The following is a 72089-nucleotide window of genomic DNA, read 5'->3' on the forward strand; positions in this document are numbered from 1 at the left end:
AGGCCAGCGTTTTCCCTTTTTTTTGCCCTGGATAGTAAGCTAATGATTGCAAGCTTTCCAAACTATTGGCTAATAGAATTGTATCATCCGCATATATATTGTTATTTATTAGTATGCCGTTAACCATTACACCTTCATTGATATCCTCAAGCGCTTCTTCGAATATTGTTTCGGCATAGATATTAAAAAATAAAGGAGACATAATACTACCTAGTCGTACCCCGCGCAGTCTGTCTATATACGAAGTTGTGTGTCGTTCAACCCTGACGTTAGCTGACTGTTCCCAATACAAGTTCTTAATAAATTGGGTATCTTTATAGTCTTAGCCAGCTCTTGACAAAATCTCCATAAGCTTTGTGTGACATACACGATCAAATGCCTTCTCGAAATCAATCACTTGAAAATCAAACAGTGCATTCCTTGTACCCAGTACACACCACGAAAACCAAATTGTGTTTTTGAAAGCATATCTTCACAATTCCGAAATACTCTTTGATCTGATTCTGATAATTACTTGTGCTTAAGTAAGTAAGCTTCTAGTCATAGATGTATAGAGGCATAGTACCTCTATGCTTAATAGTATACTACAGGTAAAGGCAGACCTACCATTAATTTGTATCCACAATTCTCAGGTACGAATTAGAGAAGAAAGCAGCTCTAGCTCCAAAGCCAACCACGGCATATAGAACAGTGCGCACAGCGGACGGCAGCCTGGTGCAGCGGCCCGTGGCGTCGGTGCGGCCCATGCAGCACGGCGCGCGCTGGATACCCGCCGACGTGTGGCGGCGGCAGGGCATGACTGCGCAGGAGATGACTCTGCCGCTAGGTACAGTATCTATATAGCCTTTATTCAGACAACTTAGTACATATTTTATATAGTTTCTAATTTTAAGGTGACACCAGCAACTTTGTCTGTTTCCCCAACTTTGGCGAAGGCCTTTTCCATTTCTTTCCATTTAGGTTGGTTCAACGCCTTCCTTGTCCACGCCTCCCCTGCTACAGCCTTTATTTCGTTCTCCCATCTTCGGAACTGTCTGCTGTTTCTTGGGTACCAATATACAATATTTTTATTCCAAACAGTATCTATATAGACACTATTTATTTGTTTGTGCATTATTTGTTTTGATAATTTTTGTATCCATGATGATTTTTGTAGTTTTTAATGTTATATAACTTGTGTTGCGTGAATTTTGCAGATGTTGTCATACCTACTAACTCGCCTGAGAAGACTAATATCGTGCTGAAAGCCGGCCAGCGAGTCATGGTGTTGAAGTCGCCCAAAGGAATCTACATGCAGTTGGAATCTGGCAAGATTATAGCTATCAAAACATCCTTCAAAGGCTTAGGCCAAAAGGGAGGCGATAATAAGGACAGCCCAATAGGCAAGAAAGGTACGTAATTAATGTTAATACGTTTCTGAAAATCACGGTTTTAAATATTTCATAATAATTATTAATTTCTTTTATTTTAGTTTTAGGTAGTCGACCTACGTCGGCTAACATTCCTGGGTCCTTGAAAAATAACTCTGCTATTACAATCACATCTAAATCCGGACCGAGACCAGCTTTTAATCGAGTTATAAGGCCTGGAATGAACAAAATGTCGCGGCCCTTGCTTCCGGGCCAAAAAATTGCCGACATTAGAAATCGTTTAGGAGATATGCGGTCGTATGCGATGCGTCCAAAACTACCTATGGGTCGTATGTTGAGACCTAATTTACCCGGATCACTCAGCATTACGAAAATACCCAGGGAAGTTAAAAAACCTGTCAACATCAGAAATGGTCCATCAACGAACGTTGAAGAAACTGAAATATTAGATAGTGATGATGAAGTTGATTCATCGAAAGCAAAAGAAATTAAAGGAACTGACAGCAAGAAAGACAGTAAAAACGAGGAAGACAACAGTGTTGAAGAAACTAAGGTGCAAGATCAAGTGCCTGAACCACCCAAGAATGAATCAGATAAAGTTAGGACACCTGAAAAAGAAGTACCCAATGTTGAGGATACGAAGCCGATAGTTTTGGAAACAGATGAAAAACTACCATCAGAAGAGGTGCTAGAAAATAAGCCAACAGAAAGTACTAGTAAAACTCCTGAAACAGTCCCCAGTTCGCAGGCGAGCTTATCAAATGAACCTATGAATCTCGTTAGTAGAACGTCGAGTAAGATAAACTTATTGAAGAACTATAGACACCAACGTCCCATGACTCGACCGCCGAATGAGTCGAGTTTGAGCCAACTCGAAAGGACAGCCATTTCGTTGAACAAAGAAGGCCTGCCAGATTTTCGCAAAAATTTGGACGATATCACGCAATCGTATTCGCCAGGTACAGAAGAAAAAAGCGGTTCGAGGAAAAAGAAATCGCCGAACAAAGTCGACGTTTCCGATCAGAGTGAGAAGACAAATTCAATGTCTCACAGCGTATCTAGTCTACTGAGCAACACTCAGAAGCCGAGAATGGAGCATGGATTGAATTCGATGCCGCAAAATAGGTTGCCTAGTCCGGGAAATTTGCCCATGTCGCAAGATCCGCATTCTCTACCGTACAATATGGGTAAACCTCAGTTGCCAAATGTTGGACACAGTGGGATGATGGCTAGTGGTGCACCAGTGGCCAGTGATGGAGACAATATTGGGAATTCAGCCGTCAGTGGGCAGCATCCGCCGAATGTAATGTCTCCCAATCTTCCTGTTCCTGGGCAGCCATACCCTGGGAACCCGCCACCTGAAGGACCTTATGGACAATATCCAGGTAAGTCGTGATAGAACATTAAGATATAAATGCGGTAACTTGAAAATGACAGCCGTGGCGATATTGCAGCTCGGGCCAAAGGCGAGACACAATTTCAGGCTATAGTAAGGAAGCAGAGGCTGTAATTATCAAAGCGCACGTATATCATACGACGTTTTATAACACATTTGCACACACACAGGAAACACACTTTCTGAAAACGAATTTGCATCTTTGCCTATGTTGACATTTTGATATTCTTGTCATTTTTTGCACAGATAACGAAGTGCGTACACGACGTTGCGTTTGTTGTTTTTTTTAATAAAGTAAATTAATATTTTTGTGTTTCTGTTATAGAGATATTGTTGACATTTATTGTCAAATAATTATAATTAAAGAATTAAATGATTTTTTTTATTATATTTTATCTTACAAAGTTAATTTTATTCACTTTTCTGACATAAAAACTCTTTGCCAAGATTAAAAGAAAAAACCGTTCGTTTTTAGACGCATGATAAAGGTTTTATATTACATTATCGCATATGTGCGTAATGAGATACATTACGATATTGAAATTGTTGAAATAAGCGATACTTTACGAGCAAATGTGTTATAAACATTTTTACATATCTATAGTTGCTACACCCTATAAAAAGCGAAATAAACCGTATACATATTATGATATTTGCAATGATTTATTAAAAGTAGGGTACACGACATTGGTCTAATTATACTTGCTTCAATTCAATAATATCTACTGTTTTCAGGTTACGGAATGGGATACGGCGCGTATCCGAACGCGGCTTATTATGGCGGTTACGGCAGCGGATACTACCCCCCGTACGCGGCGCCGGCGGCCCCCTTCCCCACTCCCCCTGCCGCCGCACCCGCGGAGACCTACCCCCCGCCGAACCCACAGTGGTAAACCATAGACAATACCAAACAGTTCGTTCGTGTACCGCATAATATCACGACATAGTGTTAGAGATGGTCGTAAGATTTCATAAACGTCTAATACATTTACAATATCTGCAATATTAATGTTCTGTAGGCCTTAGCTTACACTAATTACATAAGGAATTAGTGTAAGCTACTACATACTTTTCTGTCAAAGTATAAGATCAACGATCTAATGCGATTGTAAAAACTGTCTCTATAGACTCGATGTTTCATAGTTCGTCGCATTTGAATGGTATAAAAACGGTCAACAACTGAAACAAAGTGAAACTTAACTTCATCTTTTAGTAAACTAGTACTAAAAGATTAAGTTAAGTTTCACTTGTAAGTATCTCTAAATTAATTATATCAAAGTTGTAATAAAAACAAACTTTATAAAGATCGATTCTTCTTATAAATCTCGGAGCTCTTTACACGACGTAAAAGATTACAACAATGAAACATCGATTCTATAGAAGCAGTTGTTATTTGACTTGTTCTTTGACAGAGGGGTAACGTCTAGCAAGGCAGGTCTCTCTGTAATTCGTCTGAGATGTATACACACGAATAAAAAGCAAACAGACTTCCCTTAGCATGGCTATAACAAGTTTTATTTTGAAAGCTAAATAATAAAGATTTTTGAAATGTTTGTGATAGATATAATGAAATACAGTTTATTAAAATAAAAGGGTATCAAATGATATTCAAAATTAGTAAAACCGGAATTCTGAGTATCATACAAACGATTTTTCGAATAGACTTATTTTATTCCTCAAAACGTTTTTAGAAGATTTCAATACAGAACATTACTAATATTGTTTTTAATGTATTAGATATTTATGTAATTATATAAATGTCACTTATTTTACAGTACGAATGAGTGTTTAAGTGACGCGAGTAGATTGTTTAGATCGATCTTTACTTAGCGATTATTTCTAAAATGTACACACACTGTCTCTGGATGAGGAAATACATTATAAATACAACAGGGTATCTAGCCATTACATATCGATTCTCTTTCTATAATCGCTAACGATTCGAAACGTAAAAAAATTATGATTCTTTATCGATAGGCCACGTGATCAACTTATCAATTAGATATGTCATTCGATACATTTTTCAATTTTCGAAGCGATAGCGATTGTAGAAAGAGAATCGCTAACGCTTCGAAACGTAGAAAAATATGAGAATGACATTCGTTATCGATAGGTCACGCTTCAATCAGATATGTCATTCGATACATTTTTAAATTTTCGAAGCGATAGCGATTGTAGAAAGAGAATCGCTAACGCTTCGAAACGTAGAAAATTATGAGAATTACATTCGTTATCGATCACGTGATCAACTTATCAATCGGATATGTCATTCGATAGATTTTTCAATTTTCGAAATCGATAGCGATTGTAGAAAGAGAATCGATAACATGGCTAGAGGCCTAATATTGGTCACCACGATACGCGCTGAATATTTATAGTGGGTTTCTAATTGTAAAAATTCATACAACATTGTATGTAGATTTTTGAGTGTGCCGGAGTCTTAAAGCTCTTTGTAATATTATGCCATTTAAAGTTACTATAGTGATGATTTTTTTTGTTGTTAATTAAATTAATTAGAACAGAATTCGGGCGTCGCCGTCTTTTTAAAAATTTGCGAAAACTGTAAGCGTATTGTAATATTTTTGCCTATTAGAATGATTTTTATGAATTGAAAGTTTAGTTCTCTCGAACTGATTCTGACCCCTTTATTGCTAGTACCAGAAGAATGCATGCGTTAACGATACTTATATCTTATGACAAGAAAAAGACATATGTGTGGATCACAAAAGAGAGTGATATTTTTGATTTTTATCAATATTATCTATCAAATAGATTCAGATCGCCATTATGATCATGTCACCCGATGATAAATAGCCTTATGTAGAGGCTTCTAAACACCAGAGTCATACGCTGAGTCAAGAAATATTATTTTGTTTTAAACATAGCAATAATATACAAATAACTTCTTTGGAATCTGTTCGAGAGAGGCTTAGGGTCAGTTTCACCAATTTCTGATTAGTGTCAGATTTTAACAAGTTTTGTCATTGTTGTTTGACATAAAGTAAGAAATTGGCAAAACTTACGGTTAGACTATCCGTCGCTTTTCAAAAGGTGGTGAAACTGGCCCAACTTTCACCCTTTAGTGATGACTGATGATAGTTTCCTTTTGGTATACTATTTTTTAGCTTCATGAAATTTGTGCAAAATAGAATCAGTACTTATTTTAAGCGATGACTGTCTTTGAACAAAGTTTCCTTATTTTTTTTTTTGTATTGTGAATAAAATGAAATTAAATAAAAAAAAAATCGATTACAATTATTTACTTTTAGTAAATTAATTATATAATAATATGTATGTTTAATATAAATCTCAATATTTCCAATTGTATACTCCATTAGATACGCAAATGGTGAGCGCATTGCAGTATTTCCATTGCGGCTATGCCACGGTCGGTAGATGTGATAATAAATATGTTGCTATAATCTAGCATATAAGTCGAATATAGCGTTTAAGGAGTATTTATCGTTTAACTAGCTTAGATAGGCGTATATAATTTAGATTGTCTTAGGATGTTTTCGGTTGTCATTTTAATAGTTACACCCCCTGTATTACAAAACTTATGGACCGTGCTGCGGTCGATATCCTTGTCGATTCTTGCTCTAAATGTCAATAAAAATGATTTTAACTGTCGTAATCATTGACCTCTTACAATAAAAGGACGCACAATCATATAGAAAATTTTACTTAAAAACTGGCCATGTCCAATATTCAATAAAATCCCGAATTCAGAACAACTTCAACCTTAAGTATTGAGTTTAAGGTTGAATTTGCAAATGCGACTTCTTGAATTGAGTGCCAAGAAGTTGTTTGGCGCTTATTGAGTGGGGACGTTTTTTGGTCGCTGATTGTGCATCCACTTTTTAATAGGAGATCGATGGTCGTAAGTAATCAATTTACATAATACAGCTGATGATAATATTTAGAAGTGATTTTAGTGTTCGTATGTGCGAATTTTTTGTCTAAAATCACTAAATATTAGCCGGTTATGGCTTTCAACATTAGTATGGTATCTTTATCGATATCGTCGTTGCGTCGATCTCTTTAATTAAATATTTAAATTCTAATAAAGCTTGATTCTTTCTTTCATTTAAATGTGACTAAAATTAAACTTCATCGAATTTCGTGGCAAGAAATTTAGTATAATCGAAAATCCGGATAGATGAATGTATGAGCTTTACTTTAACGCCGAATTGTAGAACTTCGTTCTCTAATGCTCTGTACAAGGGATGCTGAATATAGCAACAAGTTGATTCATTGAATATATGCGTTAGCTTATTAGTATCATTGACTAAAATTCTTACAATAGCAAAATAAATTAATTGATTAAAAAATAATATATAAAAGACAACCGATATTAACTATCAACACACAGCTCAAACCACTCAACAGATTGTGTTAACTTTTTGAACATTGAAAAGATTTTTCTAAATTTACCCCCTAAAAGATAGTAATAAATCCCAAAGTCATGCGCATCAGCTAGTTAAAATAGAAAATAGTGATTTATTTCCAAATATTATAAAATATGTATCAATGGGGATGATGACTAGGTTTGAATATATTGATTTTTATGATACATTCAGATAAATAAGGTAAATGTTAACTAATTTATACATAAAAAGCTAAGATTGACTGGATACTTGCAAAAAAAATAAGATTATAAAATTTCAAAATCTACTAAAAATATTTTATCGTAATTAGATGAAAATTCATACAGTTTTAGCTTCCTTATATTAAATGTGACATTTTTTAATATTTGAACTATTAACATAAACGCAGAAATAACATTATTTATATTAGTAATTTTGTTTAAATGCCCATACAAATCTAACGATCATTAATTTGTCTACGACGTCATAAGTTCGTACCATATTGTATGGGGCGTTTTCAGGGATCCGCGGCAGCGCCGCAAATCTGACCCTTTAAATCCCTGTAGCTCCGAAAGTAATGATCGCAGATACCCTGTTACTTTTACAAAATTGCTTTACTATTAGCGTACTCTTAATTTATATACAATTAAAAAAACTGTCATCCCTATTTTGATCGATGCACCGACGATATACATAGCTGTTATATATATTTATCTCATGTATGTATTTATGTTTGAGTGCAAATTGATGTTCTCGTTCGATATCTAATTACTAGAGGTGGTAAAATAAATATTTTTTCTTTGGTGTGTTCTTTCACCTTGAATCTCCTTTAAATTTCATCTAATGAAAGTAATATTTTATCAATTACATGTTTATTTATTTCTATTACAACTTGTCACATATATGATTGTGATTTATATAAAAAGAAACTTTTTAAATTTTTAAATTTATTCCAATTGACTATAAATTTCAAATGAAGTACCTGCTATGACATATAATTTGGGAACTAAAAATAATTACGGATAATAGTTTTCATTCGACTGTACCAATTATAAACTAAAAAAACATTGACAGACTGTCATTTTAGTGCCATTTATTCAATTTAATTTCCGTTGGAATATGAATTTGACACTAATTTTAGAATTGAACTATACATTTTGACTACAGTCGAATTACATTATCTTATTATAATTATTTTAGTTTCATGATTTTATTATATTTTTAAATTATTCTGTTTTTTGAGTAATAAATTTTTACATGTATTTTTTGAAATTCTTTTGACGTAATTTATTTTAAAAACACGCCAGAGGAGAAGTAAAGTATCTTATTACGTGGTTAAGTGTAATAAAATTTATACTTGTGGTAATTACTATTGGATTTAGTATGATGTCCCGTGTACAAAATGTTCGAAGTCATACATTTATTATTAATGAATATTGCATTTTAAAATGGTCAAATAGTTACTGTACTGACGGTATGGAATAAAGAAACTAACAAAGTGTATTTTTTGTGTTTTATTTTACTTTTGCACTTTTGATAACAGTATGCAGTGAGTAAGAAATACAGGTGCTTGAAAATAGCATAGAGTAAAGGTAATAATGAACGTTAAATAATACATATTTACTAATTTAAATATTTTATTTCGAAAAATATATAGCGTTAATGACGTCATTCCAATAGATTTTTAGTTTTAGCAACGTTAGCGTTTGTAGAAAAAGATTTCATGTGTAACTTTGCTAGGGACCCAGCCCCTGCATTGCTGTTACAATACAGCGGTGTGACATCCTTCGTTGCCATGGCAACCTGACATTTTGAGATCCTATAAACAAAGTTCAACTTTGAATATGATATTATAGGCGAAAAGTTCGTTGACGAGAGTAAAATAGCGGAATCGCAACCGCAGATGACTAAAGAAATATATCTTAAGCCTAACATGCGACCCACAATATAACTCGAGAGATTTCGCAAGATAAAATAAAAATGAGTTTGTTTGAAAGTCCGAGTTTAGCTTCCGTGGCGCAGTGGAATGCACGGTGGATTTACAAGACGGAGGTCTTGGGTTCGATCCCCGGCTGGGCCGATTGAAGTTTTCCTAATTGGTCCAGGTCAGGCTGGAGAGAGGCTTCGGTCGGCCGCCAAATGGGCTTCTCGGAGTAGATTGACTATACGTATAATCAATCGTATAGTCAATCTATTCCGAGAAGTCCATTTGACCTAGAACCTAGTAGGTGTACCTGTGGCGAACGAACTCTTTCGTTCGCCCACTTTAGGTTAGGCCATCTACATTCACATTCCAGATTCATTTCATATTTAGAATTCCCCCGAACGCGCATGCGTGGATATATTTTTTCACCCATTCATTACATCTTTACCGTTTCTCCATTCCACACCGCTTCATCTATTTGTTAACCTTTTATTTTCTATCCATATACAATTGTTACAATCAGTGAAATAATAAATATACCTACTATTCAATATACTAATATCAAAACCTCCACGGCGATATACCTACTAGGTTCTTAACGAAACCTACCTACTAGTTACTTAGGCCCTACTCGTAGAATTTGTTTAGACAATTTTGCAAGGATTATTATTTTCTACACGTTTTTATCTATAATAATCTTAATTATCACTAATAACTACCTATGTGGCTATAATTTTATTCAAGTCCTATTTTTATCTATCAATCTATTTTTATTTTATAGTAGGTACGTACGTACTTATCTACTCATAAATTAGCTAGAATTAGTTACAAATAAGTAGCTACAAGTAGCAAGTTAATTATTATACAGGTAAATATGTGGCTACAAAATCAATATCCTATTCCAAATAAACCTTATTAAATATACGTATAGGTACGTACTAGCGGACACCCGCGAGTTTGTCGCTATATTTACTTTTATACGAATGATACAGACAGACAACTTTTAAAAAAAAAAACGTTTCATTGTATTATAATATCGTCTAAATGAACTAGTCTAAGCACTTAAGAAAACTTAGGTAGTTACTTTGAAATCATAGACAGACAATTCAACGATTTTTTATATGTATGTGTTTATCAGATCCTTTATTTGATAACGCACCAATTTCCAGCCGTTTTGGGGGGAAAACAGAAGAAACCGACACTTTCGCGATAACCAGCGTAGGTATTCGCTTTATCACGATGTGTTAGTTTTATCATGTGCATCTTTACTTATTTACTTACTACCAACACGGACGGCCTCCGTGGCGCGGTGGATTTACAAAACGGAGGTCCTGGGTTCTATCCCTGGCTGGGCCGATTGAGATTTTCATAATTGGTCCAGGTCTGGCTGGTGGGAGGCTTCTGCCGTGGCTAGTTACCACCCTACCGACAAAGACGTACCGCCAAGCGATTTAGCGTTCCGGTACGATGTCGTGTAGAAACCAAAAAAGGGGTGTGGATTTTCATCCTCCTCCTAACAAGTTAGCCCGCTTCCATCTTAGACTGCATCATCACTTACCATTAGGTGAGATTGTAGTCAAGGGCTAACTTGTAAAGAATAAAAAAAAAAATAACAAACCTGAGTTATATCAGCGTAACGCCTGCTCCAGGAGGCTCATCGTCTTCAGTAGCTATTAAGATAATCACCTTAATGTAAACTTTCAGTTAGAATTAAAATCACTTTTGTACCAACGCTCTTAGCGAACGGTTGTCCGTTTCCTGACTTTTCTTTGTATCACTTTTCATTTTCAATTTTTAAAAAGCGAGTTATCCCGTCCCGTTCATTAACTGGCGCAGTCGATACAGATCGTGTTCATTCAAAGCGGTAACGAAACCCCCGTAAATTTCGAGTGGTAGCCGTGACGCGATCTTAAAGAACCTACACACACACATATTCGGTTCGGTAACGAGCAAGAAAAGAAGAAGAAAAAGGAAGTGAGAAAGAAAGAAAACCGTTGGTGCATCTGTCAAGCCTAGAGTCGGCATGGTCGTGGGGTAAGCTCATAATTTGTTTGCTCCCGATTTTCCTTTTATTCCCAATAACATCTTATAATCAATTAATTAGAAAGTTAAATTTCCTTTCAATTAATTCTATTATTATTATTTATATTTATATAATTAGTGTTCACTGAGACCTAAAAATGTCACAGGAAGACGCTAAAACTAACGGAGCTGATGCTCTCACATTTAAATCATTGTCGTTTTTACTGCCCACATACGATGGCAATAAAAAGACATTACTCTTTTTTATACGTAGCGTTGAGAGTGTACTAGATCTTGTAGAAAACCGGGATCAACCTACCATCGCTTGTTTGATACGCCACAAACTAACCGGAAGGGCTGTTGAAGCGCTCTCGGAATGTACAGATTTCCACTCGTGGGAAAGCATAAAAAATATTTTAATTAGACGATTTGGAGAAGTTAGAGATGAAATACAAATTGTTCAAGAATTGATGCAATTAAAAAAAGACAGGCTAGACATCGAAGCCTTCGCGATAAAAATACGTGAATTGATGTGTAGCCTGGTCAACATGGACATAAGCAAAAAAGATTACTACGAAAAAATGTCAATAAATGTGTTTTTGGACCAACTCCCGCCGCTATTAGCCTTAAGTGTTCGGGTCCAGGGCGTTGAGACCTTCGAGAGAACTATAGCAATAGCCAGGCAGGAGGATATAAAATTCAAAAATCGTAGTAATCAATTTAAAGAGCAACAAAAAATTACATCATCAACAAATAACACCCAGTATAGACCCAGACAGCAGTTGCAGCCGCAACAAAAACCCATTTTATTTAGCGGAACTGCACCTGCGCAGGTCAATAGTAGATTTATAAACAATAGACCGGGACCAGCGTACAGGCCCCAGGGTTCAACCTCAAACAAAATTAATTACCAAGCAGAAGTAGACACCTCAGACGAAGGATTAAATCAATTGTTTGAGGAGGACGAGGTTGAACAACAGGATTTTCTCCTAGAAGAAGAAATCACCCACAAAACCTAGCGTACGTTAACATCTGTGGTAAGGATTTACCTTACATTTATATCAAAGAACTAGGAGGTCGATTCTTAGTGGACACTGGAGCATCGCAATCGCTTATCTCGCCGGATGCATTATTATACACAAAACCGCGAGTGGAGCGTGAGATTAATTACATACGCACAGCTCACAGTACCACACGACATGATAAGGTTGTGTATATTAAATTACCACCTTTATTTAAGTGCGACTACACACATAAATTCTTAGTGTTTGAGTTTGATCCAGATTACATTGGCTTATTAGGAGTAGATTTATTATCGCCATTAGGTTGTGGCATAGACATGAAAAATATGATTCTAAAAACTCATACAGCGAATATCCCTATGAGAGGCGATATGAAATCTTATACCATAGTTCAACCTAGATGCGAACAGAAAGTAAATTTATTATGCAAATACAGCGAAGGAGAGTATGAATTAGGGGAACAGTCTAAAGATGGCTTAGTGTTTCCAACAGCTTTTGTTTCAGTCAAAGAAGGAGTTATTACTACCACAGTATTAAATAAAACAGAGAACAAAATTAGAATACCTAATAACTATAAAATAGATTTAAAACCATTAAATAAAAACCCAATAGTAGAAGTAAATAATATGTCAACTGTAAACAACTCATTATCAGTTCACAAAATTGATAATATTCTAAAAAATAATTTAAGTAGACTTAGAACAGACCACATGAGCGAAGAAGAAAAACGAGAAATAAAAAGACTTTGTTTTAATTATAGAGACATATTCTATGCAGAAGAATTGCCTTTAACATTTACACATCAAGTGAAACATAAACTTCGTCTTACGGACGACACTCCCATTTTTGTTAGAAATTATAGACAAGCACCGAAACAAAAACAAGAAATTAAAAAACAAATTGATAGTTTATTAAAACAAAATATAATTAGAGAAAGTGATTCACCTTGGTCGTGCCCAGTTCACATAGTTCCGAAAAAGTTAGATGCTACAGGTGAACAAAAATGGAGACTTGTCATTGATTACAGAAAATTAAATGAAAAAACTATCGAAGACAAGTACCCACTACCTAATATTAATGATATTTTAGATAAATTAGGTCGTGCACAATATTTTACAACATTAGATTTAGCTTCAGGATATCATCAAGTGGAAATGAACCCAGATGATATAGAAAAAACAGCGTTTTCTTCAGAAAGAGGTCATTACGAATTCTTACGTATGCCGTTTGGTCTAAAGAACGCACCAAGTACATTTCAACGTCTAATGGACTCAGTTCTTCGTGGTATAGATGGTGTACTAACTTACTTAGATGACGTAATTATCTATAGTACATCGTTACAGGAACATATAGACAAATGTACGCATGTTTTTAATAGGTTTAGGCAACATAATCTAAAAATACAATTAAACAAATCAGAATTCCTACAAAAACAAGTTAAATTTTTAGGTCATACATTGACAGATGAAGGTCTTAAACCGAATGCAGATAAAGTAGCAGCCATTAAACAATTTCCTATGCCTAAAACCCAGAAAGAAATCAAATCATTTTTAGGACTTGTAGGTTACTATAGGAAATTTATAAAAGATTTTGCAAAGTTAACAAAACCCTTAACCGTATGCTTAAAAAAGAAAGCAAAAGTGTTAATAACGCCCGAGTTCATAGAATCCTTTGAAAAGTGTAAAGAAATTCTTATGAATTCTCCTGTACTACAATACCCAAATTTTGAGGAATCATTCATACTTACTACTGACGCTTCAGACGTTGCCGTAGGCGCAGTATTATCCCAAGGAAAGGTTGGTTCGGATAAACCGGTAGCCTTTGCTTCCAGAACATTGTCAGATACAGAACAAAAATATTCAACAATAGAGAAAGAACTATTAAGTATAGTTTGGGCAACGAAATACTTTCGCCCATACTTATATGGAAAAAGGTTTACAATATTCACAGACCACCGTCCACTGACGTGGGTTATGTCCCTTAAGGACCCTAGTTCAAAATTAACACGTTGGAGATTAAAATTAGCTGAGTATGATTTCGATGTCCAATATAAGAAAGGGAAACAAAACACAAACGCAGATGCGTTATCGCGAGTTAAAATAGTTTACAACAACGACGTGGAAACTGTTCCGATGTCGGATGAACAATTATTAGAATTAATTTTAGGTCAAGAAACCCAACCGCAACCTGGAACTTCGCATATTCCAGATGATTTAGAAGGAATAGATTTAGAAACACTAATAGATGCTTCTACAATTCCTCAAATAAATCCCACCATTAGTGAACAAGAAGAGACACAAGAATCTATCCAATTAGAGTCAGAATTACCGTATAAAATACCTGAAATATCTGATGCGATAGATCGACAGCTAAAACAATTTCACATTAGAAGATCACCGGGATCAGAATATAAAGTAGATGATAGAACAAAAGGTAAAATTGTAATTAAAGATGTTTTTATACCAATTAACGATACAGAATCACAAATTATTAAGTTTTTGAAAGAACATACTATTCCTGACAGGATATTTCATTGTTATTTTTACAACGAAGAGTTATATCCTATATTTTCTCAAGTAGTTAAAACAATTTTTAGTGACAGAGGTCCAAAGCTAATTCGATGTAAGAATAGAGTAACGTTAGTAGAAAATAGTAATGAACAAGTAGAACTAATTAAAAAATATCACGAAGGAAAGAACATTCATAGAGGAATTCAAGAAACTTATAAACAATTACATAGGAATTACCATTGGCCTAACATGTTACTTACAATTCAAAAGTTTATTAATAAATGCGATAAGTGTCTTAAAAGTAAATACGAGCGTAATCCTTTACGTTTACCACTATCCCTTACGGATACACCACAGAAACCTATGGAACATATGTTCATGGATTTGTATAGTAGCGGAGGCGTAACGTTTCTCACAATAATAGATAACTTTACGAAATATGCACAAGCATTACCATTGAGTGCAACCACTAGTATACATATAGCAGAAGCGTTATTACAGTTATTTTCTATAATAGGAGTACCTAACAAAATTACTACAGATTCAGATCCGAAGTTTGATAATGAAGTAATTACTGATATATGTGCGTTACATAATATACATATACATTTCACTACACCATATAATCCTAATTCTAATTCACCAGTTGAAAGACTTCATTCAACGTTGGCAGAAATGATTAGAATACAACGTATAACTGATAAAGATGAACCAGCAAACTTAATGAGGTATGCAATCATAGCTTATAATAATACCATTCATTCAGCTACAGGTCTTACACCATTTGAGTTATTACTAGGTCATACTAGCAGTAGAAATCCATTAGAATTACATTATCCTAAAGCATTTTATCAAGAATACGTAAATAAACATAAACAGATAATGGAAAACGTACATAAATTAGTAAACAGTAAACTATCTTCTGAAAAACAAGCTGTAATAGAAAGAAATAACAGAAACACAGAAACAGCAACGTTTAAAGTAGGACATAAGGTTTATAAACAAGTAGCTAAGAGTTCTCGTAGTAATAAGTTAGAACCTAAATATATAGGACCATATACGATTATTCACATTCATCCTGAGCAGATTGCAGAAATAATAGGTAAACATGTGAATTCGAAGTCTATTAGAGTGCATTTCAGAATGCTTAGACGTCCTGGAAATTTTTCAGAACCGTCTTCACCGTCGGTGCAGCCCTCTGGTTCTTCGGAGTCGCCGCTGTTATCGAACCAATAGATAACCACAATGGAGTGATGATTCTTAAGGAAGCAACCGCTCATCACCAAGTGGATACCTATCACTTAGTTATAGTTTATAATATAAGCAACTTAAGAGATATATACGTAGAAATTAGTCGTGATTATATCACATTCAATTTAATTCAGACGAATACGTCATATTATAGACATAGTTTAGTTCTTAGGAAACAAATAGAATACTTAATCGATAAAGTCGAAAGTAAATTAGTTTATCTAGGATCTAAGATGATTAGTGCAGGTAGAACTTATTTGCCTAGAGTTAAGAGAGGTCTAATTAATGGATTAGGTTCAATAGTAAAAGCCATTACTGGAAATATGGATCAAGAAGATGCCATTAGATTAGAAAACGAAATTCAACAAATAAAGCGGTTAGCATTAAATAAACAACACCAAACGTTAGGTTTAATGACAGATTTCATGAATGAATATAAACAGGGTTTGGAAAATATTAGTAATAATCAAAGGAAGTTATCTAAAGCAATACAAGGTTTAAACAAGCAAAATGGAGCTTTAGATAATCAATTGCACATAAATAGCATATGTAGTCAGATAGAGATAGCTTTGCAACAGATTTTTGATAGATTACTCACATTGGAAAACGCTTTAACGTTCTCTCATTTAGGACGATTGCATCCGAGCGTGGTTGATCCTAGTTATCTAGTATCTGAATTAATTAAAATAGAAAGGGATATTAATAAAAATAACTTACGATTACCGTATTCACCAACAGTCGAAAACATTCATTTATTAGAAAAAGCTATAATAGTTAAAGCTTACAGCACCAATGAGTCGCTGAACTTTGTTTTGGAAATACCGTTAGTAACTAACTATCCCTATAGTTTACTTCACTTATATTCCATTCCCAATCAACAAAATATTATCCTCATTCCAAAATATCCTTACCTTATTTTGGGAAGCAACAAGTTCGCGTATCCTCACGAACCGTGTTCGATGATCACCGAGGAAAACTCCATTTGCCGTCACTTGGAATGGAAATCACTGAAAAACTCTCAAGATTGCATCGCTCAGCTACTTCAAAATGAAGAAACACCAACAATTAATATCGCACCCAGCTGGCCTACCCTTTGTTTATATATTATTGCGACCCTTGTCGTCGTAGCCGTCATCCTGAGGTGGTACCTTCGTCGTCGTCGAGAACTACCAGCAACGATAGAGAATCATCAGCAGTTGCAGTTGCAGGAACCTCTACAACAGCAGCAGCCTTCTTCTTCATCGTGCTTCAAGCTTAAGGGGGGAGGAGTTATATCAGCGTAACGCCTGCTCCAGGAGGCTCATCGTCTTCAGTAGCTATTAAGATAATCACCTTAATGTAAACTTTCAGTTAGAATTAAAATCACTTTTGTACCAACGCTCTTAGCGAACGGTTGTCCGTTTCCTGACTTTTCTTTGTATCACTTTTCATTTTCAATTTTTAAAAAGCGAGTTATCCCGTCCCGTTCATTAACTCCTGCAAGGAAACTTTAAGTAAGTACCTACTTACTCAAAAAAAAAAATCACGTTTACTTTTAATTAAAAAGGCATAAAAATTTTGTTGTTTGGGTTCATAAATGTTATTCGTAAAACTAAAACACCAACGAAGTTTCGGGCTTTCCCAATCCACTTTATACCTACCTACTCTATTAATATACTGTGGATGTACCTATCTAAATTGTACCTATATAGGTACAAAAGGAACTTTTATTATCTATTGAACGGCAGAGAGCATTGTCTCGTCACAAGATAAATTATGTTAAACTTTTTGCTTGATCTCATTGTTCAAAGAGGACATTGACCATTGAACTTTACATACTCGTGCATTGGTTCCTATCTTTTCGTACGACTGTCTATGATATATAGCTAGCAAACGCCCGCGACTTCGCCCCGCCCTTAGACCTCCTTAATCCGGCTCTGTCACGAAATGGTGAAAAAAAATTACCTACCACTTGCCTAAGTGTTCTGGGTAACTCTACAGTAAGTTAAGGTGTTGAATGTGTTTTTTTCAAATAAACGTATTTTTTTTTCTTTTAAATCCTCTCTTAGCGGACGTCTCCTAACTATACTACCTAGCTGCCAAATATCAATGGTCAAGCAGTTTCACTTTCAATATTTCGTGATGAAATAATTATTAATTGATGATGACCTTTCGCTTTTATTTATTTAGATAACTTTTAATTTCAAATTAAAATTAAATTAGAGAAAATCTAATAAATACTTACGTACAAAAAATTAAAGTGTGTGTCTCTGAATTCAACCTAAGTTTTGATACCTAAGTTTTGACGGCCTCCGTGGCGCAGTGGTATGCGCGGTGGATTTACAAAATGGAGGTCCTGGGTTCGATCCCCGGCTGGGCAGATTGAGATTTTCTTAATTTGTCCAGGTCTGGCTGGTGGGAGGCTTCGGCCGTGGCTAGTTACCACCCTACCGGCAAAGACGTACCGCCAAGCGATTTAGCGTTCCGGTACGATGCCGTGTAGAAACCGAAAGGGGTGTGGATTTTCATCCTCCTCCTAACAAGATAGCCCGCTTCCATCTTAGACTGCATCATCACTTACCATCAGGTGAGATTGTAATCAAGGGCTAACTTGTTAAGAATAAAAAAAAAAAAAAAAAATTCAAAACAACTGTTTTCTCACAATTCAATATCGAGTGCTTATTATTTACACGATACTACAACACAATCAAACGTTTTAAAAAAAATTGTCTGTCTGTGCTGGACCGATTTTAATGGGACTTTCACTGGGAGATAGAGGAAGTTATTATTATTAAACTAATATGATTACTTCTTATCCCTGAAACATCCATGGTTCCCAGAGAATTTAAAAAAAACTGAAATTTAAGCAGACAAAATTGTCGGCTTTAGCTTGTTAGTAATTATTAATTATGTTTGCGTTGACGGTTCTGAAATGAATGCACAGACATCTAACGCATTATCTAACTGAGCAGTGTCAAACAAAACAAAGTCAATTTCCTACTACAGTCGATTGGAACGGCTGATCTATAAAACGAAGGCGTGACCGCCGTCCGCCTTTATTGCTACGAAAGAGGCTGCGCGACCGCAGAGAACCGCAAAGCTCCGAGTGTTGTGATTTATAATTAAAAAAAAGTGATCAGTGACGTAATTTAGGTGTTCGTTTGGAAATGAAAATGTGGCAGCAGTATTTCCTTGTAAGTTATCATTGTAATTATCTAAATTATAGAACATGATTGCATAGTCTAGACTCCATGTTACTGTGGTGTTATTTTCGATCCAATAATTTACCTACCTATCTATTTAAATACATCAAAATGGGTGTAGTTTGTACACAAACGTCTAGCATAAGATTTGTCGCGAAAATAAAATTAGAAAAGGTGAAAGTAGGGGTTGAAAGTTTTTAGAGAAAGTCCTTAAATTTTCAAAATTTGTACCTATGTGTACTAAAAAAATACTAAAAATAATATAAAGAGAATTTTTCAAGGTTTTTCTTAAGTAAGTATAAATTTTCGTTTATGTGTCGAGATTTATTTTTGTAAAATGATTAGTGGACCATTTATTACATTTAAGACATGTAAAATATAAAAAGAAGGGTGAAATAGGGGATTTACATCGATTTTCACGCGGACGAAGACACGGGCGTCCGCTAGTAGTATATTAAATAGGTATGTCAGTTCAATTATTAAACAGAAAACGCTTTTTATTTCCAGTAGTAGTTAATAGGTCGAGACGTAATAGCTCAGTAAATATGACCTCTGCCTTGGATTCGGAGGGCGTAGATTCGAATCCGATCCGGGACATGCACCTATAACTTTTCAATTATGTGCATTTTAATAAATTAAATATCACGCGTCTCAAACAGTTAAGGCAAAAAAACATCGTGAGGAAATCTGCATATTATCTGAGAATTTTCTTAAAACTCTACTTGTGTGAAATCTGCCAATCCACATTGACCCGCGTGGTGGACTAAGGCCTAACATCTCTCATACTAAGAGGAGACTCGCGCTCAACGGTGAGCCGAGTATGGGTTGTTAATGATGATGAGATATTAGGTACATAAACAATTAGTAGATATGTTTCAAAATCTAGGTGATACCTGTGCAGTGTGCTTAGATAAATACCGGGAAATAGATTACATTACCTACAAAACCAGAACTAATGCCGTCCACTGGTTAAATAACACTTGTTTACTTATTTATAAAGACATACAACATAACTCAGTATCACGTAAGTATCCAAGTAGTTTCCCCGCAGCCTTTTCCGCTTTCAATGCGACGCTTTTCTTGGTTCTATTCGCGGCCCATTAGTTGCACTTTCATTTAAATATCTCTCTCCATAGCTGCAGGTAGCTTACCTATTACAATTATAGCGACATTTGAAATAGACTTAAAAATTAAAATAGATACTTTTTGTGACGAAACTCGTCCGTGGATCTGGAAGTAATAATAATAATGCTTATTTCTGGCATGCAGTATTGTTGTGTTCTGATCTGAAGAGCATGTGGTATGGTTAGTTGGTTACGGGGAAAACAAGGTATTAAGAGCGCGCAGCGCGTCGGTACGATATGGATAAAATTCGAAGCGCAAACGAGACGCCGAATTATGACTTTCACGTGAGTGAAAAGCACGGAGCGATTGACGCGCGACGCAAATTTTATGACGTGAGCGCCAAAACCATTTTTACCTAATTGCAAGTAAATTAAACAACATAACGAAAAACAAAATGGACCTGTTCAAGATATATACCTAATTTTCTATACAAAACAAAAATTTAAGAAAATAAGTTTGCTTTTCCTGAGATTGAAATCAAAATGTGAGCAAAACATGTATTTTTCAAAAAAATAAACTATCGAGAAAAGTTTTACAAATTGTGTATTTTGTATAGTCTAACACTTTGAAATATCATTCACCCAAATATCAGGCTCCTAACTTTTCCAGAATCTGAGATCCAGAACCATTTGTAACCACCAAATTACATATTGCACACTCTTAATTAAGATTGATTGACCACACGGGGCGGCACTTGTGGGATGTCTTGTCTTTGCGTGTTTTGCAGTGCTTCTCTGCTTATAGGGTGGTTTTCCGCTTACCGACTGGTGGAGACTAAGCAGATTGCTTGGCTTATCAATTAGATTTATGTAAAAAAACAGGCTGTAGGTATTTACTAATCCAGTTCAACTCTTCAACCACCACTTGTCTAACAAGCGTCAAATGTAGGTAGACTACGCGAGATAAAATATTTTTTTTACAAGACCGTGGTTATGTTTACAAAATGTTATATTATGTAGGTATATTACTGAACACTTCTTGGTTTTTACATACTTAATACTAGCCGACGACGTACACCTTCGCCCGCTTAGTTCTCGTTCTCATGAGAATATGGGGATAAAATATAACCTATAACACTCACAAATACCATGGCTCACTACTGGTAAGAGAATTTTAAAAATTGGTTTAGTAGATCCTGAGATAATAAAGATAATTAAGTTAAGTTATTACTAAATACATACTTAGAAGCAAATTCATACTCCGTCCGTTAATAAATTTATCAGAAGTGGGATCAAGTATATCAAACGTAGCAAGTACCTACTTAGAAGCAAATTCATCCTCCGTCCGTCAATTAATTTATCAGAAGTGGGATCAAACGTAGCAGTAAATATTATAATTATTCATAGAAAGAAGCTTTCGTTCGTATTTTCTCACGCACTTTGTCCATATACGTTCTGTGATACAGGATTGACTTAATTAAGAGTACTACGTAAATTCTTTGCGTTCCATTAATTTCTCCGCCATTATTGTGTACTAGTGAACGCCCTCGACTCGTCCGCCCTTATACCTCCTTATTCTGGCCTTCTCGCAAAATCCGTTCGAAGCGGACATCTATTAACTATAAACTACCTCCCTGCCAATTTTCAACTTTATACCTAAAGCGGTTTTTGGCCAATTCTTTTTTTAGAATATTCCTTGAAGTACGATGATGATTTTTACGTAGTTTTTTTTTGGGTAGGGGTAGGATTGGAGTAGGGTAGGGTAGAGCTAGGGAAGAAGCACACCTAAGGCAAAGCGAAGCTTGACCAGGCCTGCTAGTATATTATATTATATATATAGTTTAATTAATATCAGATGTCTGTAGTAAATATTCAACCATGACATTATATACGTGTTAATTCGTCACCGAGGTTACGTCAGCTTCACGACGAAATATATTTAATAACTACCTACATAATAAAGAAACTAATTTGCCTAGGTATACAAATTGAATTTTCACCATCTCAACAAAAGGTAGAAGGCCTACACTTTATTAATTTTGAAAGTTTCTATTCAATACTAAGTAGTAAGTAGGTGCTATAAGCATAATAGTTAATAACGATTTTCTACTTCTTATTGACTATTGTTCTCAAGGTATCAAAGTGAACCAATATGATTTGAAATTTTAGTCTAAGATTGGTATTATCGATCAGAGGATTACGAAATAGAAACACCCTATATGTACAGCTCGTGCGGATTAACTTGACATCTAGGTCGAATGATGGTTCTTTCTGTGTGTTTGTTAGCTAGGTGTCAAATTAATGCGCACGAATATAATTCATTTTACGTAGCTAAAAACTACGATATTTGCATAAATATCGTTGGACAAGTAGGTACCTATACCTACCTAATTGTCCTTTTGAACCTTAAACATATAGGTAAGTATATCTTTCCTCTGATATATAAGAGTCCATACAGGCCGATTTCCGCCGGGTTATCTTTTAAAAATCCATACGTACCTACATAAGTACTTATTCAAAATTGTAATGAATATTTAGGTACGGATGTATGAGAAAAGGAGTTTGTCTCAAGCGAGCTGTGATAGCCCAGTGCATATAACCTCTGCCTCCGATTCCGGAGGGTGTGGGTTCGAATCCGGTCCGGGGCATGCACCTCCAACTTTTCAGTTGTGTGCATTTTAAGAAATTAAATATCACGTGTCTCAATCGGTGAAGGGAAACATCGTGAGGAAACCTGCATACCAGAGAATTATCTTAATTCTCTGCGTGTGTGAAGTCTGCCAATCCGCATTGGGCCAGCGTGGTGGACTATTGGCCTAACCCCTCTCATTCTGAGAGGAGACTCGAGCTCAGCAGTGAGCCGAATATGGGTTGATGACGACGACCTTCGCCAAAATTCCATCCTTCGCCACTGATAAGTATGTACCTACTTATATCTGTTCTAATATTATAAAGAGGTAAAGTTTGTGGCATTATAGGGGGTAATCTCCGGATCTACTAAACCGATTTTAAAAAAAAATATTTTGTTCTTTTACCACTAGAAAGCCACATTATTTGTTAGTGTCATAGGCTATTTTTTCCCTGTATTCTCAAGGGAACGGGGACTACGCGGGTGAAACCGCGGGGCGTGGGCTAGTAACTCAATAGACTCAGAGCCAGACTGCCCAACCTGCGTATCTCATTTTAGGAAGGCTAAAAGTTCTTTTAGACCAAATTCCTACCGTAGGTGAGTAGGTATGGTGTTGGGTAAGTATTTAATTATGACGTTGGTGGTATGGAGCGTGGTGGCTATAAAGAAAAGAAAGAAAGAAAGATTATCTAAGTAGGTATATAAGAAGAGAGACCGCAAACCTAGTGGGCTATGAAAGCTTCGACTTTCTAGGGCGATTCCAGAAAGTAGGACTCTTAAATATATTCGCACCATTAGGTCCAACCACAAAGCGGTGCACATTTACGGTATTATAACGATTAGCTTCGCTTAAAAAGGAGCAGAATTACATTAATACAGGGTGCTCGGGAGTATTTAACTCTAGAGTTATGATCTTTAAGGAAAATTAGTTAAAAATGTCCAAGGAACACTACGTTTTCTGTGACATGGGTTCTAAAATGAATATTTTCGGAGTAAAAAATAAAAAAAATTCGATCTTAAATTGAGTCCCTTATTTTAGCCAAGTTTTACGTATTTTAAAATGCAAGGATAGATAAAGACGTGTGTTACATGAATAGTCGTAATTATTTGAATTATTTTGTATTAAAACATAAAAAGTTTTTATTTTTTAGTTAAAAACATATTAGTTAAGTAGTTCAACAACAACAACAGTCAACAACTTGAAGTTATGAGAAATACTCCCGAGCAACCTGTATAGGTATCTACCTACTTCCCTAATAATAGTTTTAGAAGAAGAAGAAAAATATTTTTTAGCTTTTTAGGTTCCATAAATTTTGGATGTGTAGGAATTTACTTTTTATGCAAATATTTCAAGTAATAAGGATCTATGAATTCTTATTAGTGTCTTGGTAGATCATTGATACACGTAGATAAATAAAAAATCTGTCGGAAAAGTATGCCACGGCCGTGATTCTTTGTCGCATTGAAACCGTCACAAGCCATTGGTTAAAAAAAGTTGACAGCTTAACTCTATAAATGTAAAGATGTTACCAAAATTAAATCATTTTAAAGCTATTTTTATTTGCTCAAATTTTAATTAAGCTTTAAGCCTTATTGACGATTTGGGAGTGGAATGAAATCCTGAAAGCTCCTGCGTGATACTTAGATGGTTATCCTCCCCTACCTACTTAACTACGGTAAGTACGCAATATGCGGAAAAATGTGTAGAATAGAAGATTCCAAAAATTACAAAACATTGCATGATGCATCTATGAAGTGCACACTACTAAACATGGCAAAAATGCTAAACAATAATGGCGGACTGAAAACCATAGACAATCAGTAGGGATGGGAAGTATATCGAGGGGACTTCATCGCGGACTATACTGTATCTGTATCTATTATACTCCCGTTGCATTATAAATTATAGGTAATTTAAATTATAGGTACGAGTAGGTAGGTATTTTGGTATTTATATGATTATTTACTACGATACATTAGTACACTACAACGGTAAAATAATTACCTAGTTCTAGAAAATACTTCCGTAAGTTGGTTAAATTACAATGAATATTATTTTAACAAGTTGGAAATATAATAATTACTCAATAGTAATTACGAGTAGGAAGGTATACATTTTCTACCTTGTAAAAAAGTGGAATTATTTGATTCAGCAAATGATAAAGGCTGAAATCTGATTTAATTTCACTGTTGAAATAATACAATCGGATTGGATTCGAAAATTTTAATAAGACTATCGATATTTTTTTACCAACTGTTATTTCTCAATATTTATAAAGTACTAAAATCTGTAGAAGTCGCGGTCAAGTTGCTCAAATAATAATATGAAAACGCTTCGCAATGCTCTTTTGTCATTTACCTAAAATTAACATTTTTGTTTGCGTAAAAACCTTAAAGGCAATATGAATTTTCTAAAGAACACCGTCATTTATTGTACCTTCATGTTTATTTGATTAATTGTACCTACTATAATCGCAATACATAATAGGTAATAGCTACATAATAAATCCTATAAGTAAGTAATCGAATGATACTCAGTATCAAAACTTAATAAATTTAATGGACCGTATAGAGTCGACACTTTTACATTACGATCTTCATCTTTCTGTAGAAACTGAAGATCGTAACAATCGTCTTTGACATTGATCGAGTCATATTGAACGAATTGCAATTTCACGCGATTTGGATTTATTTTCACTTTGAAAATTGAATTTACTTTCGACTTTGTTAAGATTTTTTAAACTGTTTATTTTATTGGCTGCTATGAATTCAGATTTCAAATAAATTTCAAACCTACAAGAAATATGAAAAAATAATTTAAATACAGCCTCCGTGGCGTAGTATGCGCGGTTGATTTAGAAAACGGAGGTCCTGGGTTCGATCGATTGAGGTTTTCTTAATTGGTCTAGGTCAGCCTGGTGAAAGGCTTCAGCCTTGGCACCCTACCGGCAAAGACGTACCGCCAAGCGATTTAGCGTTCCGGTACGATGTCGTGTAGAAACCGAAACGGAGGATTTTCATCCTACTCCAAACAAGCCCGCTTCTATCCATGATTGCATCATCACTTACCATCAGGTGAGATTGTGGTCAAGGGCTAACTTGTAAAGAATAAAAACAAAACTACCTATACAATTGCATTGATAGATTTCGTACGTTCTTTTAGTTTTGTAGTAGGTACCTAATGATGGAAGATAATATAAATAAGTACTTTTCAATAAATAACAATTTAAATTAATTAGATACCTACACTACATATCTACTTACATACCATGTCTCGTGATTACCTTTAGGTAGCAATATCTTAATCAAGTCAAATTCAAACTATGGGTGAATGTACCTAAGAATACCTGACACTGGACCTTATTAACGTTCCTATGTTTCATGTTCATAATATTTTTTTTTTTATATTTACGTACCCAATAGTTAGATTAGTTCCTATGTCCATACTAAATACTACGTCAGTACTTATAAACAAACAGTTCACAACATTGTGGTCAATCATACGAAGTTTTTTATTTGGAGCGGTCGCCACAATACAACGCCGACAAATTCCTATTATAGTTTTTATTGGAACACTTTTTTCTTCTCGCGGCACACTTTTTCCAATCAGATTACATAATGTGATGTAATAGAAAACTATTCGTTCTATTTTAGTCGATCGTTAAATTAGTAGACTACAAAATGTCGGTCCAATTTACTTTTGTATAGGTTATATCATTTTATGAATAAGTGGGTAAGCGATGTTAGTTAAATGTAAGTAGTATTTCACGAACTAATCAACCTGTGTTTTTTTACTTTCAGGTTTGTTTAGGCGCCACATCAATAGCAGCAGTTAAAATACCATTACAACCGTTAGAAAGTAAACATACAATCACAGAAATATTACCAAACGTCAATGAACAAATAGAGTCACTACCGATTTACTATGAAACAGAAGACAACAATGGCGCTCATAGCATGGAAGCGATTCGTGATGTACCTACTCCTGCTACATACTTACTACCACCGTCTCCTGACAAACAGAACGAATACTTTGTGAAACCTACAGAACCGGGCGAACAAACCGAATGGTATCCAATAGCAACACCGGCGAAGCAAGAAGAAATAATTCATCAAGAACATTCTGATGAAGAAAAAACCAATTTGAGATCAGGGAAATCTCTACACAGGGGTCAAGTTATAACAGTGCCATCAAGAAATCTGTTACCACCACGAGAAAATGCACAACATGATTTCATAGTAATGTCTCTCTCTCCAGATCTGGAATTGCCATCAGAAGAAATAGACCACACATTGAATCAACATGTAAATATAGAACTGCCAGTTTTGAGACCGCCTTTAGAGAAACCATACACTGCGAATTTTAGAGTGAATCCCTCGCTTGTACCATTTATCATGCCACCAAAAAATGTTCAAGCCTTCAAAAACCCGACAAGGTTGTACCCGAAAAAGTACGTCAACGAATTTAAGCCCATACCCATACCAGTAGCGCAATACAAAGAGGAATCTGAAGACTTGCCTACCGTTAAACCTCAATCTCAAGATGCAATTGTATACCACAGCGATTATTTGACACCCTCCAAAGAGAAGAAGAATTATGTATACGAAGAAACCCAGAAGAAGCACAAAAATCGACAAGAAATTGCAAAGGTAAGATTAAAGATACCTAAGCTAATAGGTGTATTATATTCTGCAGAGCAATTACCTATGCATGATTCAAAACACGAGTGATTACGTATTATCTTGTAATTAACAATTAATTGATTTTTTTTAGCCCGAAGCTGCACAAGGTGAAGAAATAAGACCTGCAGAGCAAGATACTTCGGAATCTATCCACAGATATCCTGGAAGTAAGTATAATAAGGCCAAGGTGCTCAGTCAAGTTAGTATTGTTTCTAAATAACGAATGCCCACGAATTACACAAAAATCTCTGAATGTTGGCGCCTTAAAACAAAATGACTTTGAAATTGTCATATTTTATGATAATTTGGCTATCCTCTATCGATAAAGCTCTCAACATGCGATAGCATTTTCGAAAGAATCAAATCTAAAAATTGTCTAGAATAAGTAATCAATGTCTATAACACCGCAGATCACGTACGTCCTACACAGTCGAGAAAAGAGTCGGTCAAGCATAAACCAGTGAACAAGTCCAAAGGAGAGCGCACAGAGTTTCGGATGCACGGAATGAAAGGTCCTAACAGCTATCAGTTCGGCTACGACACTGGAAAAGGGTAATAACCTTTTTTAATATGGTAACTATAACACGTGCGGATAAAATACGATATTAAATATGGCGGAGCGGTTATTCACTCTTTGTCCGCATATTATTTGCGTCTCTAGGTAGGATACTCGCACTCACCGAAACTGACTTTCAATGATGATGATGAATTAATTGATGAGCTGCCATTTCTAATCTTATTCTTTATCCGCATATATGAAGATCCGCAGAAGAACCAAAGTCACTAATATAGCTCAGCGAGTCGCGAAACTGAAGTGACAATGGGCAGGCAATATAGTTCGAAGAGCCGATGGACGTTGTGGTCCCAAGGTGCTGCAATGGCGACCCCACACCGCAACGCAATGTTGGTCGACCCCCACTAGGTGGACTGATGAGTTCAGGGTCGCGGGCCGCTGGATTTAAACACTAACAGCTTAAGACCGTTTTGTTTGGAAATCCATGCAAGAGGCCTATGTCTAGCAATGGGATGTCCAGCGACTGTTAATGATGACGATGAAAATGATTATCAGGTTCCCCAGTTCTCCTGGTTCGTTAGTTAGTCGTATGTGGTTGGTTATAATTAATGGTGATTTTCAGTAAAAATCGCCAGTTCCGGTACGAGGAACGAGACAATGATGGTCACGTGAGAGGACACTATGGATACGTAGACAAGTTCGGAAAGCTTCGCGTGGTCAACTACGACGCCGATCCTGAACTTGGGTTCCGCGCTGAAGCGCCAGTTGTTAAGGACTGAAATTACTATTAATTAAATTAATTTATATGTACTATTAACTCAAGGGAATATGCATTATGCACGTATTTTTTATATTTTTAATCGATTTCTGGCATAACAAAATAATGGTATTAGTAAAATCCCGACACAAAACATTAATAGGTATTTTCTTAAAATATCTGAAAAGGCATTTAAAATGCCGTCATTTTGTGCGTGCTACTTCTACATAATTGAACTGAAAATCAAATTGAAATATAAATAAAACTGTACAGTTAAAACTGGAGGTCTGTAGCCCGCATTAGCGCATACAAACAAAATTAACTTGTTTCAAATCACATGCGTATTCTCTATCCAAATATTTCATAGATTCTGAAATTGAAACTGCGCCATCTAGTTATAACAAGCGGAAACACAATCTGTAAGTAGAGGGCGCAGTTTGAATCACACTAAACCATAGATAATAGATACGTTTAAAGGAACTAAACATTATCTGTGAAAGTTTGTATATTTGATTGCTGCTCTTTCAAGCTGCTTCTGCACTCTAGCCAACTAGAGTTTGACTAATGAAAGATTTTAAAATATTGGAGTTAATTTTCAAAATTATAGTGGAAATATTGGAATAACTGCGTTTAATGCTTATAGTATAGGAAGTAATGTATTCACAAACAAAAAAATAATTTGAACAAATTATCAAAACGCATGTTTTTTAATTTGTTTAAATATTTTTTTTTAATTTGGCGGGTGATTTCAGTCTCTACTTTCATTAGCCAAATTCTACTGAAAATATTTAGTTGAAACCTGAAATGAAGATAGATTTGCATGCATTAAATTAAATTTTACATAATTAATACGTGTAATTTGTTCAAAGTAGTACTTAATTTAATTTTTTTTTTCATTTTTCGCTAAATAATAGACTAATTTTCTGAACTTTAAAATTAAAGGTCTACAAAAACATACATACTGAAGCTTACTGAAGGAGGAACAATGATTTCTTAGTTTTTGGTTTCATCTATGTACCATAGTATCTTAATAGTATACTGAATAATTAATAATAATATAAATTTTAAAGGTATGTCCGTGCCATAAATCACAATATTTGCGACATACTGAATAAATTAGACCTTTTATAATAAATAAGAAATGTTAAATTAACTATTTATATTTTCGTAGTGATTCTTACTTTTTAAGTTAAATAAAAAATAATTAAATAAAAGCGACTGTTTTCATTTATATTTTATAGCTGGAAATTTTGGTAACAAAAAAAACTGGTTTATAAAATGAATTTATTTATAATAGGTATTTACATAATATTTATATAAATAAAATACACAAAACATAAAAATATCTCTTTGTATACATATTTGTAAAAATATAAAAAATATTGTACATATCATACAAGTATGTATACTTGTAATCTTCTATCATGATCACATATTATTTACAGTTATTTTATTGTGCAATAATATATTTAAAATGTATATAATATAATAACTTTTAGTCAAATATTCTCTTACACTATTGTTCCCATAAATTACAAAATAATCTCACGGTGATTCTGAATCTTACACTGTTGAAATACACATACATGCTTTATAAAAATAAATATTGCAAGTCACATTTTTTTGTGATAGCAACATTAGTAATATAGTAATTCTTTTATATGCGTAAGACAGTTTGTTTGGTATATGTAGTAGTAAGTTGACAGAACTGACGCCTTTGTGTATTTTTTGGCTCATTTACACGAGCAGTACGTAGCCAACGACAAGGTCAACTGGCCGTGGCCACCTGTCGACAACAGCCGTCGACATAAAAACCCGTTTATCAAATTTTCATTTCAATCTGTCTGTCTTGATTTATTCATAGACACTGCGCGACGATACTGTCTACATCACATGTACTTGTAGCCAGGCGCAAAAAAACATAGAAGTAAGTAGATAGTACTAAACACTTATACAATAAAAATAAAAAAAACATCAAATCTCACAAATTTTAAACCAAAATGAGTATTTTATAGTGGTAGCAATATTGTTAGTTATCAAAAAAAATGTAATAGCAACTTTAACAGTAGAATTAAAACAATAACAAAAACTGTTGCAAATTTACAATGCTTGAATAAAAAAATATATTTCATATTATAAAGCAAAATGTAAAGTAATTTAATGATGGCAACATTATTTAGCATTAACATTAACAATAAAAAATGTGTTGCTAATTTATATATGCTTGAAAAAAGAAACATTTTGAACGCAAATTGCAAAGTAGTTTGAATCTTATGAAAGCAACATTGAAAGTTATAAACCTCAATAGCTCAACGGTAGGAGAGGTGAGACTCGGCCATCACCGAGGGGTGGTGGTTCGATCCCCACCCTGTTGGTCTATTGTCACTCCTAGCACAGTCTTTCTTGACTACTTGGAGGGGAATGGGAATATTGGCCATATTATAAAAGATATGGCAAATATTCTTTAAAAAAAAAAAAAAACAAAACATTAGAAGTATCATTAACAATAACAAAAACTAGAATTGAAAAAATATTGCAAATCACAATTTTTAAACCATTGAGAATTTATATTTGTGACAGCAACATTAACATTATCATACACAATAAAAAAGTATTGCCAATTTATAAATGATCAATAAAGGTATTAAGGATCTTAATACCTTTCATTTATACCCTAAAAGTTAAAGTACCTTTAATGTATATATCTTTTATATCTTTCTCCAAGACGTCGAGGAGGCTGGAGGCTCCAATGCGGAAGAGCTCCGGTGTGAGCCACTCAGGCCCCAGCTCAGTGTGCACCAACACTAACCAGTTGACTGCATCACGGGACGTCTTTATGCCCCCGGCTGGTTTTAACCCTACCTATAGATAAAGTATGATTTTTTAATTTGCACCTCGTTTGCACTGTAGCATGGTGCAGTTCGTTTCACTCTTGAAAGTTATCCGCGATTCACGGTGATAGTACGTATTATTAGCCCGTAGTACATATTATTTATAAGGAGGGAGGTGGTCTCTGTAGTGGCTCAAACAGTGACATTTACGTGCAGTGGCCATTCATTGTCCTCGGCCTCTTATAATATAAGGACGCACAATCATATAGAAAATTTCACTTAAAAACTGGCCTATTTTTCTTTGGCAGTTTTAGAACTACTCGTAAAGAAACTTATACCTAAAGGCCGTTAAGTGTAGTTCAATATTCAATTAAATCCCAAATTCAGAGCAAATTGAACTTTAAGGATTGAGTTTAAGGTTGAATTCGCAAATGCGACTACTTGAATTGAGCGCCAAGAAGTTGCGTTTGGCACTCATTGAGTGGGGACGTTTTTTGGTCGCTGATTGTACATCTACTTTTTAATAGGAGATCGATGCAAGTGGTATTTTTGACGGCTTCCGTGGCGCAGTGGTATGCGCAGTGGGCTTACCAGACGGAGGTCCAGGGTTCGATCCACGGCAGGACCGATTGAGGTTTTCTCAATTGGTCTAGGTCTGGCTGGTGGGAGGCTTCCACCGTGGCTAGTTACCACCCTACCAGCAAAGACGTACCGCTAAGCGATTTAGCGTTCCGGTACGATATTGTGAAGAAACCGAAAGAAGTGTGGATTTTCTTCTTCCTCCTAACAAGTTAGCCCGCTTCCATCTTAGATTGCATCATTACTTACCATCAGGTGCGATAGTAGTCAAGGGCAAACTTGCTAAATAATATATTATTTGCGTTGGGCATTGCCTGCCCGGTTTTTGCATCGACCTCCTAGATTTGTCTCTTATAACCCTAGGTAGCCTGAATTTTTGTAGCCAATGACATGGAAGTTTAAAAATTTAAAAAAATCATTGTAGTAATGAACATTTTTTGATTTTTGATTTTTTACATTACTAAACAACCTGTATTAATGAATAGCTTTGTGATATTGAGGTTTAATATTGAGTACATTACGAAATGGGAGTTGAAAAAGTAAATTTACCTTGGTACCCGTCATCTTGTAGTAGTTCCGTATAGCCCTGCACATGACCAGTCCCACAGGCAAAGTTGCATTCACGGCCTCTTTCCCTGTCGAGGTTTTAATGAAGTCCGCCCCCGCCAACATGGACACCATTGATGCCTTGTACACCTTGAAAATAGAATAGAATAGAATAGAAATCATTTATTTGTTAACACAACACATAACTACATAATAACTTAAAAGTAATACATTTACATCGTAATAATAACTTAAAACTAATACATATATATATATAGAAAATATGTTGTGCCAAAAAAATTGACCTGACTCAGCTAAAATTTGTTGTGAGTACATCAGTACCCACAACGCTGGTATTCTGTCAGACCCTTAGGAGGGAACAACAGAACACATAAAATAATTATATCACTAATAAAATAAAACAAAATACACTTTAAAAATATAGTAGTGTAATCTCAGAAGAACAAAAAAAAAATTTTAATCTCAAAGGCTAGCAAACACAAAAGAAAAGAAAAATTTTAAAAAAAAGGAAAAAAAAAATATAGAATTAATTGTTTATTATTAATTAATAATTAATAATTGCCACAGTCTGCTTTTTGGCAATCTAACAAATACAAGCGAAAAATTTTCTTAAAAGTAAATTTAGATTTTACCTCCCGAATAGATGTTGTTTCAACATTTTGTGGCAAGATAAAATACACCGCGCTACGTTATTCGTCTTAAACCAAAATCCCACATAATGTACCCAATGTCTATTATCCATCAGTGTTATTAAAAAAAAAACAAAGTACAATTCAAGGAGTTACACTTGTAATAAACTTTCAAAAATCGATTATTTTAACACATCCTGTATTTTCAAACATCTACCTACCTCCTCGCCGCAGTCACGTCGGCAGCCCGTCGGTCCCTTTGAGCTTTGAGGTCATTCACTTTAACCTATTTCTTAAAATTAAATTTTATTTTATTTACGGGTGTACCCGTACTAGACCTGTGTCGATCGCGATTGATCGAATCTCTGATACCCGATCAGTACTTGTGCGTGAGCGAGTGACGCGGTCGTCAGCGCCTCAAATAATCTGCGAACGATTTATGTTCACCACACTGAATTGGACTTGTAACAATTATCTGGATCGAATACTCGTCGGTCAGTCGTACAACATCACTCTACAGAATAGCAACCTAAAATTCGATCAGTTCGGAATTTTAACGGCCTTCGTGGCGCAATGGTGTGAGGTCCTGGGTTCGAACCTCGGTTGGGCCGATTGGTGTTTTTGTCCAGGCCTGGCTGGTGGGAGACTTCGATCGTGGCTCGTTACCACCCTACCGACAAAGACGTACCGCCAAGCCGTGGATTCAAATACTCCCCCTAATAAGTTAGTCCGTTTCCATTTCAGATTGCATAATCACTTACTACACTACCGACAGGTGAAATTGTAGTCGATGGCTAAGTTGTAACGAATAAAAAAAGGGTTCCGATTCATGTCCTACGGATGTTCAGTTTAAGACTCAAGTAACTACATACTTTAAGTCGAGTCGTAACGATACACAAAACACGAAAGACCCGTGACCCGAATGATCGAATTATTAAGACCCAACCAATCACCTTGCGTTATAAGAAACGATCGAAAGATACATTTCTTACCTGTACCTATTTTTGGACATTGCCGACAATAGTTACGGGTTAGGCGGCGAGCGGCGTTATCAAAAAGGAAACCGCAAAAGACTAGGGCTTGCTATTTTTTAAAATATCGGATTCTCGATATATCGATAATTTCAAAATAAATTTTTCGGCTAAATGAAAACTTTTAACAATTAAGTATTTATTAAACTTCACTATTTTTTTATGTAACTAAATTGACAAGTAAATTAATACGATTAAACATGTTTAAAGTTTTGTCTGAGGGTAAAGTAGTGTATACTAACTGAATACATTACGTTTTACTTATTTCAGTGTCATTTTCGATAAAATGCTATTAAATAAACTAAAATATGAAAAACGTAATAAAGTATAAATAAAGTAAAGTAGATCATGTTTGATAATGTTTTAGTTTAAATAATTTGCGAGGGATATAAAAAATCAAAACTTGTTAAAAATATCTAGTATCGATATCTACGTTTCAATATCGAACTATCGATATATCGTCCATAAAAATATTAGTAATGATGAATACTTATCGCTATTAAGTGATAATGTCGATATTTTGATATATCGATATTTTATTAACGGCCCTAGTAAAGACACTGCCGCCGACTAGGTGTATCAAAAATTGTAGGTATGTAGGTATTAAACAACAAAATTTCTGAAACTAGGTTAAAGTTCATTAACTTCTTCTTTCCAAACAGAATGAAACAGGATGTTCTGAAGTTTTTTCATCAATTTTAATTTGTTTTTTCGATAGCGTGTGAATGTGCTTCAGATTATTTTTATTATTACTATAGAGTTTCTCGTAATGGATACATACATGTCGCGGCGAATTATAGACGCGGCCGGTAGCACGGTGTATAATAGTGAAATACATTTTATAATGACAAAATATATTGATACTGTTTTATTTATTCACTATCAGATGTTCGCGTTTGTTAGCTTTCCATTATATGGAAATATCAATCTGTCTTTTTGTTGCAATGGGACCATTGACCTCTTATAATAAAAAGACGCACAATCATGTAGAAAATTTCACTTAAAAACTGGCCAATTTTGCTTTGGCAGTTTTAGAATTATTGGTAAAGATACCTATATAATTATACATATAATATAGTCCAATATTCAATAAAATCCCAAATTCAGAGCAAATTCAACTGAGAATTCAACTAAGAATTGAGTTTAAGGTTGAATTTGGAAATGTGACTACTTGAATCGAGTGCCAAGAAGTTGTGTTTAGCACTCATTGAGTGGGGACGTTTTTGAGTGTGTAAATTCTGCCAATCCACATTGAGCCAGCGTGGTGGACTATTGGCCTAACCATTCTCATTCTGAGAGGAGACTCAATCTCAGCGGTGAGTTGAATATGGGTTGAGAATGATGAGTGATGACTAGTGATTTATACCCTCACTAGCTGACGCCGCGCGGTTTTACCCGCGTGGTTCCTGTTTCCTTAAGAATATGGGGATAATATATAGACTAGACTATAGCCTTCCTCGATAAATGGGCTATCTAACAACGAAAGAATTTTTCAAATCGGACCAGTAGTTCCTGAGATTTAGCATGTTCAATCAAACAAACAAACAAACTCTTCAGCTTTATAATATTAGTATAGATTTTTAATTTGTTTGTTGGTAAACAGTGCACATTGAGTATGGCTATTAGTCTAGTCGTCGGAGGCATGTAATAACTTGTAGAACTAAAAAATACATACATTTTCATATGTACCGAGTTCACCCACTCCGAGGATGACTTTCAAATGAGCAGCTCCACACATTGCCTTCATCTGTACAACCTCTTTGTACAAAGTGTCCCACTTCCCCATCAGAACCAGGCTGCGGTCTAGAACTACATCTATCTCTGTAGCACCCATTTCTGTGGCATATTTGATCTCTTGCAGCCTGGTGTGTATAGGATATTGGCCTGATGGAAAGCCAGTTGCGACTGAAATGATACAAAAATAAATTTTAAACATTTATAAATCCTCAAGATTATCAAGAGAAACTACTCAACCAAATAAACATGAGCAGAGAACGGGGAGTGTTGATTGGTTGTCAAGGAATTCCTTAACTCTGTATCCTGTAGTCACAAGTTCAGGACTCTGCTCGGAGATTTTCTCTCTACCACGCGATGGACCCGGCACCCGCACGGTGAATCCATGGAATGCTAAGATATTTGTCTCTATGGTGTCGCAGACATACATAGTAAATTAACTTATAACGGCACATTACAGAGCCAAGCTTTCCTCCTTGTAAGGAATATGGAACCCAGATTCACCATACTGTTCTAATGTGGGTTGGCGCTTTAAGTGATAATGTTAAACTCTTTAACAATAACTGTCAGATGTTATGATAATGTGAGGATGCTCTTTAGTTATGTGAGAGTAACACCAACTCCCAAGCGGTACGTCTTTTCCGGTAGTGTGGTAACGGACCAGTCTCCCACCAGCCAGACCTGGAGCAATTAAGAAAACCTCAATAGGCCCAGCCGGAGATCGAACCCAGGACCTCCATCTTCTAAATCCATTGCGACACGGGGGCCGTCAAAAAGAGTAGAACAGTCAGACCCCAAATGCTATATAGCTACAGTTAGGTATATAGCCAGTTGGGGTCTGCGCGAGGAAATTCAAGACGTAGAGGCTCAGCCACTAATAGCTCTCCGAGGCACCAAACGGACTGTTAAGGACTAGTACATTTTATCATCTGTCGTGAACATCCACATAATTCGTCAGCAACACACTGATCCAGGCCTTACTCTGTTAGTAATAGTAGTAAGAGTGATTATAGACAAACCTGCAGCTACTTGGATTTCTGCAGTGAGGCCCATTCTTTTGATGGCATTGTGTGCATCACTTACTCTGCTTGGATACACACACACAGCTGCTGTTCTGATTTTTGCGCTTTTGTCCATATATGCTAGTGGATTGGCAGCCTGAAAGAAATACATTAAATTTCATATGAGAAGAAATATCTTAGCATTCCATGGGTTCACTGTGCAGTTGCTGGTTCCATCAACACTCCCCTTCAATTTTCTGTGTAGTTCTCTGTGCCTAGCCAAATTTGGATTCATATGAAACATGATAGAGAAGGAATCCCATGTTCCGTACTTATCACATGTATATCTTCAGGATATGATGCCTGGTCGTCTCATACTGATTAAATTGTATTACATCTGATACAATGACATCTTACATACATTCATAAACAGTTGATTACTTGATAAAATTTACCATCAGTGGGCCTAGCATGCGACCAAGTAAAGAGAAATTGACATTATTGGGGAGATCTAGGTTTCTAAGCGCATTGTTATTGCGCACAAACCACAGAGGGCCCGTGGCCTGACGCATGAAGGGGTTTTAGCTCGCCATTAGGCGATGGGCGAACACTACACTAGCGTAGGTCATTATTGGAAGGATGCAGGTCTTGTAGTGACCTTGAGCGGTGGGTTCTCCCTCCGTCTGTCTGGAGTAGGCCTTTGTATGGGCAAGCTGAAGAACTAGATGTACCTACTAGTAATTATCTCCTTAGGTAAATAACAATTTCAAATGAACTCAAACCTTAACACACAGCCTGGTGACATTAGAGCGAGTATCATCCCCCGAGAGTGTTGTGAGGTCGATCAAAGTTACAGCTTTAAGTAACCATTGCATATAATTACTACTGTTAGACTCGAGCACTGGATATTTCTGAAGTATTCTCTCTATTTGAGCTTCAACATTTGTTTTGTCTACGAAAACATTGTTCAATATTGTCGTATCTGAGAAATAAAAATTCGATTCTATTAATGCGGCATTTACATCTAACCAACAACAAAGTTTACATTTACAATTATTTTTTTTTTAATTTTTCCAATTAATCAGTTTTGTTAATGTTTTTGAAACATATACATACCTAAACTTTCCGCTATGACTCGCACCATTTTTTCCAAGTTTTCTGTCAATATCTTAACTTGTAATTAAACTTGTGGTCATATATTTAGATAACAGTACTGTATTCACTATTCTGTAATAGTATTATTGCTTTTGTTTGTCAAAATAAAATATGTGATTGATTAAAACTCGAAAACGCTAATGTAATGACAAAAATAAATGATAATTATTTATCTAATCAAAACAAAGTCACAGATCACTTTAAATTAGTATTATTAACAAACGAAAATTAACAAAGTACTCGAATCGAATTTGAAATTCGAAACTATATACCTACTTTTTTTATCATCATACCTTATGCAATCATATGTCAATTGTCATGTCATACCGGTACCGCACCACAGAAAAAAATTTAAATGGCGATTTAGATAATGTAACAGTGTTACCAACTCTCTAAAATATTTATCCCTAAAGTTGGTGTCAAAAACCCTTAAAATCGCCTTAATTATTGAGTTGTCCCCCTAAAAAATATAAATTCATAATAATTTAGAAATAATATGCTGTCATATGTTTCAAAAGTCTATATTTAATACAGACAAAATACTACGTCTTTATCTGAAGATTCAGATTTTTTGAAATCATACATGTTGACAATTTACCAATTTTTTTATTCGATGAAAATTGCCTCCAATTGCCTCAGAGTGGTTGTAGGATAACGTATTATATGTCGTTATAAGTCGCTAGGCCAAGAAAGAAATATTAAAATTATCATCAATTTAAAAATATTAAAAAGTCAAAAAATCCCTGAAAATACCCCTAAAAATTTCAGACCCCTAAAAAAATCCCATTTCACTTATTTGCCCCCTAAATCTGGGGGGAAAGCCCCTAAGTTGGGAACCCTGTAATGTAATGGCCAAGTAATTCGGCGAACTACTCACCGAGCAGTGTTACCAACTCTCCAAAATATTTATCCCTAAAGTTTGTGTCAAAAACCCCTAAAATCGCCTTAATTATTGAGTTGTCCCCCTAAACAATATAAATTCATAATAATTTAGAAATAATATGCTGTAATATGTTTCAAAAGTCTATATTTAATACAGACAAAATATTACGTCGTTATCTAAAGATACAGATTTTTTGAAATCATACATGTTGACAATGAATAAATTTAACAAGTTTTTTATTCGATAAAAATTGCCGGCAGTTGCCTCAGAGCTTAGACCATTAATAAGTTATTCATGGTCTAAGCCTCAGAGTGGTTGTAGAATAATATGTCGTTATAAGTCGCTAGGTCAAGAAAGAAATATTAAAATTATCATCAATTTAAAAATATTAAAGATTCAAAAAATCCCTGAAAATACCCCTAAAAATTTCTGACCCCTAAAAAAATCCCATTTCACTTATTTGCCCCCTAAATCAGGGGGGAAAACCTCTAAGTTGGGAACCCTGTCGCCGAGCAAAGGACATGTCCCAAAATGGGCCTTTATTATTTATAATTTTTAAGCAGGTCGATAGTTTTTTTTAAATCGGTAGGTACATTTTTGCCCGGTCTACCCCAAAACAATTTTAAGCTAATGATCCCTCCTATCACTCCATAGAGTAAATACGTGGCGATCCTTTGGCAAAATTAAATTTTAAGCAAATAAATCACCACGTTTTAAAAATTACGATTTTTCACTCATTCCCGTTTAAATCCATTTAATCAGCTATTTTTCAAAATTACCTATCTGTACTAATATTATAAAGCTGAAGAGTTTGTTTGTTTGTTTGCTTGCTTGCACGCGCTAATCTCAGGGACCACTGGTCTGATTTGAAAAATTCTTTAACTCTTAGATAGCCCATTTATCAAGGAAGGCTATAGGCTTTACTAAAAATTTGCCGCCAGTAGGCTATTGAATTTTGCAGCCCCTACTGAACTCTGAAATTCGATAGGTACCTATTCTAGTTCACAATCAATCAATTGTGTAAAATTGCAAGTTTAATATTTTATTAGGAACGTACAGAACTAAAATATTACAATTATTACACATTATCTTTATTTCTGTAGAAGAGAAAGTTTTTTGGGTCAAATTTGCCGCCCTGGGCTCCAGCCTACTTAGCCTACTGGTAAATCCACCACTGGATATTGAAATGCGTTAACATTACTTTGCAGCTAAATTCTAATTTAACCTTATTAGCAAAAATTGGTAAGATAAATCCTATCCGCGTAAATAACTAACCGTACAGTCTTGGGACAATACTGTTTACTAGTGTACCCAATCCCAGAGTAACGCGTAGAGGTACGCTGCTGGATTTATAGGCTCATTACACTTATTTATGCGACCACAAAAGAATCGCATCTCACTCAGGCCTCGCTTAGTTTTACGGTACGGCGTAGATCTCTTTAACTAGACATCCAATAAGGAAATGAATGTTTTTGAGTAATTGTTTTACATTCATACATTACGATACGTAATAGTAGACGGAGGTCCTGGGTTCGATTTTCTTAGTTGGGATCAAATCCAGACGTCCGTCTAGAAAATCCACCGCGCATTCCATTGAGCCACGGAGGCCGTCAAACGTAACGGAACGTAACGTAATGTATGAGTGAAAAATTACTCAAAAACATTCATTTCCTTGGATGTCTAGTACTACTAAGAAAGTAGTACAAATAAAGTAATAGTAGATTGTTATACAAGGGGCTAAAAAGACCCATTTTATACGAGGTATTTTTAGGGCCCGAGACGTAAGGCGAGGGCCGCCTAAATAGAAACCGAGTTTATAATGGGTTTAGCCCTAGTGTTACACTCTGCTTTTCACTACGATTGCGAGAAAATAAAATAGTTTAGTACAATATTCAATGATTTATTTTAATTGAAAATTAAATGTACAAAGTCTACAATTTTGGATATTAAAGGATATGCTTTTACCCGGTAACATAATGTCCGACTACTGTGAAGATAATGAGTACGTGAGGTAAACGTGGGAGATAATAGTTTAAAAAACTCATTTCGTAAGTGAATCCATTCGTTGTTGTTTTCTTCACTTATTAAATTTTTCGTAGGTATTCGTAGGAATCAGTGCCTTATAATGATTCTATTTTCCAATAAAACCTCCTCCGTTTTATAGTAGGCTAGTACTTGGCTAGTACTCGTAACAGACAAGAATTAAAAAAACAAAATTACTTTAGCCCCTAGAGGCTAATATGATTGTTTAGCCCCGCTGTGGAGTGGTAATATGACAGTGTTTTTGAGCAAGAGTAGTGAAAATTAATATTTTTGTGTCTCTGTTACTGTATAAATGGTTGTCATTTATTGTCAAAATTAGGAAAAAGAAACAACTAAATGTTTTTTTTATTATATTTTATCTCACAAAGTTAATTTTATTCATAAAATGTTGACCACTTTTCTGACATAAATCTTCTTTGCTAATATTTAAAAAAGTACCGTTCGTATTTAGGCGAATGATAAAGGTTTTATAAAATACCCATAGGGCCATTACAGTACATGTGCGTTTTACTTTAGGTACATTACGGCACATGTGCGTAATGAGATACATTACAATATTGAAATTGGTGAAATAGGAGATACTTTACGAGTAAATGTATTACAAAATATTTTTATTAATTTACGAAGAACACGTGTTTCTGTAGATAGCTATACACCACAGTCGACGCTGCCTGTAATTGTTTTGCCCGTACAGGATCTTTCTCTTTCTCTCCACTTGACTCGTCCCTGTCCATATGATTGGACTAATAGGTAAGGTACTTACAAATTATACATTTTGGACTGTGGTGGCTTTAGTTTTCAGTTTTCTTAAAATGTGATATGTCTGACTATCGCAAGCTCAAGCTATCAGCTCACTGTTAAGTACGAGTCTCCTCTCAGAATGAGAGGGGTTAGGCCAATAGTCCACCACGCTGGCCCAATGCAGATTGGCAGAGAATTAAGAAAATTCTCTGGTATGCAGGTTTCCTCACAATATCATTTCCTTCATCGTTTGAGACACGTGATATTTAATTTATTAAAATGCACACAACTGAAAAGTTGGAGGTGCGTGCCCCGGACCGGATTCGAACCCACACCCACCGGAATCGGAGGCAGGGGTCATATCCACTAGGCTATCACAGCTCTACATCTACATTACATTATTTAATTTATTTACTTGTATTTTAGTAAGGTTGACAATAGTCCAACAGGCGGGGCTCGAACCTATGACCTTTGTTGAGACCCCTTAACAGTGGAGCTACTAAGGCTTTTATAGATTGCATCAATAATGCTGCAAATTATATTCGCAACTATATTTTCAGCTAGACAGTGCAGCCCGTGTTCTTGGCACCATTCCATATGACTCGTACACTAATTACTTGGTTATTTTCAAGTTAATCGTTAGTTGCAAACATATTAGTAAGTTTGTATGTTTTACTTAACTTAACACGATTGAGCTGAATAAAACGGACATACCTACAATAATTTTATGCATAGTATAATTTGAGACCTACGAGTAAGTATATGTACTTAAAAACTGCAAGTAGGTCTTTGGATTTTTATTCCGATGTAACTGATTTACTTTACGGATTTTTATGTGATGTTCACAAGATGTTCACAGATAGAAGCTTGAGTCGGAGCAATTAACCTATAGAGTTTTCCGTTATGACAATAAATATATGGTTTTCCATGTTCTGTGCCTATACAAAATTAAAATATCACTTTGAGTTTTCAATAAATGTTACAATCAAGTTTCGTTCATAGATTTAATAGAGTAGTTTTAGTAGAGTTTAATAGAATTCATTAAATAAAAAAAATATAAGTAATTCGTGTTATTTTTAAATAACCATGATTTGACACTTGAATCATATTTTTCTGTATTTTTTCTATTTTCGGACAACCTATTTACTTGAATTACATTTCTCATAAGGGAAAATGAGAAATGTTCGAGGAAAGCAAATGAAAAAAAGAAGCCTTACAAATAACGTTACAGTTGACAAAATATTTCCCCCGTAGTTTATGAAAAATACGTGATTTTCATAAAACGCCTCTGGTCACGTGCTAGGACAAACTGGCCTGTTTATCTTGCTCTCTAATAAGCCTTTCTGCCAGAGCCATAGTTATTGTAAGGGTCTCTCTTCCCATCATTCTTAACAGAATCATTTTTTAGTCCACCTGGAACCCTTATATTTGCCACGTCCGACGTCTGTCTGCGGTATCATCATCATCATCATCATCATTATCAACCCATATTCGGCTCACTCCTGAGCTTGAGTCTCCTCTCAGAATTAGAGAGGTTAGGCCAACAGTCCACCACGCTGGCCCAATGCGGATTGGCAGACTTCACACACGCAGAGATTTAAGAAAATTCTCTGGTTTCCTCATGATGTTTTGCCTTCACCGTTTGAGACACGTGATATTTAATTTCTTGAAATGCACAAAAATAGTTTAAGGTGCACCCCTTACCGGATTCGAACCGACACTCTCATATCCACTGGGTTATCACGGCTCCGCGGTACATCTATAGATTATGTACCTACATTAGTAATGTCGACATAGTCTCAAAATCAGGGTATCTCTGTCGATATTTTGCATTATAAAGGATTTAAAGTATCTATGGAATATACCTACCTACTGCACGTGGAACTGTGTTTAAGAATACATTATCTTTATTAAAATCATCATCAGATAGTAGACCATTCGGAGCTTCGACCTTCCACGCGGCTTCAATATGGATTTAGGATTATAATGTTCAGAATCAATAGCTCAATATGCTCTTCAATGAGCAAGGGACTAATTAAGAATTTTTCGATTCCTGATCCAATTCCATAATCACGCTAACCAACCAACTGGACCTGGCAGTTAAAAGAATGTTGCCTTGATTAACGAATTTAGTGTTATAGAAACATAACCGTAATACCGTCGTTTAAAAGAGGACAGACTTAGCATTTTGGAATGGAAAAAGGAGATGGTGAAATAAAAGAAAATAATGTATTTTTTTAACTATGATTAAACAAATCTACGAATTTACTTTAATTCTGTCGAAATAATACTATTCATTCTATCACAAGAAATGGAACGTTTTCAATACAGTAGTCAATTTGACGTTTGCTGTCAATTGTCATGTCATAGTTGCTTTAGAGGCGCCATCTTGTTTTTAACGAAAACTTGGGTTTTAATTTTATTTATTTCTTTTTATTTAATTAGATTTATTCACTTATTTAGATTTTAATAAAATGCTTGTATTTTTTAAATTATAATGATAAGGTGTACAAGAGTGGGTCTGAAATGGACCAACTCCTTTAGGCCCATTTTATAGAGATTCCAGACATTTACGGTTAAAAAAGTAGGGCGAAGTTGCAACAATACCGATCCCTGATGGTGAGATAAAAGGCAGATGGAAAATTACAATATCGCCGTATATACCCGCTTAAGTAGCTGCTTTAACAATTTACTTGTTCATTTGAACCGCTCTAGGAGAGAAAGAAAAACAAGTTTTGTTATTGTATGCCGTGTTGGTAATTTTCCTCCTTAACTTATTTTACAGAGTAAACGTTACGCAGGAAGTGGATTTCATTGTGCTTTTTGAATAATAATTTTGATCGACATAATAATGTGTGTTTAGTTATTTTTATTAAAAACTAGCGGACACCTGCGACTTTGTCCGCGTGAAATTCAGTTTGTCACTAATCCCGAGGGAACCATTGATTTTTCCGGGATGAAAAGTAGCCTATGTGTTAATCCAGAGTAAAATCTATTTCCATTCCAAATTTCAGTCGAATCGCTAGAGTAGCTGCAGCGTAAAGGAGGAACAAACATACTTACACACTAACACACTTTCACACAAACTTTCGCCTTTATAATATTAGTATGAAGTATAATAGTATGATGACTATAGGATGTACGCGCCTTCGTCGTCAAATTAACATTCAAATAACAAATATTCACGATGTCATATTAACATTCAATTATGAAGAAAACATAAAAATTAAAGCTCCTCCTAAAGTCAAGTCAAGTTTCTCAATATATTTATGGGACAATCTTAGTAGGTAGGTAATTTATTAAAAAAAAACCATTTTGGCTTCAGTTTCGATTATATTATAGTGCTTCTAATTTCTTTTCTAAATATGTATCTAATGTATCTATAATAATGTAATATCTATAATATCTTATAACTAGCTAACGCCGCGCAGTTTCACCCGCGTGGTTCCCGTTCCCGTAGGAATAAGGAGATGAGCCTATAGCCTTTCTCGATAAATGGGCTATCTAACACTAAAAGAAATTTTCAAATCGGACCAGTGGTTCCTGAGATAAGCGCGTTCAACCAAACAAACAAACTCTTCAGCTTTGTAATATTAGTAAAGATTTCCTTCAAAAACTCTCAAAGCAAGAGTGAATAGGCATCTTCTAGGTAAACGCGCTCCAATTTAGAGCGCATTAATGTCATCAGGCTTAATGTAGTCAAGTGCAAGCCAATATCGTATAAAAAAAAATCTTCGATATACAGAATTGGATCTGTAATTAATGATTAGGTATAATAAATAATTTAACAGAATAATATAGTCCTTATTTTTATTTATTTTGGTGTGTATCATGTACAATATTTATTTGTAGTAATAGTAATATTGAAATACAAATAAATATTGTAGGTGAGCCGTGATAGCCTAGTGGATGTGACCTCTGCCTCCGATTCCGGAGGGCGTAGGTTCGAATCTGATCCGGGGCATGCACCTCCAACTTTTCTATTGTTTGCATTAAAAGAAATTAAATATCACGAGTCTCAAACGGTGAAGGAAAACATCGTCAGAAAACCTGCACACCAGAGAATTAAGAAAATTCTCTGCGTGTGTGAAGTCTGTCAATCCGCATTGGGCCAGCGTGGTGGACTATTGGCCTAACCCCTCTCATTCTGAGAGGAGACTCGAGCTCAGCAGTGAGCCGAATATGGGTTGATAATGATGAATAGTAATACTGAAACGTAAATTCACACAAGCGTTAGCAGTCACAACTGAATCTAACAATTTTCATATGTTTTACAACGTGTAATCCACGTAAGTGGAAATCAAAATTATTTTACATCTGTATTAACAAGCGGATCACGCACACCCTAAAGTACGTACCACGAATACAAATCCATTCAATTACCATAAAATCTCTTTTTTTACGATTTTATTTAAACGGTTTGTGTTGAATATCGAATTAGTCTGCTAGCACAGTTATTCGTAATTTGAAGAGTAGTTACATTAATGGGAAAAGCAGTTTATTATTATATAATGATTTATTTATTTTGCTATCCTCCGCGAAAACCCGACGAACCCATGCGACAACGTCACCCAGGTCCGACAAAATACTCTCTACGTACGTTTCACCCTGAAACCGGAGCATCCTTAGGAGATGTTGACTTTACAACGCGCAATTGCAAAGCGTGTGTGTGGTCCGACAAAATACTTACTCTCTACGTACGTTTCAACCCGAAATCGGAGCATCCTCAGGAGACGTTGACTCCACAAAGCGCAATTGCAAAGTGGTGTGTGCACGTTGTAGAGTCAACATCTCCTGAGGATGCTCCGGTTAAAAATAAATCATTATATAATCATGATGAACTTCCGCAAAGTAACGCCTGGTTTTATCCAACAGTTTATTATGTCCAGGATACTATATGGGTGACATTCTTAATAACAATGATTCAAGGAAATGATCATTTATGTTTTCCTTCTTCACACATGACAGGATAACATGGAACCTCAATGGAACCTCGCAGTAAAACACCATACCATGGGGGGTTTGGGCGACTGTAGAAGCTTTACACAGAGTGGAACCCGAGGGGTAGATGAAGAAAGGGCCAACGACTCTTGGGAGTTTTCTGTAACACTCGGACCTTCATTCAGAAGAGAGATTTTAGTTGGAGGGAGGCTTCGGCCGCGGGTAGTTACCCTACCGGCAAAGACGCACGCCAAGCGATTTGGCGTTCCGGTACAATGTCGTGTAGAAACTGAAATGGTGTGGATTTTCATCCTACTTCTAACAAGTTAGTCCGCTTCCACCTTAGATTGCATTATCACTTACAATCAGGTGAGATTGTATTTAAGCTCTAACTTGTAAAGATTTAAAAAAAAACAATACAGTAATGTGCAATTAGTTTCTCTACCTAATTGTAGAAATTTAAATAAGCTTTATAAAAATACATAATATCACTGTCACAGAAGTTGGAAGAGATTTGCTTAGCGTCGCCATTTTGAAGCAACTCCGTCACTCCGCCTCGACAAAAGTAATCCCGTAAGATCTAAACAGAACACATCTGCTAGAATTGGAACATATTATTCGTGAAGGATTAAAACAGTGTAACGTTTTGTTCAAATTAATGAGAGATTGTGATCGGAGTACGGTAAATTTTACAAATCCATATTAACATTATAAACAGACTAGTTGTTGCCATGCGGTTTCACCCGCGTGGTTCCCGTTTCCGTAGAAATACGGGGATAATATATAGACTATAGCCTTTCTCGATAAATGGGCTATCTAACACTGGAAGAATTTTTCAAATCGGACTAGTAGTTCCTAAGATTAGCGCCTTCAACCAAACTCTTCAGCTTTAGTATAGATAACGTTTTTATAAGTTTGTGTGAAGTAGGGTAGGGGCTAATCTGTAAAATTACTTACCTTTATTATAATTTAACAATAATTTAAAACTGCTATTATATGTTTACTATCTACAGCTATTATATTAACAACATAATATTATAAAAGTAAAAATACTAAATTTAAACTATATCTAAAGGCTCAGGGGTCATTTTAGAGCCCATGTTGTTTAGACATTTTTAATTAATTTTCCTTAAAGAACCCTAGAGTAATGGGAAATACTCCCGAGCATCCTGTATAATCGATACTGAAGCCAAAAATATTATATTTTTAGTTTAGTCTGTCTGTCGAAAAAAAAAATCAAAATTCATTTATTTCTTCAAGTAGGCTTAGTTTATAAACAATTTTGAAACGTCATCTGACTAATTGTAAAGATTCTACTACCGTTGTCTGTCTGTCTGTCTGTATTTTATGAATAGAAATAGGGGATGAAAGTTTACATTGATTTCCACGCGGACGAAATCACGAGCGTCCGCTAGTCTTCTATATTTCAGCAGACTTAGTTGACGTAATATATCCTACACTACACCCAGTTACAGACTTTCCAGAACATAGTTAAAATGTGGTTGACTATACCAAGAATAGTGTACATAAAATATCTACACTGAAACTCGTGAAAAGGATGAAAGTGCATGAGAACATTCAAAAAGGTTTTAGATTACTAAAACCTTTTTAGCGACGTTCCTTAATGACCCAAAACAAGATATGAGAACACACTTTTTCCACACGAAGAAATTTCGCTCGTTAAACCGGTACCACAGAGCTACAGTTTATCTAATTCGCAGAAGAAACTTTCTTAATAAAACTCGCATTAGCCGAAACTTTATTCAGAATGCACCAAAGTTCTATTCTCTTAAAGTCACGTAGCTAACGTTTAAATTCCAAGTTGCTAGATATTCTCCAACTAAATATTATCTTAAGTGCTTATTTCACCTTAGTTATTATCTGATCTAGGATCTTGTCTTAATGCTTTTCCTTATCTGTTCACCAAATCGTTTTACATAGATACGAGTATGTAACCAAAACAATATGTTACATTAATTTGTACAGTTTACGCTTTGGAGGAATAAATACACGTATTCGTAAATAATGAAGTTCTTCTCTATTGCTATTGGAAAACGCAAAAAAAAACCGATTTCTACGAGAAAAAAAGTCCGGCAATAAAAGTATTAGATTAAAAGTTTTATCCGTTAACAAAGTGGCGCCAACTTTTTTCAATAATTATAATAAACACGAAGTGGGTCATTCTTCTGTCGACCGTCGACCATGCAACATCGATTTGCCGCTCCTTAAATAGCAATACAAACGAAAAGGAGATTTAAACCCACGTCTTACTAGACACGGGCATAAGTTAGTTATTTCTGCATATCGTCTCCAAAGAGTAAAAAAATCTTTTGTAGGTTTGGGTGTACTCTTCTATAATAAGATCCCCAAGACTGTGATGGACCTGCCAATGCATAGCTTTAAGCAATGTGTTAAAAAACATTTACTTAGTCGAGGGTACTACAACATTGATGAGTTCCTTAATGATAAAGATGCTTGGAGGCCGTTGGATCAGCTTCCACCTTCACACAGAAAGTAAAACTATAAAACTATAAGAAATGTAAACTGTACTTGTTATTAATTGTAAATTATAATAGTGTATGACTTTTTCAAAAGAGCAACTGTTGAGTTTCTTGCCGGTATCTTCTCAGCAGAACCTGCCTTCCGAACCGGTGGTAGAATCTTTACAAATAGTCAACTGACGTGTCAAAAGTGCTTGTAAACTGAGCCTACTTGAAATAAATGATTTTTGATTTGATTTGATTTGCAAAAAAATCATCGATGTCCAAAAGTCAAACCCACGTGGAAAGGTAGAAAGAATATTAGCTGCATTTCCACGTTGGACAAAAGAAATAAATATGTTGTTCATAGTCAGAGAGGCATATGCGTCTAGAGTTAACATACTGAAATCAATCGACAATAATTGTATTGCATTGTTGTGTCTTTTATTACTCTGTACTCGATGTAACTGTATAATCAAGTGTAATGAAGAGGACAATAGAGCTCGTCACCGGAGGTGCAGTAATACGGTAACTATCGTGAACATAATATGTAAATTACACTAGCCGCTTGTGGCTTCGTTACACCCTTTGAATCTTTGACGCGGTGTTCGCAAGCGTTAACAGCCCTTACTGTGATATTAGCAGTATTGTTTACAGTTTGCACAATCAAATTGTATAATAATCGTATAATACGAGTATAGTAGTTTAATAATCGCGAAACACCGTACTTTTTCATCATCTTATTATTCATCTCTTCACAAACACAACGTATTATGGATCGCTCCACGAATGTTCTAGGAGAGCCACACTACGGGAGGAATGGCGACGGATAGTGAGGCTTGCCACCGCACCCAAATGACGACCACGACCACTCTGTCAAGAGTGTAACGACAAAGAAGAAGAATTATTCATCTTTATTAGTTTATTCCTTCCGGTGTCCTTCCATTTCGTAGCAATATCCGATCGATTATGTAACGGGAAAGTTTACACAGATATTCCCATAGGCGAAGTTGCGGGCGTCCGCTAGTCCCACATAAAATATAGCAGACAAGCGGACACTCGCGACTTCGTCTACGTAGAATTCAGTATTTCACAAATCTCTCGGAAATCATGGGGTTTTCCGGTATAAAAAGTAGGTGTTAATTCAGGGTATTATCTATCTTTGTTGTAAATTTCAGCTAAATCGGTGTAGTACTTGCGGCGTTAAAGAGTAACAAACATCCATACAAACTTTTGCGTTTATAATATTAGTACGATGTAAACTTGTAATGTAATAATATCAATAATATATAAAAGCGTCATGAAATCTCGAAAAACACTTTTTGAAGAAATTTGGCAGGAAGGCAGTTTTTGGTTGGTATATTTACAAAAATACTCTGTAATCTTTGGGTATACCTACGTCCGTTAAGAACGCATTTTGCGAAAGGGTCGAATTAAAAAGGTCTAACGGCAGACGAAGTTATGTATAGTTCAGTATAATGGAATGCATGTCTTTACAAAATACCTTTAGTAATCCATTGAACACTACATTAGGTACCATGTACATTGTATACCGGACTATAGTAGATAGGTCTACGAGTACATTGTTGGAAATTCGAAAACCATCGACGCTAACTAGATGTCCTAATGTGAACTAAATTAACCTGCAATGGCGTACGAGCTCTCACAAACAATGATCGCTTAATTAATGATGAAACAGACCAATATCCTTGAATCCTGAAGTAATTATACTGTACAGTACATTACTGTAGTATACTAGACTAAGAGGGAGTGGATTATTTAAACACAGTTATTAACTGGCAGTCATTCTTAAGTTCGTCGGAAGTGATAGATAAGGACGGAGGCAGTTTAAAGAGTCGATAAAAGTTTAGGGGACCCTGGGCCCTGAATGCGCAGTGTTTGTCGGTTTGTAGGTCACCTTGGTGTTTTAAATTCCTTACACAAGGCCCCATGTCCAGCAGAGAACGGCTTTTGGCTGACAATGATGAATGATCAGAATGTTAAAAACCCTCGTTTCTTAATTTTAAGTTTCAACTTTACCCTAACATTTTCTATAAAAATAAAAAGCACTAGAAAGAAAAAGAAAAAGAAAAAAAGAAAAAGAACTAGAAAGAGGGTAGATCGATTCTGCCCCTAACAGCTGATGTCAACTTCACATCTCGCAACTTCAGTCCCGTCGTGACCACGATCCATGCAACTGGGTCGAAATATCGACTTAAAATCTCGTCGTTTTATCGTGGTATGTACCCGTTTAAATAATATACATAGCAGATTGTTTATGTACCCGCATCTCTGTCGAAGCTCAGCGCTGCCAACGGGAATGTGAAGCGGTCGTGCCGAACAATGCTTGTTTAGCATTTTCTCCATTGCGCCAATAGAATTCACCTGCCAACATCAATCTGTAAATAAAGTCAGACAAAAACGAGTTAAAGGTTTACTAAAACTAGATTAGATAGTAGAAGGAGGAGTAACTTCGTCTACTCCGATATCTAGTATTATTTAACAAAATCTGTTGTTTTTCTTTGTATACGTTAATAAGTTGTGTGGTAGGTTATAAATGTATATACCTACTTCTGAAATTAAGTGTCCGTAAAATAAGCTCGTTTTACTTGATTGGAGAAAATAAATCTTACAAGAAAAAACAAAGTTCCAAATGTTTTATTGATTGTTGCCAGTTCTTTCCTATTTGACGTGAAGACAAATTCATTAAATCAAAGACCATGAAGTTGTTTTTGAGGATATTTTATTAAACTAAATTAAAATAAAATCTACATTGAATTACCGCTAGAAAATATCAGTCTAATGGTAATGAAATCTAAAACTTCTCTATTGTAGTCCTTTCGTCATCAGAACAAAAACTGTAACTACCGACATAGATTTGTTATTGTTAGTATTTTTCTTTGTAATATAGCCCCTGATGTTCGATAACGAATTTATTAAAAATAAGTTCTATTAAACGCTTACTTAAAATGGTCACACCCTCTCAGACTATCGTATCAGCAATGTTTGCCTATTACCAATTGGTTCCGGCTCTACTATATTTTAGCTTTTACTACTCTACAAATGGTAGAAAAGCAACTCATATACATTTACTGGGTTGGAACCTTGGGTTGGGCATTGAACTTTTCTTTCTTCCAAGAAATAATTACAACACAATGTAACAAAACGAAGACAAAGTAGCCTAAATAATTACCGAAGTAAGCAGTAAGACAAAACATGTGCGTACAATTAAACACACATTTGTGGCGAATTAAAGTAAACGACACGCGTCTCGTTTCAAAGAGAGTATTAAACCTCACGTACCAGTCGAGTTACGAGTGTTTTAAGACACCACTTTGGTATACTGCCTACTTTGCTCTGTTGACAATAATTGGATTTACGCTCCTTTTACACATAGCGTTAATTAAACAAAATGAGCAAGTCCTATCAATCCCGTTCATAGCCCGTCAACCCACAGCGTGGTCTAAACACTATAATGTCCACGGAGGGTTCATATGACAAGTCTTAACATGAACACCCAACTGCATGGTTGGTTCCATGGTTAACCTATCTATATGTGCCTTGCTATGGTTAACCTTTTGTTTCTGCTAAGAAATGTTGAGTAAAAATTCTCAGCTCGAAGTCGGGTAATTGGGCGAAAAATACACCCCCCCCCCCCTCCCCCGTACTATCCGGTCATTGTCATAAACATCTAATAGAGATCGTTACAAAAATCAAACATTAACAACCTGCCCGTCAACCCGCATTGGAGCAGCGTGGTAGGTCTAAGTTCTTTAACCCCTCTTATAAGTAAGCACTTTAAAACAGGTTGAAATAGTCGGATGACGTTTAGGTATCAGCGGTAGCGTAGGCGCGCGGCATTTGATTTTAACGTAGGTACTTGTGTGCACCTGCAGTTTTTTTTTATTGTTTACAAACCCTTGACTACAATCTCACCTGATGATAAGTGGTGATGCAATCTAAGATGGAAGCGAACTAGCTTGTTAGTAGGTGGATGAAAATCTACACCTCTTTCGATTTCTACAGGACATCGTACCGGAACACTAAATCGCTTGGCGGTACGTTTTGCCGGTAGGGTAACTAGCCACGGTCGAAGCTTCCTTTCGAAGAATATTTTGGATACGTTATAAACATTGCAATCGACTATACCTAGTGACAAATAATTTTGTGATTCAATAAAAACCACTTCAATACGATCACACCTGAAGTCCAACTTTATCCTATACTTTGCGGAAACATTTCTCGATGTTTCTGCCACTCAAGATTTGCTGTTTGACATTTTATTTCAGACCTAAGTGGACGCCGGAGAGAGGATGGAATAAACTGCGAGCGGTCGAAAATGAAACTGCGGCGTCAGCGAATAGCGATACAAGTTTGATAAACTGGAATTGGAGTGACTTGTAAAGCTCATTTTGTGGTATCCGCTTTATTGTGGAAATCACTAATATTATAAACGCGAATGTGTGTATATGTATTTATCTGCAACCGTGTTGTGTATGTGTGTTACTTTTTTTTTTTACTCTTTACATGTTAGCCCTGGACTACAATCTCACCTGATGGTAAGTCATGATGCAATCTAAGATGGAAGAGCGCTAACTTGTTAGGAGTATGATGAAAATTCTTATCCTTTGTCGGCAGGGTGGTAACTAGCCACGGCCAAAGCCTTCCACCAGCCAGACCTGGACCAATTAAGAAAATCTCAATCGGCCCAGCTGGGGATCGAACCCAGGACCTCCGTCTTGTAAATCAACCAGGCTTACCACTGCGCCACGGAGGCCGTCAAACTCTTTCACATCGCAACTATTGAACTAATTTCATTGTCATCATTATCAACTGTTGAGCACGAGTCTCCTCTCAGAGCGAGAGGGGTTAGGTCAATAGTCCACCACGCTGGCCCAATGCGGATTGGCAGACTTCACAGACATGGAGAATTAAGAAAACTCTCAGGTATGGAAGTTTCCTCACGATGTTTTCCTTGACCGTTTGAGTCACGTTTAATTGCTTAAAATGCATACAATTGATCGGATTCGAACCTACGCTCTTCGAAATTGGAGGCAGAGTTCATATCCACTGGGCTATCACGGCTCTCATAACAGATATTGTTGTTTGAAATTTAACGTTGAAATGTATCACTCGGGATTAAAACATGCTAAATTGTATTTCGCCCTTGATTGGACTACACGCAGGATTTTGTGTTTTGAAGTCCATTAAAAAAATACCATGCTGATATTATTATATAAATTGGACTAGAATTTGGGTTGGAGATAGATTGTGATAAAACATAGTCTAAGTATATTGTATTTTGCTCCTACATTAAAACGCCAGGAAACGCTGGTTATAAGTAGTGCAGAGGCGTTATGTTCGGAACTCTTAAAGTACATTATTTTGCGCAGAAGATGTAGCGGGGTCATCATCATTATCAACCCATATTCGACTCACTACTGAGCTCGAGTCTTCTCTCAGAATTAGAGGGGTTAGGCCAATAGTCCACTACGCTGGCCCAATGCGGATTGGCAGATTTCACTTCACACACGCATAGAATTTAGAAAATTTTCTGGTATGCAGGTTTTCTCACGATGGTTTTCCTCCAAAGTATGAGACACGTGACATTTAAATTTTTAAAATGCACACAACTGAAAAGTTGGAGGTGCATGCTATCACGGCTCGTAGCAGGGTACTACGGGTATATACATAAAATAAGTATATACCCGTAGTACTAAAGGATTGAGTTGATACTAAAGGACTCTGACTTTTGGATAAGAGACACTTCTTTATTTGGGCGCTCTGTACGCTAAAAACAACGCCGTGGTTTCTGAGTGCTGCTTACAATCGGACATTAAAGAGAATTTGACTTTTAGTCTCTTTAAGGAGGCTTAGTGAGCACACTTTGGGTCCCCGTTGGTAAGCCCGGCCTTCTTTGGACTTAATTGTACCTATTATTGGAACAGTGTACTTTTACGTGAGCTTAGTTATATGATAGCATTAACTGAAATTCGAAATATTTTAGTAGTATTTTGTACCTTAAAAGGATAAAAAAAGTCTTTAAAATACCTATGTTTCTTTTATATGGGAAATCAAAGATTTTATACTAACAGACATGTCACTAGCGCGTCGAAATTGATGCGAACAGAGGTGGCTTATTGTATATTTAATTTAGTCGCATAATAGTCGCGAAAGGAGATGTTCCATTTCAGATCCACTCTTGTACTCCGTTTCACTAAAATTTTGAAAATACAAGGATTTTATTAAAATTTATAAAAGTGAATAAATCTAACTAAATAAAAATAAATAAATAAAATACAAACCCAAGTTTTTGAGTTATATCAAGATGGCGTCCATAAAGCAACTATGAGATGACAATTGACAGCAAACGTCAAATCGGTTACTGCATTGAAAACGTCATCTATCCGTCATTACCCTTAGTAGTGTTGCATTTCTTGGGAGATAATGAATATTATTTCGGGAGATAAAGAATTAAAATAAATTCGTAGATTTGTATAATCAAAAATAGTTAAAAAATATCTTCTTTTATTTCCGCTACGGTACAATGACTGATTCTGGGCTCCATACAATTTTGGACCATCTCCTATCTTTATACACATATTAAATATATTAAAAATTATATTAGTGGACATCAGACCTTCCTAGCAGTATTTTTAAAAAGAAAAAATAAACTTAAATTAGGTAATTAATAGCGGTAATAAAAAGTTGGATAGGACGTCTGTCGGGTCTTTTTCATAATAATTAGTCTTAAAAATAATTCTGTGAAATAGCACAAAAGAGCGAATATTTACTTTCAGCACTTGTGCAAGACGAAATTATGTTCGACGTTATAAAGTGGCTGTTAGCGGAGTTCTGGTTAGAATTTTATTAACAAAATTCTCGCTTTACAAAAACGTTGGTAAAGTGCAGGCAAGTTTTACTGAAAGTCGCGCAGTTTAACGTAGCAATTTCAAAACGGACTAGACGACACAACAAAAGCAACCTAATAATCGAAACTTTAGCGCATTGTCAAGTTTTAATCTGTTAAATAATCTTATATATTTTTACCCGACTGTGGCGAAGCCAAAAGGAAGGGTAATGATTTTGGCAGTCTATGTATGTATGTATCTATGTATGTTCCACCGTAGCGCCCAAACTACTGAACCGATTTTAATGAATGAGGTGTCAAAACATTTGTAATAATAGCGCGGGTGACATAGACTATAGGTATTAATTAAAAAAAATATATATGATGGAATTTGAACCTCTTATTCTAGTACCTATGCATTTCCCATTTCTATAAGATATATTTTCTTATTTCGTCCTTTTTAGACCACTTTTTTACGTAGTCGGGTTATAGCTTTTAAACTTTATTTTATGGTAATTTTTATTTAACGAACTTTTTCTTAAAACACCATAAACATTATACTTCGGAATTACTAAACCTATTTACTATACGAGCTAAGACGTACCGCCAAGCGATTTAGCGTTCCGGTACGATGTCGTGTAGAAACCGAAAAGGGGTGTGGATTTTCATCCTCCTCCTAACAAGTTAGCCCGCTTCCATCTTAGACTGCATCATCACTTACCATCAGGTGAGATTGTAGTCAAGGGCTAACTTATAAAGAATTAAAAAAAAAGCTAAGACTTGAGATGTAAAAAATACATAAGTAGATAGTAAACTTCAGTGAGGTGTCGCTGTTGAATTGAATGCCGGCTCTTTTCAGCAGAACCTGCCTTTCGAACCGGTAGTAGAGTCTCTACAAATAGTCAAGTTTGAAGTTTCACTAGTGCTAAACTGTCTATTGGAAATGAGCAAATTTTGATTTTGATTATGAAAATCAGCCACAAAAAATGACGTGTAAACAATCAGGTCTGGTCTATCACTGACATAAAGTGCTATTGAAAATGTCTGTCTATTGGAAGTGAACAAATTATGATTTTGATAATGAACATCGGCCATAAAAAATGACATGAAAATACAAATCAGGTCTATAATTGAACAATATAATGTATATATCGGGGCATAGACTATATACTACTTCTGATAACGGAGAAGCCTCGGAGCAGGTTCTAAGCTTTACATATGACATACTAGCGGATGCCCGCGACTTCGTCCGCGTGAAACTCGATGTAAACTTTCAACTACCGCTACCCTACCCCTACCCTACCCCTACCCTACCCCTACCCTACCCCTACCCTACCCCTACCCTACCCCTACCCTACCCCTACCCCTACCCTACCCCTACCCTACCCCTACCCTACCCCTACCCTACCCCTACCCTACCCCTACCCTACCCCTACCCTACCCCTACCCTACCCCTACCCTACCCCTACCCTACCCCTACCCTACCCTACCCTACCCAACCCCTACCCTACCCCTACCCTACCCCTACCCTACCCCTACCCTACCCCTACCCTACCCCTACCCTACCCCTACCCTACCCCTACCCTACCCCTACCCTACCCCTACCCTACCCCTACCCTACCCCTACCCTACCCCTACCCTACCCCTACCCTACCCCTACCCTACCCCTACCCTACCCCTACCATACCCCTACCCCGTTTTCTAATTATTATTAATATGAACTTTATACAATAACAATAAAGCTCAAATTGACTACGTTTTAGTTACAAATCATTTGTATGTATAGTTTTTAATTAACAAATAAAATATAAGGGTTGATCGTAGAGGGGTGAAAATTTAGGGTTGTATGTATTTTTGTATGCTGTGTCATAAAAAAATAAAAACAAAAAATTTTGCCTAAAAAATAAAAAAAAAAATTTAGGGGTGGACTACCCTTAACATTTAGGGGTTTGAAAAATAGATGTTGGCCGATTCTCAGACCTACTGAATATGCACAAAAAATTTCATCAAAATCGGTCGAGCCGTTTCGGAGGAGTTCAATGTCGAACACCGCGACACGAGAATTTTATATATTAGATACTACAAAATTTTAATTAGATACAGAAAAGTTTTGTTCATTAATATACAATACAAGAAGTATACAAATATGTTCAGTTCTTATCTGTTCCATCACTCATACGGTAGTCGTACGATACATTTCGTATGGAAGCTGAAATATTTTGGCCGTCGCTTCCACGCCAGTGAGCAGCAACATTGTTGTTTAACTTTCTAATGAGTTTGCGTACTTCTCTTTGAGACTAATGTTGTTAAGGAGTAGGTACGTATTCGCAATTACGAGTTTTACTATGTATATAATGTTTGTGAAATTATACAGTTTAAAGTCAAAAGCAATCCAACTTCTGAATGTCTGCATGTTACATTTTAGAATGCTCATTTCGGGTTAGAATTTGTTGCGAAACTAAAATTATTCTAAACTTTTCATGAGAAGTAATTGAAATATTGTTTAAAAAGTTAATAAAGATTTATACTAATAGAGAGTTAAAACTTTTAATCTACTCCCAGTAGAATTTAGAATATTTCTATATGTATACTGTAAGAAAAAAAGAAAGTGTCGTGATAGCCCAGTGGATATGACTTCTGCCTTCTATTTGGAGGGCGTAGGGTGCATCTCCAATACTGAGAGTTCTTTGTTGTCTATGGAACCCTCAGACCAATTATAGAAGGACCTGTATCGCACTCATAGTCACGAACAATATTGTCTGTCACTTTCTGAGGAAAACGAGCTTAGATTTGGTATATATCTTGTACTAAACTAAAAGTTTTTGTCCGATTTTTACTCAATTCTATTGCACAAAAAGGTATTTTACGGAGCTCTTTAACCGATGAACACGATTACAACTATTTAACACCGATTATATAGAGACAGTTTTTATAATCGCATTAGATCGTTGATCATATACTTTGACAGAAAAGTAACATCTAGCGAGGCAGGTCCTATACAATAATTGGTCTGAGATGGAACCCTAAAATCTATGCCACTTCTCGGGCATGGAACATCTGCGTTACCGGATGATTTGTATATTTGTCAAGGCATGTTTGGAGCCCGCGTTATCTATGTTAGTTTATGTTATGTATCTCATAACATAAACTAACGTTGAAAAGTGCTTGTAAACTAGGCCTTATTGAAATAAATGAATATTGACTTTGACGTACCCTACTTATAATTTAAGAAGTTTATAAAAAAAAATTCAAAGTTTAATTTTTTTTATTAAAATTAGATATTTGTTTTCGGTTTAAATATGTAAAGTTATTCTCTATATTCTCCCCTGAATGACGTGGTTTTTTATTATTTTCAAATACGTGCGATACTTAAGTCGTCGTAACGTTTTTTTGTAGGTTTTGTAGGATCTGTCCAACTTTGGTAATTTTTAGAGATTTTTGGGGGGCGGGGCTTACGGGGCGTATGTTTATTTACCTGCTTGCTGTCATGAGCGTTCAAGTGGTTAAAGAAGATCCAATTATCTTACAATGTTTCGGTTATTGTAATAAAATTTGCAGTGCCATTTCCAACCAAGATAGCTACAAGCAGTAACAGCTTACTGAGTAGCGTAATCTTGCCATTTAATTCCATATTCATATTTACATTAACATTACAAGGTAATCTTATTTCCTCGGGGATCGCTAATACGTGCTGCATTCGTTTTATCTGGCAAGCATTATCAACCCGTATTGTTTCTAAACGATATAGACCGTCGGGAATAATCTTTTGTTTCCGCTGCTAAGTAATCTTGTTACATGTTTCGTTAAGGAAGATTCGGTTTTGTGTTATGTATTATTTTCATCATCAGATTGGGAAACTATTTGATTACAGTTCCTTCGTCTATACTATCTCTATCTAATTGAGAAACTAGGAATCTAGTGTTTGTTTACAATATCAAAATCGAGTTGGGTTATGAAGAGCACCAAGAACACAAATAACAATTCTTTAATTGTTCGCGCTTGGATACGGATTTTCATGCAGTTTTTACAGGTAGATTAAGCTAAGTCCGGAGCAACGTAGTTAGTTTCAAGGCATTTTATTTTATGCAATAAGTTTGGAGCTATAGAAATGTAAAAAAATAAACAAAATTTTATGTGGATGAAATCTCGGGCGTCTACTTTACAACACCCGACGCAAAAAGATGTATGTCTGTATGTCTGTCTGTCAGTCTGTCTATGGCACCATAGCTGCTGAAAGGATGAAACGATTTGAATTTAGTTTTTTTTGTACTAAAGGTTACTTATGTACAAATGTTCTTAAACATGTTTGAAGAATATCAAAAGTGTGGGGGGTGAAAGTGGGGAAAACAAACAGAATATTGATGACTGACTTAATGATTTTTAATTTTATATCTATTTTAATTTTAATTTAGCTTGGTTGCGTCTTTAGTAAATTGCGTATCTGTATGTCTCTGTATAATATAGATTTTTAAAATATTTCAATGAGAGCTCACGATGACTGGATTCCATCGAAGTGGATCGATTATCGTGATCCAAAATACCAGGAGATATATCAATGGAGAAATGCTGCGACTAATTGGTTAACTGATTCGTCGCCGGCGTACCTGCATTTTCGAGCTCAATTTTAGACGGAATGCCTTTATGACAAAGGGACCACACTACTGTTCGATTACATAGACGGATGAAGTTCAGCTGCTGTAAAATAAAACCTTCTGTGAGCTGTGGCATAATTTTCTAGAAATATAACATATTTTGTAAGAACTTAATTTCATGTAGAATAAATTATTCTTTATTCATTGTGTGTATATATCATAAAGTAAAGTTCCTTTTCGCCGTCTGTACGACGAAAAGAAAATATACTTTAAACTACGCAACGGATTTCAATGCGATTTTCATCATTAGATACTGATTCAAGAGGAAGGTTTATCTGTATTTTTAACACTGTGCTCCTCGCGGATCAAGTCGCGAAGTCCGCTAGTCACACTAATCTCGTAATATAAAGACGAAAGTTTGTGTGTTTATTTGTTACCTTTCCAAATTAGAGTTGCTATAATTTGGAAAGGTCAATTATAACCTGAATTTATAAAATATGCTACTTTTAATCCTAGAAACTTTCACGGTTTCTGCGGGGTTTGAGAAAAAAGTTGGATTTTGAATTTCACACGAACAAGTTACCTATAGGGATGATAACAGTTTCTTAAATTGAATATAAATTAAGAGTATACTAATAGTAAAGCAATTTTGTAAAAGTAATAGGGTATCTGCGATCATTACTTTCGGAGCTACAGGGATTTAAAGAATTAGATTTGCGGCACTGCCACGGATCCCTGAAAAACGCCCCATACAAAATGGTACGAATTAATGACGTCGTAGGTCATAATGATCATTAGATTTGTATGGGCGTTCAAACAAAATTACGAATAACTTTGTTATTTGTGCCTTTATGTTTATAGTTCATAATTATATTGAAACATGTCACATTTAATGTAAGGAAGCTAAAACTGTATGAATTTTCGTCTAATTACGATAAAAGATTTTGAAATTTTATAATCTTATTTATTTTGCAAATATCCAGACAATCTTTGCATTTTATGTATTAATTAGTTAACATTGACCTTATTTTCCCGAATGTATCATTTTTTTTTTTATATTTAAACCTAGTCATCGTCCCCATTACTAATAAACAATTTAAATGAAAATACTCGTAATTACATTGAAAAGTAAGTGAAAGTCATCTCTGTTATCAAAAGATTTGGATTCAATCGAACTGTGAATTCATCTTGTATTGAGTTTAAGAGAAACAGTAATGTTTAATAAACAGAACAACTGTAACTTTGAAGAACTTCGGCATAAGATAACAAAGAGGGGAAAACTCGTTAAAGTTTTATGCTCAGAGCTGGGTTGCATTTGTGTTATGTTGATCTTTTCTATTCTTCTAAGTGGTTCTATCCTTATATTGGGTTTATTAGCTCTTATAACTTTCCAGTGCATAAAAGTTTCAAACATTTATTAGTGCAGTAAAGAAAACCTGGTTATTATAAGTGTATGAGTTTTGCTTTTATAACACTAGTAGCTGATGCCCGTGACTACGCTCGTAAATATATAAATTTTATTTAAATAGTAATATTTTTAATAAGGTAAATAACTTAGGGATATTGTGAAGACAGTTTGTGTTTATACAGAATTGTTTCATCATTCACATAACACAATATGTTTTGTATTGTATCATTAAAAACTCATATTCGGTTCACTGCTGAGCACGAGTCTCCCAGAAGGGTTAGGCAAATAATCTTCTATGCTGGCCCAATGCGAATTTACACGAACAGTATTAAGAAAACTGTCAGGTATGCAGGTTTCCTTACGATGATTTTCCTTCACCGTTTGAGACACGTGATATTTAATTTCTTAAAAGCCCATAACTGAAATGTTGGAAATCTTCGGAATCGAAGGGTAGGGACTAGAAAGAGGAGGTTTTAACATTATAAAATTTACGTCTTTTCATGGCTTTTCGTACGTTTAAAATGACAGTAAAGATAAGTACCTGAATAACCTAAAATTTCTTGTTTATATCCCGGTTAAATGCGAACACCATACGCTATGTAACGTCTCTCTTAAACAGTGGAAATGGGGTTATAAACCTTGACATGTTTTTGCTAGTAAACAGGCGTAAACAACATTTTATGTGAAATCACGTCTCCGACAAGTGACGAGAATTTTTATTAAGTGAGTTTTTCTAATTTTTGTCTGCTTATATTTTATTTTTATTAATTAAAAATTTGTGTTTAATATGGATACATGCCAATAGAATGGAAACAAACTAAACATATATATTTTTTAAGTCTTTATAATTACATAATACTGATACTAATTTTCATGATTGGCTTAAATATTCATTCATCTTTTATACGCAACTAAAAAGGAGATCATTCATTTTGGACCCCTTTTGAAAGTGCCGACCAACGAAAAAACTGGCACAAATCGTTAGAACTAGTCATTTGAAGTAATAGCTAATATGGCATGAAAGTTGTAGGAGGGCTCTGAATCAAGTCATACAGGTTCGATGAGTCGTCACTTCTATACAATTTACCGAGTTTTATAAATGCACACTAACAAAATAAATCATACGTATCGTTATAACTAGCCATTTAGTAGGTTTGGTTTTGGATAGCGAACACACAGACAGACAGACAGACAAAAACTTTATTAATTGCTCTCTACAAATTTATTTGTATATATTAAGGTAATATTTTTCTAGTGGTTGTCACATAAATATTTAAAAAAAATATTTACTGACTTCAAAACGTTACACACGAAACTAAAAAGTGTAAAATAACATCACAACATTTTCTACCTACTGATCTGTTTGAAGACGGTACCAAGACAGTAATTTCTCATATTATGCCATTAAGAAATAGACCTTCATTCAACATCATTCGCTACGCCCGCCAACGCTGGGTTTAACGCATCGCTTTTTTACCTCTCGTGCGAACGAGGCCTTAGCGGTTTAAATGTAAGTCGCACAAAGAAAGGCTTAGTGGGGAGTCGAGACGTCTTAACAGCTCAATTACTGGTCACGGCCGCTATTTACTTCGCTTTATGGAATTAATTTTCCTTTTAACAAACCGAAAGCTTTTATGCTTTTAAAGGAAAGTTTTAAAAAAAAAACTGACACGGCTATGACCATCATCATTTATACTGAGTCAACTTCTGAGAATATTCTTTTGATTGAGTAAGTGAAGACAGGAATTAGAAAAGGCGATTTCATATATACTATTTATTCTGCATTCGGAGACCATCTTTATCTGCATTGTTAATCTCACCACCATACTCAAATTCAAATTCAAAATTCATTTATTTCAATTAAGTAGATTTAGTTTTACAAGTACTTTTTTAATGTCAAATTATGTAATAAATAAATGATAAGTAAAGTCAAAAACTTAAAATTACAGTTACAAGGTTCCAAATGCCAATAAGTCCGAGAAGAGCCCACATCAAACTCAGCAAGGATTTATTTCTTTGTTTATCACCATTTTACAAGGTAGGGTAGGGGTACGAGAAAAGTAATGTAGGGTAGGAATGGGGAAGAAGCGTACTTAAGTCAAAGCTAAGCTTGAACGGGTCTGCTAGACGTTTATATAAACAATAACACTTTGTCGTCATTAACCCATATTCGGCTCACTGCTGAGCTCGAGTCTTTTCTCAGAATGAGAGGGGTAAGGCCAATAGTCCACCACGCTGGCCCAATGCGGATTGGCAGACTTCACACACACAGAGAAAATTACGATAATTCTCTGGTATGCAAGTTTCCTTACGATGTTTTCTTCACCGATTGAGACACGTGATATTTAATTTCTTAAAATGTACACAACTGAAAAGTTGGAGTTCATGCCCCGGACCGGATTTGAACCACACCCTCCGGAATCGGAGGCAGAGGTCATATCCACTGGGCTATCACAGCTATCACAGCAATAACACTTAAGTAAGAGTTTTCTATAAGGTTGCGTTCAATATTTCATAATTTTGTTCGACTAGTGAATATCAGAAACATATTGAGCATAAATGTTTCGTTCCTGGGCCCATATACTATACCATTTTTATCAAACGTTCGTCGACCACAGCTCTAAAGTGCATTATAATTGGTAATTTCCAAGTTTTATACGCCCTTTGGTTTTCTACTTAAGCGCGAGATGGATGGGAAATATTTAATTAATTTAAAAATTTCATCAATCTAGAGGGCGGTGAGCCGGTTGAAATTACTTAATTAACAGTTAAATTATAAAACTTAATAATTGTATTTTCTGCTTATTAAATTCTCTCAAACGAAGGCAATTTAAACCGCAACCAGAAATTCTTTTACTTTATTCATTTAATTGCCTATTGTCTTATTATTTTGATCTACCTTGTCTGCCTGTTTATAGTTTACCTAAGGAAGGTTCCCTAGGACTAGGTCAAGTTTCCAACTTTTTTGGTCCGACTATTCTCTACTAGCGGACGCCCGCGACTTCATCCGCGAGGAATTTAGTTTTTTACAAATCCCTCGGGAACCATGGATTTTCCGGGATAAAAAGTAGCTTATGTGTTAATCCATGCTATAATATATCTCAATACCAAATTTCAACAAATTCGGTTAAGTAGTCGAGGCGTGAAAGAGTAACAAACATCCAAACATCCAAACATACATCCAAACATCCATACAAACTTTCGCGTTTATAATATTAGTAGGATTTAGATCAAAGACATTGAGAACTTGATGGTGATCACACGTCCCTCAAAAACTCGTGAATTTTTTCCAACTGCCAACAATAACTTATTGGGTATTAACTGATAGGAATATTTTACGTAACAGCCTGAATTTGGGAAGCCTACAGAGCAGTGGCTATAGTTGGAATATTGTAGCATATATGTTGCTCAACAACCTCGTCTACCTCCCAGTGAAAGTTCCATTCAAATCGGTTTTAACTGTTTCAAAGATTAGCGCAGACAAATAGACTGACAGACAGCCATACAAAAATTTCGAAAAAGCTTGTTTATGTATCTTGTAAATTAGCTATAAGCACTTGAGAGAACACGGTTTTTTTGAAATCACAAACAGACACATTGATTATAGGTATTGATGATTAAGTTCCTCTTTTTATGTTATTTTCATCCCTAAGTTTAAGTAGGTATGTGTTTTGAAAAGAGAACTAGTGCTTGCCTCGTATTTGTGCGCTATAAATCTTCCCCATAATTGGCTGGATTTACATAGAGTTCCACAGAGTTCAACGTATGTGTTGCCATTTGTACGATAGTATTAATATCTGACAGCACACGTAGTTTGCTCTGAAATAATAACTTTACTGTTGTGGTCATTTGGATTTTTAAAGACTAGACCAGGTTTCGTCAACGTTGATCTATCGGGCTCCTGTAGAAATATCGGGGTAAAACAATGACAATTGTTTACTATAAATTGGTTACGTCCTCACAAAATCACCGCAAAAAGTGATCCGAATAATAGGCTACAACACTGAGCGCACATATTATGAACAATAATTTTGTTTTTAATTCCATTATATATTTATGAATATATAGTTTTTACATTTCCTGAACACACAACTCGACATAGTAGACGATATTTAGGTGTTATTTGTTTAAATAACGTTTGTTGTTGACCACAACTAACATTGGGTTGATTATAAATTTCGTCTTTTGAGCGCCTGATTTTTCATGTGCTAGTAAAAGAACTAACTGTATTTAATATCATTGGGGTAAAAGTAGTCCACAGGATTATTCTACTCCGTACTATTTATTCTATCTCAGTGGCACAATCTTTATCAGTGGCACAAGGTTTTTAAGAAGGGTATGCACTGTACGTACAAATTTTAATGGAAAATGTATTTTTCAATAAAGGCGTAATGTGCTCTCAGAGTAACGCAGTATGTTTTTGCATCTATGAAGTGCACGCCACTGACCACACTTCACCTTAATTCGTTAAGCATTTTTTTTCTTTTTTGTCATGATTGCGTTACAAACACTTTGTCTGTGTTTTATTTTTCTTTACAAGTTAGACCCTTGACTATAATCTCACCTGATGGTAAGTGATGATGCAGTCTAAGATGGAAGCGGGCTAACTTGTTAGGAGGAAGATGAAAATCCACACCCCTTTCGGTTTCTACACGACATCGTACCGCAACGCTAGATCGCTTGGCGGTACGTCTTTGTCGGTAGGGTGGTAACTAGCCACGGCCAAAGCCTCCCACCAGCCAGACTAAGACCAATTAAGAAAACCTCAATCGGCCCAGCCGGGGATCGAACCCAGGAAAGGTCTTGTAAATCGACCGCGCATACCTATGCGCCACGGAGCCGTTATCCACACACTTTTGAATTAATAATATTAGATTTTATTATTACCTGGAGAATAGACAAAAGAAATGTGACGTAAGTTAATTTGCGATATATATATGTAGCATATTATTCCGCTGGGTAACATATTGGCCGAATAGTACCGCCTGGGACGCAATTTATAGGGTCAATCTTCTAAAGGGACAAAATGGGAGTGACTTACACTTTTTCAAAATTATTGCCGCAGCGATAGTGCTATCAGAAAACCATTATTGGGAACGATTTTGAATAAGACTCCTAAAAGTGAACTACTTTTTCTTTATTGACTACATAATGTAAGCTTTATTGCCAGAGAGAATTATGTGTCTATTACTTATCCAGAGGCAAACCTTGTGAAATCTTTAATGGAAAAAAGGTTTATTCTAAAAATAAATTGATTCTTAACGTATTCCCGTCTCTGAGACGCGTTTGTTTTTTATGTCGTGCCTTTCAGTCTTCTTATTTGATATTTTATATGTGTAATATACAGGGTGTCCCGTAAATAGTACGACATACTCTACAAGGTGTATACAATAGCTGACGCTAAGGCCTACTAAAATAACGCAATATATGTTAGCCGAAATTTCACGGTTTTTAAGTTATATTGATTTTTGTACAAAATACAAAAAAATTCGTTTAACATAAAAAAAATAATTACTACAAATAATTACAAACTAAATTGCACTTAAGGTAGGGTACCTTTAATATATAAAAAAATAATTACAAACTAAATTGCACTTAAGGTAGGGTACCTTAAGTGCAATTTAGTTTGAAATTATTTGTAGTAATTATTTTTTTTATGTTAAACGAATTTTTTTGTATGTACTTTTACCGGTCACATGGAAAAAAAATGTACCAGGCAAATTATTTAACATACAACGTAAAGGTGGACTAAGTAGGTTTGTGTGGTTGTAGGGCTTAACTTCTACATCTACTAAACCGATTTAGAAAAGTTATTTACCTATAAAAAGCCTTGTTATTTGTAAGCTATATTTTATCCCCGTATTTACGGCTCAGACCAATTATAGAAGGACCTCTATCGCACTCATAGTCACAAACAAAATTGTCTGTCATTTTCTGGGGAAAACGAGCTTAGATTTGGTATACATCTTAAACTAAACTAGAAGGTTTTGCCCGTTTTTTACACAATTCAATTACACAAAAAGGTATTTTTACGGAGTTCTTTAACCGACGAACACGATTACACCTATTTAACATCGATTCTATAGAGACAGTTTTTATAATCGCATAAGATCGTTGATCATATACTTTGACAGAAAAGTAACGTCTAGCGAGGCAGGTCCTATACAATAATTGGTCTGAGATTTACGGTATCTATGCGCGTGAAAACGCGTATGTAAACGAGCTAATGTTATCTTGTCTTTTATTTCTCAACCGGATTGTTTCTTCTTGGCACATAATTAAAAGTTTGGACTTGTACATAACATTTATGTAGGTAGTTATGCACCAAAGTTATATGTTTAAAATATGTGCAAAAAATAAGTTGCTGGTTATAGGTGCCTAGGGGGTTGCGGGTTATAGAAAGGTGGTGTTTGGAGATCTTTAAAAATGGGTCTATAAAGTCAGGCCGCTCAGAGATTTCGTTTCTGACAGGTCGTGATCGAATGGACGATGTAGCTTCGAACTAGTATACAAGGTTGTTGAACTGCGCTGTTTCAAGGTTATGCCAACTGTTTGTCATTGTACTGATTGTCCCATTTGATCACGACCTCGACGATCGACGACGACGATCAGAAACGCAATCTTTAAACGGCCGGACATTAGTTAGCTTTTTGTAATAGTTTTATACGCGACGGTTTTCCGCATACTCTCATTAAACTATTAGGTACTATATATGATGGTATGATGATAATTATGATGATAAATGGTAAGCTTGTGGACATACACAATGGATGTTTTTGTGTAATCTCCCAATTTTACGCTTTGACGAATTTAATTAATCTAAGCTACACTTACACTACCATTCTACCACACCCTCGTCAAAAACTTTGCTAAAACTAAAGTAATTTGTTTAATCCGGCCTCTTACGAATCGTATTAACTATGTGGATGTGTAGAAGCGTCTGATTCTCGTTGTTTTGATGTTCGTTCTAAGCATTGGGGTTCCTAGTTAAGAGATTTATGTATTTACTAATGGATGCTTGCGACATCGTCCGTATAGAGTTCGCTTTTTAAAATATCATCACTCTACCTACCTACCTAACGTACCTATCTCAATGAACTAAACAGTAGAACATAAATATTCTGTGATAGTAGCTATACGACTATATGTATCTATATGACTACATATTATACTATACAATTATAGTCTTAGTCATAGTCATATTTTATTCATAATTATACATATTACTCGTCACAAAATCATTATTATTATACTTAATTATAAATTATAAAAATATTTTTAAAATCATTATACATTACAGTACTTACTAACAATATATAACAAAATAAATGTCACAGAAGTTTATTTCTAGAAATACGTTGTAGCTATAGAAAGTCTTCTCGACCGAAGCTTTACCTATATACATATAGGTAAATCTTGAAAGCTTGGCTGGTCATAGACCTCCAACTTTTCAGTTGTGTGCATTACAAACTAAATATCACGTGTTTAAAACGGTGAAGGAAAAAAACATCGTGAGGAAACCTGAATACCAGAGAATTATCTTAATTCTCTGCGTGTGTGAAGTCTGCCAATCCGCATTGGGCCAGCGTGGTGGACTATTGGCCTAACCCCTCTCATTCTGGGAGAAGAGGCGAGCTTGGCAGTGAGCCGAATCATCATCATCATCATCATCATATCAGCCGATGGACGTACACAAGGACATAGGTCTTTTGTAGTGATTTCCAAATATCACGATAGTGAGCCGAATATGGATTGATAATGATGATGATTGATGATATATAGATATAATAGGTAGGTCTATGTATAATCAAAATACAGACAATAACGACCGCTATTGGTCAACAGTGGTCCCGGTCATTATCTTTAACATCTGTTATGGATCGTTAAAGAGTTACTCAATTACGTCTCAACGGCCGAATGGATTTGCACAAAGCACAATAGATACATAATAATTATTACTATCTACTGTCTGTGCTTTGTGCCTTTTGTGTGTAACAATTAATTACTATTAGCACATGCGCTTAGCTTATTTGAAACTAGCGGACTCCAGCGACTTCGTCTCCTGCGGGAACCATGGATTTTTCCGGGATAAAAAGTAGCCGATGTGTTATTCCAGAGTAAAGTCTACTTTCATTCTAAATTTCAGCTAAATCCCTTCAGTAGCTGCAGCGCAAAAGAGGAAAAAACACAATCACACACAAGCTTTCGACTTTATAATATTAGTGTGATGAATGAATGATATATTATTCATTAAAATGAAATGTGAAACCATGCTAAGTTTACTGCAAAGAGACACAGTTACCGACGCGACAGTATTAAAATACTTTGTAGCCGTCTACGTCTTTTTATGACGTAATAAGAAGGAATCCAGATGGATAATCTCAGGCTATATGACTCCCTGTACATGCGGAGCATATTTAATACGATATTTCCACGTCTATAAAAATGGCGTGCCTTAATAAAAGACGAGAGCATTGTTGATCTGTGGATGATATTGCTCAGGACTGTAACTAAGAGGCAAAGTATAATGGCAGATAGTTATAAAAACGCACATAAAACCTCTTCTTTAGTTGATGGCATATTGTCGTCAAAGCTCCACGTAGGTCATGACTTATATCATCGTAATAATCAGCCTATCTTAACGGCCTTCTACAGGGTTAGGCCACCCCTAAGTTTAGAAGAGGGAAAATGGAGGTTAGGTCCACTAAGCTGCACCAATGGAAGGTGGTGGGTTAAGGGTGATAGTGTTTTGACTGTCACTGTCAGTTGTTAACACAGATTAAACATATATGCAGATAGAGCGCACGGAACACTGCAGTGATGCAGCCATTCCAAATACAAATACTAAAACTAATACATTCTTGAGTCAATACGACATAAAGCGACGCATCACTAATTTTCAAGAAAAACGACGTCTTATGTTTTTTAAATATTTTAAAAACTGGTCACAAAAACTAAAAAATAAAGTGGAGTATTTTTTTATTGATAGTCTATTATGATATCAATTTACGTAATTGTTGTTGTCGTTAAATCTTGAAATACGAATTATGAAAAAAGTCAAGGAGACGCGTGACGTTTGGTTTGTTGACGCGTGGCGCTGTTTGTAAGGACTCATTCTGTATCATTCTTTATTCTGTGGTTGTTAATAAGAATGACCGGGACGGCTTAACGTATTCTCTGAAGCACGGGGAAGTGCCACCACCAATCTCTCAACTCCAGGTTGATTTTCACTGAGAGTTTGTACAAAGAAATTAAATCTTAGTACTTCATGGGTCCTGGTTTTGAGCCCACTGAACAAAGAAACCGCTAAAGCTGTCGCTGTGGATGTGGAATTAACTTATTTGGATTATTTTTTTCATGCGTAAAACATTTTTATACATCTATTCCTACGGGAATAAGATCTGCGCGGGTGAAAAGAAAGAAAAAAAATAAATTTATTCATATTTAGTGACACAAACAGTAAGTACCTACATCCTATCTTAGATATTATATGACGGTCTATGACAACAAACAGAAAAGGCTTACAACTCAGCATTAGCCGTTAATTGCAAAAATGCAATGCCCAGCGCTGATTTTCAGCTGAAACATCACAGCTAGTTATAATTACTAATCAATATATACTTTAAATACTGGGTGAAACCGCGAGGGTCCGCTATCTATACTTATAATAAATCTGTAGAAAGGTCAATTCTGTACATGAAATATATTTCCAACATAACTATCACGGGGTGATTAGTGATCGATACTGATGCCAAAAATGCAATCAGTAAAATTTTTGTCTGTCTGTCTGTATGTTCGTTATAGAATCAAAAAGTACTCGACAGATTTTAACGAAACTTGGTACAACTATTCTTCATACTCCTCGGCTGGTTAAAGTATACTTTTCATCACGCTACAATCAATAGGAGCAGAACAGTAAAGGGAAACGTTGGG

The 72089-nt window shown here is 35.5% G+C and overlaps 3 protein-coding genes across 4 annotated transcripts in view; 2 read left to right on the top strand and 1 right to left on the bottom strand.

The window, feature by feature from the left end:
* The window catches only part of LOC112052903 (uncharacterized), a 28739-nt gene extending 20103 nt beyond the window's left edge, over positions 1-8636 (top strand). Inside the window, exons 19-22 of the mRNA XM_024092147.2 lie at positions 633-826; positions 1197-1391; positions 1472-2755; positions 3502-8636. Coding sequence (XP_023947915.1) covers positions 633-826; positions 1197-1391; positions 1472-2755; positions 3502-3659 — 1831 coding nt within the window. The 3' untranslated portion in view covers positions 3660-8636. The remainder of the gene's footprint in view (positions 1-632; positions 827-1196; positions 1392-1471; positions 2756-3501) is intronic.
* Positions 8637-18876: 10240 nt separating this feature from the next.
* On the top strand, positions 18877-29009 carry LOC112052902 (uncharacterized). The gene is made up of 5 exons (XM_024092146.2): positions 18877-19035; positions 26539-27387; positions 27512-27587; positions 27831-27972; positions 28557-29009. The coding sequence occupies exons 1-5, from the start codon at positions 19009-19011 to the stop codon at positions 28711-28713; spliced, it is 1251 nt and encodes a 416-aa protein (XP_023947914.2). The 5' UTR covers positions 18877-19008; the 3' UTR covers positions 28714-29009.
* A 393-nt stretch (positions 29010-29402) lies between these two features.
* Positions 29403-39855, bottom strand: LOC112052901 (deoxyribose-phosphate aldolase). 2 transcript variants are annotated; one of them, XM_024092144.2, is made up of 7 exons: positions 39096-39855; positions 38180-38290; positions 37846-38045; positions 37082-37220; positions 36004-36233; positions 32651-32797; positions 29403-31553 (listed from the first exon to the last, which is right to left on the bottom strand). In XM_024092144.2, the coding sequence occupies exons 2-7, from the start codon at positions 38205-38207 to the stop codon at positions 31359-31361; spliced, it is 939 nt and encodes a 312-aa protein (XP_023947912.1). In that variant the 5' UTR covers positions 38208-38290; positions 39096-39855; the 3' UTR covers positions 29403-31358. The 2 variants fall into 2 exon arrangements, with proteins under 2 accessions (XP_023947912.1, XP_023947913.1); XM_024092145.2 differs by lacking the exon at positions 39096-39855 and adding an exon at positions 38495-38526.
* Positions 39856-72089: the final 32234 nt, after the last annotated feature.

The sequence above is a fragment of the Bicyclus anynana genome, chromosome 7, assembly GCF_947172395.1.
Source record: "Bicyclus anynana chromosome 7, ilBicAnyn1.1, whole genome shotgun sequence".
In the NCBI taxonomy this organism is placed as follows: domain Eukaryota; kingdom Metazoa; phylum Arthropoda; class Insecta; order Lepidoptera; family Nymphalidae; genus Bicyclus; species Bicyclus anynana.

What these genes read in the sequence shown, in the direction of transcription:
- LOC112052902 (XM_024092146.2), top strand. Translation starts at nt 19,009, where the DNA reads ATGAAAATGTGGCAGCAGTATTTCCTT. An exon ending in TGTGGCAGCAGTATTTCCTT is followed by an intron (nt 19,036 to 26,538) that starts GTAAGTTATCAT and finishes TTTTACTTTCAG; the next exon opens with GTTTGTTTAGGCGCCACATC. An exon ending in TATCCACAGATATCCTGGAA is followed by an intron (nt 27,588 to 27,830) that starts GTAAGTATAATA and finishes ATAACACCGCAG; the next exon opens with ATCACGTACGTCCTACACAG.
- LOC112052901 (XM_024092144.2), bottom strand. Translation starts at nt 38,207, where the DNA reads ATGGTGCGAGTCATAGCGGAAAGTTTAG. An exon ending in TCACCAGGCTGTGTGTTAAG is followed by an intron (nt 37,221 to 37,845) that starts GTTTGAGTTCAT and finishes TATTTCTTTCAG; the next exon opens with GCTGCCAATCCACTAGCATA. An exon ending in AGAAATCCAAGTAGCTGCAG is followed by an intron (nt 36,234 to 37,081) that starts GTTTGTCTATAA and finishes GTATCATTTCAG; the next exon opens with TCGCAACTGGCTTTCCATCA.